We start from the raw sequence: 72,089 nt of genomic DNA on the forward strand, positions 1-72,089 counted from the left end.
GGTTTTTCACCATAGTGTATTACGCAGTTTGAAGTTGTTTTTTTTTTATGCAAGGTGCAGGGCGTTTTGATGAAGTTTGTAATTGGAATAATAAACTTCATGATAGATGTACATTTGTAATGACAAGTTTTTCTTAGATTTTTGTAATTGTTAATCTACATATTATGTATGATTAACATACATAACAAATCCTTTAGTATTTGTTTTATCATAATTATGAATAATATTCCTCATCACAAAAACATACCACGAAATTACTGAACATTTTTCATTACAAATAAACATGGAGTAAATTGTCCTTCAAATAAAGCCATGCCTGGTACTAAGTCCATCCCTATCCATTGCTGTTCTGAGAGCTATTATCTAATACTGTTACACTGTCCTATAATACCCCCACCCCTTGTCTTTGTGTCTGAGGTAATGTGTTGTATCTCTGTGCTGATTGTCCTATAATACCCCCACCCCTTGTCTTTGTGTCTGAGGTAATGTGTTGTAACTCTGTGCTGATTGTCCTATAATACCCCCACCCCTTGTCTTTGTGTCTGAGGTAATGTGTTGTAACTCTGTGCTGATTGTCCTATAATACCCCCACCCCTTGTCTTTGTGTCTGAGGTAATGTGTTGTAACTCTGTGCTGATTGTCCTTTAATACCCCCACCCCTTGTCTTTGTGTCTGAGGTAATGTGTTGTAACTCTGTGCTGATTGTCCTATAATACCCCCACCCCTTGTCTTTGTGTCTGAGGTAATGTGTTGTATCTCTGTGCTGATTGTCCTATAATACCCCCACCCCTTGTCTTTGTGTCTGAGGTAATGTGTTGTATCTCTGTGCTGATTGTCCTATAATACCCCCACCCCTTGTCTTTGTGTCTGAGGTAATGTGTTGTAACTCTGTGCTGATTGTCCTATAATACCCCCACCCCTTGTCTTTGTGTCTGAGGTAATGTGTTGTATCTCTGCTGATTGTCCTATAATACCCCCACCCCTTGTCTTTGTGTCTGAGGTAATGTGTTGTATCTCTGTGCTGATTGTCCTATAATACCCCCACCCCTTGTCTTTGTGTCTGAGGTAATGTGTTGTAACTCTGTGCTGATTGTCCTATAATACCCCCACCCCTTGTCTTTGTGTCTGAGGTAATGTGTTGTATCTCTGCTGATTGTCCTATAATACCCCCACCCCTTGTCTTTGTGTCTGAGGTAATGTGTTGTATCTCTGTGCTGATTGTCCTATAATACCCCCACCCCTTGTCTTTGTGTCTGAGGTAATGTGTTGTAACTCTGTGCTGATTGTCCTATAATACCCCCACATCTTGTCTTTGTGTCTGAGGTAATGTGTTGTATCTCTGCTGATTGTCCTATAATACCCCCACCCCTTGTCTTTGTGTCTGAGGTAATGTGTTGTATCTCTGCTGATTGTCCTATAATACCCCCACCGTTTGTCTTTGTGTCTGAGGTAATGTGTTGTATCTCTGCTGATTGTCCTATAATACCCCCACCCCTTGTCTTTGTGTCTGAGGTAATGTGTTGTATCTCTGTGCTGATTGTCCTATAATACCCCCACCCCTTGTCTTTGTGTCTGAGGTAATGTGTTGTAACTCTGTGCTGATTGTCCTATAATACCCCCACCCCTTGTCTTTGTGTCTGAGGTAATGTGTTGTATCTCTGCTGATTGTCCTATAATACCCCCACCCCTTGTCTTTGTGTCTGAGGTAATGTGTTGTATCTCTGTGCTGATTGTCCTATAATACCCCCACCCCTTGTCTTTGTGTCTGAGGTAATGTGTTGTAACTCTGTGCTGATTGTCCTATAATACCCCCACATCTTGTCTTTGTGTCTGAGGTAATGTGTTGTATCTCTGCTGATTGTCCTATAATACCCCCACCCCTTGTCTTTGTGTCTGAGGTAATGTGTTGTATCTCTGTGCTGATTGTCCTATAATACCCCCACCCCTTGTCTTTGTGTCTGAGGTAATGTGTTGTAACTCTGTGCTGATTGTCCTATAATACCCCCACCCCTTGTCTTTGTGTCTGAGGTAATGTGTTGTAACTCTGTGCTGATTGTCCTATAATAACCCCACCCCTTGTCTTTGTGTCTGAGGTAATGTGTTGTATCTCTGTGCTGATTGTCCTATAATACCCCCTTCCCCCTTATTTTGAGTAAGAGGTAAAGTGTAAACATTGATAAGCCATTAGCTTCCTGTTTCATTAATTCATATACAGTTTTATCAACTCTTTACAGTCCAACTAATTAAATCTAATATTGTTTTAAATATATAGAGGAGAGTAACTTATTTCATTCTTCAACTAAAACTGTCGCAAAAATATATGTTATAGTATGTGTCCCTCTACTAACAGACGATTACTGAAATGAGGTTATCGTTTTTTGAGAGACCACTTACCTCGTACATATAGGTTTGCTGCAAATGAATATGTGACTCCAATTTCATTTTCTGCAACACATTCATATTTCCCAGCATCTGATTCCTGACTTCTTTCGATAAAAAGAGTACCTGTGGAAAAAACCACACAAACACTTTAATGAAGGCAGTGAGAGTTGTCCTTCTTCTCTAATACAGAAGTAACACAACAGTCCAAGGGAAATAACTCTTCCTAATACATACCACATAAGGATTATGAAATTTGAATGATTTATGTATAAAAATTAAGAGTATTTTATTTATATTTTTCTCACATCCCTATCACAATATCAAATACCTGATTTTGAAAATGAATTTCCAAAAATGCTCCATATATTAAATCATCTTTTTCTGATTCTTAATCACCTGATGTCAAATTTCTCTAATGCATTATTTACAGGTGATATGATCATGACAAAACATATTCTAATGAGTTGTTATTTATATCTTAAAATAACATTTCCCCCTAAAATTCACAACAACACTTATTTGATGGGTATTTGCCAGTAGCACAAAATATATGTAAGGCTTAATGGCTAATTCCTACTAAGTATTGATTTAACTCTATCTAGGTTTATACCTGTGGGCTGAATAGATATTCTTGGATCACTCATATCAACAGGAATGTAATCTTTGATCCAGAAAATGTGTGGCCGACTCATTTCTTCAGCATTGCGTGCAATTGCTTCGCACTGCATCTTCACCTGTCGATCCTTTTCCACAGCCTTTAGCTCTGGGTTAACTGTTATACTGGGGTAGCCATTTGGAATTCCTAAAAAGACATGACAGCAGAAACTACTGATTTAGTTACAAAACATTGTGACAATTAATTCCAAGCATGTAAACTTGAAAAATGATAAGTGATTATTATGGTTCAGTTTTAGAGTACAAAGGTAAGTGACTTTATTAAACATTTCGCGTAATTTAACATATGGAATTCAGTGCAAAACTACAAATTAATCAAAGGGAGGCAACTCTTTCTGCCGTGCTATCCTGTGTGGTATGAGAAGATGAATTTTGTGTTTTTATTTTCATTTTCATTTGAAATCTTTCAAAGAGCAACTAAAAATTATATTCTTCACAAAAAATCTAGTACTGTGAAATATGAATATATTTGAACAAATAGAAATACACTTTGTTACCAAAATGATCTTTAGTCTCACCATAATGTTATGTAGTAAATAGTAATTAAACAAACTTTGAAGATGAAGGTAATGGTTTCAGAAAACATCAGTTTGTATATCAAAGTTTAAGGAAAATTATTATTTTCTTTCAAAATAAATAAATATTTGTAGAACACAAACAAAAACATCAAGATTAAGTTTGCCGAATTTTTCGTTCTCGAAACATTTCAAATACTTAAAAAAAAGTTCTAGGAAATTTCATACAAAGGAAAATATCATCAAACAAAATAAATTTTATTTTATATAAAAACAAATAATTGATTCAGAATTAAACTTCGTATTTGCATATACGTCTCATCACAAATGCTTGATGTTTTAATCCTTTTAATGTTACTCTAAATTTTTGTAAACGATGCAAATTAATATTGACTTATGAACTTGCCTTCAGCTCATTGTCAGAACAAACAGCACCACAGTAGATTATCAAAATTTTCTGACGACAATGAAATTATCTCAGATTTATATTACCAATTCATTCTGCTCTATGAAATATAATTAATCAATTAAAATAGACTTACTTATCTTTATGTTAATTACCTTTCCAATCAAAGGCTAATTGGAGGAGTTAAAACAACACGGAGAATTCAACACAAAAGAGATATGTCACATAAACAATTTACATCCAACATATAATGAATTACCTTTGACCTATCATTTGATTATGAAATCTGATATATAGAATCAATTTCTTTTCAAAGTCTTCCTGAAATTGACATGAATGTCTTACAGAAGAAATGTTTTCTAAAGAATTTATTTTCTCTTCGGAACCTGTATTATTGAAAATGAAAATGAACTTTTCACATTTAATAATTTCAATTTTCCAACATATAAAAAATATCAAGAAAGAGAAGAAACTTTTTGAAGCTGTTTATCAAAATATAAGTAAACCCAAACAACAGAATGTTGTTAACTTTGTACCTTATTTCTGAATTGTTTTAAAATTTTATTGAAATAACTTAATAATACAGGTTTGACAACAAATTTATTTCAAAACATGAAGAACAAGTTAATTTATCAACATGTAAGAAAGAGAGGGTTAAGGTCAAAGTGAAAGTTACATGCAATAGCAGAAAAAAAGAAACATTTTGAATTTCAGGAAGACAAAGAAAATTGTGCTTGGATACGGGTAATTATAAATATGTGCATATTAGATATGACAAATGATTGCAAATCTTAATTTAAACATCATATTGAAAAAATCTTTATACAACCATGAAATTTATACAAACATTAAAATTTTACATTACATTTTCATACCAAATTCCACAAAATGATTATTTTATTCATATATTTGAAATATTATATATAAAATTTTAATATAAAATAGGTCATGATGCATAGGACGAGGTTGGTAAGTATGTTTGATGCAAGATGCAAGAATGAGGTTACGCAGGGTTGACGCAGGGATTTGTCAGGGTAAAATTTGATTTTGAGGTATGCATGGTATAAATAAACGGGGGAATTGGAAATGCGGGCGCAAGCAGAAATATGTATATTGTATATATATAATGTATATAGAGAGATATACAGGTGGACATCATACATAGGAGTAATAATAATATTGACTGAAATGTGGCAGAAGAATACGTAAAAGGGGGATAACTCTGATGGCTGCGGGCAGGTGTGCAACTTTGAATTGTCAACCAATCGAGCAGGGGTGGTAAGGCGCAGCAGCAAAATGTTTATCAAGGTCATTTCAAGGTCATACTGGTACATTTAAGTACATAACAACCGAAAAAAAAAGGGAAAAATCATATGTTAATCTATACAACATCAATCAATTAAGGGAGGGGATCATATCAAAACGGAACGCCAATATAGAGATACAGCACAAAGTTCACATCACACGCACTCTTCATCTACTACCTACTTTATGTATGGGTTTGTGTCTATCTTGTCAAAATGTTATATCTACTGTCAGTAATCTGTATTGTCAAAGTACCATCACACTAAGCATGTACTATCAATATTTTAAGTGCACAGGCAATATTTCAAATGTGCTGTCAATATTCTGTTTTTACTGTCACTAATCCACATATACTGTCTATATTCTGTCTGTGCTGTTAATATTCTGTATGTACTGGCAATATCCTGTTAGTATTTTGTATATCCAGTCAAAATTCTTTGTATTGAAATCATTCCTTTTGTATTGTCAATATATTCCGTATGCATGTACAATCAATATCTTATTTGTACTGTCAGTATTTTGTATGTGTTGTCAGTATTCTGTTTGTTCTGTCAGTATTCTGAATAAACTCTCAATATCCTGTTTATACTGTCAGTATTGTTTATGAACTGTCAATATTCTCTATGTACTATCAGTATTGTGTATGAACTGTCAATATCCTGTTTATACTGTCAGTATTGTTTATGAACTGTCAATATTCTCTATGTACTATCAGTATTGTGTATGAACTGTCAATATTCTCTATGTACTATCAGTATTGTGTATGAACTGTCAATATCCTGTTTATACTGTCAGTATTGTTTATGAACTGTCAATATTCTCTATGTACTATCAGTATTGTGTATGAACTGTCAATATTCTCTATGTACTATCAGTATTGTTTATGAACTGTCAATATTCTCTATGTACTATCAGTATTGTGTATGCACTGTCAGTAATTACTGTACACTGTAAACAGTCTTATAATGACATGACCATTGTCTGAACTGAAATTTTACCACATTGATCCTCTTATATTTGAAGTTTAATTCCACACAAACTCAGCTACAAAAACACACTATTTTCTGTTCTTGAAAAGAATATCTATTTTTCACACTGAATAAGAGCAAATATAAGCCAAATTCACTTCACTTACAAACCCTGCTTAATATTCTTTGAGAAATACCTTTATTTATTTATTAATAGCTTTTATTTGTCTTTTTGGATTTTTTTTTGTCATGGCCAGTGTTATTCAGACCTTTGCAATTCATTTATGTTCGAATTATCTCCCTTGATTTTTATTATTCATTACATCAAGTCATTAAATTATCTTTCAAACTGAGTGGAAATCTTGAAAATCAATTAATGAGGAATTCTAGATTTTATTTTGGACTGAGTTACAAACAAAATAAACAATGAAGTTTTGTTTTTTGAATACATTTAGCTAAAGATTAAATATTTATATCTCCAAAACATTAATATCAATTAAAGTTATAAAATCTAACTGTATCTTGTTCCTTTTCATTAAATGATAAATTACCATAAACCTTGATACATTGATATAATTTACACTAAATATGGTTATTTCTGTAAAACTTTTAATATCAATATCATTTACAGGAATTCTGATTAGTTCAGTTAAATTAGTATCAATATGATGTACACCAAATCTGGTTAGTTCTGTAAAACTTTTGATATCAATATCATTTACACTAAATCAGATTGGTTCAGTTAAACTTTTAGTATCTACAAAGTTCACTGGCACTCATAAAAAACCCAAAAGACATTGACACTGGATATTATGTGGATAACTAAAACTATTCATTCAAATGGTCAGAAAATGCTTCTGAAATCTATCAGCATTTCAGCACAAATATTTATCAAGAAATCAGACATATGCAGTTTTATAATTAAAACAATTTAAATGATAACAATCGTATTGCAGTGAAGCGAATTTGACTAATTTACATCATTGTGTCATTGTTAAAGGCTCTGAAATAGGACTACTTAACTCAGTAGTATATTGTATCTATATACTTCAGCATAGGAAAGCTTCAGTATAAGACTTCAGTTTCTCTGTTAGTACAGTGAAACATAAGTATTTTTGTTCCAAACACCAAAATAGGAGCTATTTAACTCAGTGCTATATTGTACTAGTGTAATGTATATTTCAGTACAGAAAAGCTGTTATTCAGTATAAGGCGTCTATAAATTAGTTTCTCTGTTACCATGGTTACCTTTGTATATTTTTTTCCATGCTGGGTTTATACCTGTGAAATGGGTCAAAGGTCAAATTGAATTCCAAAATGAAAAACAGAAATAATAATCAGTATTGATTTTTTTCAAAAAACGAAATCAACAGAATAATAGATTCTGGAAATATATCTGAAGTGCTTTGTACGGTCACCAATCAATCTATTTCAGTACATAAATAAATTCAATCTAAGATATTACATTTCGTATGAAGATAAATTACATACTTGCCAATTTATAAAAGAAAAAAAAACCAAAAAGTTAAAATTTCACATCTTCAAAATATCAAGCCTCTGATTAATTCAATTACCTTAAAATATTTATTGATCAATAACTAGTTTTTGAACACAAACATCAATCAAATAGATTTACAGATAATTCAATCCACAATTAGTGAAAGAAGGCCAGCAGTCTTCTAAAACAAAAGGACCGGCAAGTATGCAATTAAAATTTGTATCCTAGTTTCTTCAATCAATTCACAGATCTAGAACATACACTGATGAAGAAGACATCTCAGGATGGTATCTCTAACAGAGAAGATGATGGGTTATAAATAAAAGAAAACAGAAAAGAAAAGGGACATTGTGTGACTAACATTGAAGTGGATGGCAACTGTACCACTAATAGACAGGTCAATAGACTATTCCTTAATGACTGGTTTAAGAGGAGTTGGGTAGGGGTTATATTTCACTAAACAGAAGACTAGCTTTACATCATTAAGAGAGAAAATGAATTTGTATTGCTTATCGAGAAGATTATGGAATTCTCATCAATAACAGAGATGATGACTTTGTGTGAGGAACAGAAAGGGATGAACTTTGTTTCGCTGACTATAGAGGGAGCTAGAGTCAATGTTTCTATGATAGAAAAGAAGAAATATAGAGACATATTTTATTAATTAACAGTAATTAATTAACATTATTAATCACTGAACATAAACATCTAATATTCTATCATTAGTAAGGAAGATTTAGCTAGTACAATGCGTCATTCTTTGTTAAACAGATAAAAGAACATAGCACACTCTGGTGACCAAAGGGGCATAACTCCAACATGCCAAACACATATTAGTGCCAGGCAAGGAAAAATTCCAGGTATCAATTTCTGTACAAATTAATAAAATGTTGTTTTACATTTTAAAAGCATATGAGTATATTTCACAGAGAACTTAAGATATGTTTTTTGTCCTCTGTCTAAAGTTACCTCAGATAAACAACCTATGCATACAGCCAAGTTTTTTGGGGGACAAAATATGATATGTATTCAAACAAGTTTTAGTAAACTACGTTAGTAGGCCCAAGGTGAAAAGTTATCAACAATTTCACAAATATCTGCATCCTAACAAAAGACTTTCACAAAATAATTACAAAGGCATTTATAAATTAAATCACAGGTATTTTGAGAAAAGCTGTTGTTGCGTATATTTTCCTGAATGACAGAAGAAAGAAATCCTCTAGATTATTGCATCACAGAACAACTGATTGTTGGGCGATATGTGATCTTAGATGTTTCTGTATACTCTGGAATTTGACACAGTCCCAGTCATAAATGTACACACTACCCTAAACACAGACAAAATTTGTCACAGTTTCTGCCTCTGTAATATAATACAAGTACTAGAGATATTGTCCAATAGTAAATTAGAATTTCTGTTGGTATTTACATAGACTTGTCCCACTCAGTGTCCACTCCTAAAATACCACACACACCCCGACACATAATCTCAATGAAAAACTAAAACTGGGTCAAATCTTTCTCATACAGACATTTACCTAGCCTTGGGTCACAGACTTTTTAAACGGCCATTCATGTTCACAGTCAGCTGATATGACACTATCAGACACTTCTTTCAAAACTGATGCGTCTGGAAAATTACCTCTCTTTAGAAATATAGCTTGAAATAGCTGGAAAAATACCTCTATATCGAAAACTCACATCAGATACAATTTTTATTTATAATAGAACAGTCAATTATGACAAATATGAGAAAACGAAATGGAGATAAGACTTTTAATGGAGGATGAAATGTAGGCTACCATCCAATCAAAACATCACCTGTTTAAAATATCCTTAAATGACATCGTGAGTTTATGTAGCTTCATATGTATATTGATATGGATAAACTTAGAGTTGAAACGTGGAAGGAAAACTGATTTAAAATCTTTTATTGAAAAAGTTCAGTTGATGTTAAACTGTAATACCCTATAGAATATTGATTAAATAGAAAAATGATGAAATGCACATACGCCCATACTAATCTTTGTATTCCAGGCAGTGGTTTTTTTTAACTGAACTGAAAATCCTCTTTTGAAAATTGCAGCACTTCCTTGACACAAGATCAATGTACACTTCAATCTGATTTATAAAAGAGAGGATGGCCTCGTTTATCAAAACTAGTCGAGCTTGAAAAGATATGGTAGATTTTAAAGTGAGAGGAAAAAAAACGGTAGAACGAACTGTATCTCCTTTAAGATGTTGTGTTTGCTCATGATGAAATAAAGTTTAATATCCCTTGAAGATGAAATCTGATTTTACATGCTATTTTATAGTTGACAGATGACAAACGATACCGTGTTTTATGTACGAAATTTGTCACAAACATGAAAACATAGATGTTGGTTTAATGGCTGAGACACGGTTTGTAAATGTGACTCATATATGTAGTGTCTTCCCTCAGGACGTTGAGATTGTTACATGGAATTAATTATCTCCAATAAGACGTTTTTTAATCACATCCTTAATACTCCGACTTTTATACAAGTTAGAGGCGGGCAAGTACATAACACAACAACTTCTGATTGTACGTTTGATTATAAATAGATAGAAATCTTGTACAACATATTGAAGATGATGATACTTCTTGTAAAAAAGATTGTATCATATTAAATCATAAAATCTATAAACATCTGTTGGTGATCAAATCTATATTGCTTACTGTATTTAAACAATAAACACCCCAAGTGGTTCAAGTATTGGAATGAAAAGATACTAAAAATAAATTTACTGATGTGTTATGATTTAAGTCAAGATACAAGTGACAACACACAAGTCGAATATTACGGTAAGTTTATTTCAGACATGGACCTAGATGCAGGTGGCAACACACAAGTCGAATATTACGGTAAGTTTATTTCAGACAGGGATGTTAATCATAATAACGACCTTTTATTATGTCTGAAATCTATTTTGATGTTTATGAAAGCAGCTGTTACATTATTTTAAAATGACATGCACAGCTGTCTTGATGTCTGGATGTTACTTAAACTAAACCAACATGTATCCTAATCTACCCAGAAGATAATTGGAACAAAAAAAATATTTATTAAAAAATTATTTGTAAGGTTATTGTAAGTCATCTTACTTAAAAAACAATCTAGTTGAACTAAACTCTATTTTTTTAAAACCAGAGCTGACATATCACTTTCAGGTTTCACCTGCGAAGCTACAACGTCAAAGTCTCACCTGCGAAGCTAGAACGTCAGTGAGACAAGTAGTTACAAAATGTCTACATATTTGTGGTTAAAAAGAAGTACAAAGTGTTGTTTGTGATAGTGAATAAACTTGATATTCAGATTTGTCATTAAAAACAACAAAGTAAAATTGCATATGTTAACAATGCTATAAATAATTTTCTATTGATCAAAACAATTTTTAAAAATTTCTATCAAAAACAATAAAAAAATTGATTTTTTTAAATACAAGATAATTTCTTGAAGTATTCTGATGAGAGAAAAAAAAAACCCAGGTGATCCTGACATTAGTTTGTCCTCTTTTTACCAATGTCGATAGAAGCTTACTTGATAACCTGAGAATGAATTGATATATAATTAATCACTTCCAAAGCTCGCTATCAGAAATCAGTTTGACTTACATTTTCCACTAATGCACTCCCAAACACTAACCCAAACTGTCACCACAAATAAACTTTCAGTTAAAAAGTCAAGTCACCAAGGTGGCCTTATAAAGACACAAACCAAGGCATCACATATTGTCAGCTGTGATTCCTTTCATGCTTACATATTTTAAACTCCATATCAAATCTCCACCTAGCAACGGGCCCCAAAAAACACCTTTGAATATGACCATGTTTAGAGAAACCAATGCGTCAGGTTTCATTGTGTGAAATAATACTTCTGAATGTGGGGGAGATGAAAAAAAGTAAAGTCTTTTAGTTATAACACAACACCCTGGCGCTGCATGATCGACCTGTTTTATCTGCAGGCAGACATACAACTTCTCTAAACACTATATATGGAACTACGTTATTGAAATTTATTGCCAGTCTAATTTATTTGCACTTTAAGACGTACATGTCAGTTGGCCAGTTCACTTTATTTCGTGAGATCTAATTTCAAAAGTAATTAAACACAAAGTGACATTTCAAAGCCTTCCAGTTGATTTGAAATGTAATCTTGTAGAAGCAGCATTGCATGTTTGACAAGAGTTCTCTCCCTTCCATACATAATAGTAACATTTTTGCGGTTAAGATGGTATTATTTCAAATAGAAGAACAAGCAGAGAAGCTATTATGTGGGGAGTCTACGAGTTCCGGTTGTTTGTCACAAAATCTCAACACTATTCATTATCCAAATAAAGCCAAAGTTTTTACGGAAGATTTTAAAAAAAGCATATCCTGAGTTGTCCTATTCAGGTTTTGTACTTAAGTGTGATTATCTGTTACCAGGATTTACACTAGAGAATGTTCCCTGGCAGGAAACTAAGAGATTCAAACTTCTCAAAATAGATCTTCAAAAGTAAGGTCAGCTATGCATTATAATTTATTCATGTGACATTTGTAGTAAGGGAAATTTTGTGATGATCAATTTCAAAAATCACTCCTATAGTGGCCCCTTAACAACTGCAGTAATAATAATGCTTTATTTTTGGAATAAGTCACATTTAAGTCGTTTCACACTTAATATTATCATCTTAATCAGTCATTGCTAAAACAATATTAATTTTTCTTAAAACGAGACAGAAGCATTAAAACGAAGTATGTTCTGAACTGATATATCTTATCAACTATAAGGGTAGTTTGTCATTCTTTGAATAAAATGTTAATCATATCTTGAATTAGAATAAGTAAATTTTTGAGAGGTATCAACTGGCAAACTACTCAGAACAGACTTAAAGATCTAGAGTAACCCTTAAATTCCTTTCAGAACCATCCCTAAACAATTTTTAGTTGGTCCTTTCGACTCAGGTTCATAGCATGGTCTCTCAAACCTTCGAAAACCCCCAAGTACATTTTGTAGTCCCAGCAAAGCGAATCGTACAGGTCCTTCAATCCAACTGTAACCTGTCCACCCCTGCCCCCCTTCCTCAATCCTCCTGGCATCAGCTCATGTCACTCTCTCAACCTTGCAGCCTCCCGTTTCTCCATTAACAACTTTATACATGACCAAATAAAGACTGTTCTTCTGTCCCCTGTATGGACATCTCTTGGGGAAATGAAAACAAGATCGTGACCACGTATATCAGTGTATGAAACTGATGGATGGCCAACGTTCCACTGTGAAAATCTGTCTAATTGATTGGCCAAGCAGAGTGACGGGAACCTTACTGAAAAAGCCAAATTAACTGGATTCTTTTTTCGTTCCAATGTCTCGAAAGAAGCTGTCTCAGATTGGGTCGTGTCACAAACTGTCTGGTCACAACCTTATCAAAACAATCCCTCGAAACGTAGCAGATTGAACAAGGGTGTTCAGATGTCACTGCCGATGCAGGGCGGATTGGATGAAATTAAAATGGATTTTTTTTTTACCGACAAGAATAAATACTGGTATTTCTATATTACTGTATAAGAGCCAGCCTGCTTTGCCATTAATGGTCTAGAAGAACAAAATGTCTGTAAATACGTCAGTATCACTTATTGAGACAGACTGTCGGTTTTCTAATACATTTGACAAGGCCTACATTTCCTTACTAGGCCTTTTTTCATTAATTTAGGAAGCAGCCTATCTGTCTTATTTTTTGAAGACAATTGATCAACTATGAAGATAATTCCTTGATAAAACTTTGGAAATTATTGTTAGAAATTAGAAAATTTCAATTAAGAAAAATGGATTATTGTTGATTTCAGTAAGTGTCCAGAAAATGTCAGCTTACCCCTACACAGTACACTCTAAAATAACAGTTACATGATACTTTGTAAAACATTTTTGAAATCAATATCAGTTCAAAATCAATAAATTAAACAAACTAAATCTTTAGAAACAGACAAAAAATCCCTTCTTAAAACAGGTAATGTTCAGTAAAATAAAACCTTGTAGTCCATTTTAAAGTATTTTACTAAATGGAATTTCAGCTACTTTTTTCAATGATACCCATGCCAGAGAATCACACAATGGACATTTGTATCAATAATAGATTGGTGTTTATGTATGATGGTCTGCCTGACCTAGGCAGAGGTAGCTATACTGTCAGCCTGGATGTTTGCGTCTGTGCTTTAACGGTTAATGACTACAATGCTTATAGTCCAAACTAGCTATAAAACGCCAATAATCAATCCCGTTATAATTTAAACTAGGCCAAACCTAGTCATAAAGCAAGTGATGGCAACGAACAAAATCATTCTCATCCAACACGAAAACGAGAGTTGAAGAAATATTTTTACTTTTTAGGAAACAATAAAAAGCAAGAAGACTCTTACTGGTATCAACCATATAATGGAAATTTCCAAGAGAGTCCGTCCCTCAGGTTTTTTTCTCTCTAGGAACCATGATGACAAGGATTTAGAGAAAATTTGTAATATATAATCAGATGGGTGATGTACAGTCATGCTGGGTACACAGAGCATTCAATTTGCAATCTGCTTCATTTGACTCGCTGATGTTTGGGAGATATAAACATCTTCAGAATGATACTTTCATTTACGTTATCCTGTAGCCCCCTCTCCCGACTATTGATTTTATGCACAAAAAGAAATGTTTCCATGGTAACGTAAATCTGAAGACTTAGTTGGTTTGGGAATTGCAGTTTTGCAATGAGCAATTGTTTTTCTAGCACTAAGCATTGTAAGTTTACCTTATCAAAGTGAAGACAATTCCACCGGGCAATCTCAGAGGCACCCCAAGGGTTTCTCAGACAGTCAAAATCTATTTCATTCAATGGCACCTATATAACTACACAAAAGAGTTCCCTTCTGAACTCCCGATTTCTGCCTATTGGAGGTCTCTTTAGCGATAAAGAATATTTAAAAATGTAGGTCAAAATAAAGTAAATGCAAACTGAAATTGATTTTTTAATCTAAATTTTTCTATACTTTGACATAATGAAATTTTGACATTCAATCAAATTAAATCTGAAGTTTGTTTTCAAAAGAAAAATTTAGGACTGGAAACAATGAATAACCATGTGAAATTACTTGTCATTTCATATCTAAGAAAAAATTTGAATAAAGATGAAAGACCAGTTTAGGGGAGTAACAACATTTCATCATATGGGACAAAAATTTTTAACTACTAAAAATTTCAAAATTATTTGATTCAGGTCTGTAGATTTCTAGGTCAGGAATAAAGGCCTTGTGACTAACGAAAATGAATTTAAAAACATGCAAATGAAATTTCATATATCTTTCTCATCATTCTAAAAAGTTCCTTGTGTGTATGTAGACTAATTCCTAAACACACTGGAACCCAGCAGACATTGTAATGTGTTTGTGTGATTCATGTGTGGGGCCTCGGAGAGATAGCCTTGGGGACTACTTTTCTGCAGAAAACATAAAAGGAAACAACAACAGAATCACTAGAAAGGCGTCTCGTGATGTTCAGCTGCCTCACAGAAATTAAGGCCGATTCATTTGAAACTATAGCAATGTTTACTTATTTTTTCCTTCCTACCAATTAAATGCTACCAAATTTCATTCATTGAACATGCAGCATTTTCATCTTATTTACATTACAGACAAAAGATATGGCTCAAATGAAAAAAAGTTAAATTTTTCTTTCAATTCTGAAAGAATCAATTATTTTTACAAAAAAAATCAAAATTTGATAATTGATTTCATTTAGAAACATCTACAGAAATGGTGCTACATTTTTGTGGAATCCATTGAGCACCTGGTGATCTTTGGGCTGGCGAAAATTGAATTTATATCACATCTTTAACAGGCATAGAATAAGATCTAGGATAAAGTTTTAATACAAAATTCAAATACCAGGTATAGCTTTTATCTTTCAGAGTAGGTAGGTTACCCTTCAGTGTAGATTGTAAATTGGATGTTGTCAAAATGGTAGGCTTGACTAGAGAGTTACATACACTTGATTTACTTTGACAAGAAGATGACGGAGAAACTATGTTAGTGTGTCTCCCAAGGTAAAATACCTGTACTGTAGGTGACAATGACTACTTATATACTGAGATCCCCTGCTTTCAAATATGTGTATCACTTAATGTCATTTTCAAAAAATTACAAAATCTCAAAAGAAGATATTCTCATGATTGGATTCAAACCAACCACAATCAGTCAGGTGTTTTAATACATGAAAAGATATTTAAACATTTAGAAAAAGAAGGAATGAATATATTTTTGAAAAAGATGACAAATCTAGGCCCTAGTGTGCAGTGAGAGATGGAGTGTCAACCACAAATATGTAAACAGGGGGTCTGGGATGGGATGTTAAAGAAGGTATGAGTGTTGAAATGTTTAGGAGCTGATATTAAAAGTCATAAAAATGATGATCTATGTAAAATAGATAGCTAGGTCAGTGAAAAAATGTCACTGAATCATTAGAAATCATACCAAATCTTGAGGGGTGGGGTTGGGGGTTTAGGGGTGGGGGTTTAGGGGTGGGGGTTTAGGGGTGGGTGAATCAAAATTTTTTTACTCTTCGAAGATCTTACATCTTACATCATGGAAAAACACTTGATTTTCAATTTCAAAAAATACACCTTGAGTGTTAGAAATGTAAACAAAAATATATAAATACTCATCAGAGGCTTTTAAATGAGAATTACAAAATATTATTGATGACTGCTACACTTTTCCCAGATAATTAACAAGACATTAAGCATTGAAACGTAGATTAAAGATCAAAATGTTGAGGTAATTCTTTGCCATCAATACCGTGTCTGGTTATGTCTATAATACAATTTGAGAGGTTAATTGTTTCAAGAATGAACAGTAACTGGTTTCCTAATGGGAAACTTTATCTACACTACAAGTAACAATCAGAAATAGAAGGTATTAAAAGTTTCAGACAAAAATCCATAATTTTCATATTTTCCCAAGATTGATATCTGCGTCTGCGGTGTCAATGACCTTTGGAAGTAACGCCCCAATGTCATAGCAACTACATAGGTCAAACCTACCTGTCCTCTATGGACAAAGCCTCATTCAGACTGATCTCCCTACCTAACTGAGTAATTTGACCATTGTTAATCCTTTGTGAGAAAGACAGTGCCCTAGGCACACCTCCACCAATACTCTCCTCCTCTCGACTTCTCAATGTCCCTGTAATCATGTCCTTTTTGTAAAGTTTACCTTGAGCTACTATTAACCTTCCCCATAAACACACTCAACCATTTAGAAAGGAGCAGGATACAGATTTCCACCCTCTTGAGAACCATAAATCAATGATAAAAAAAAAAAGAAATTAATGAAAAAACATTATTCTAGACTCAAATATCATCATTGATAGATTAAAATGAAATTGAATGCTTTCTTTTTCCGATTACTTAGAAGGTTAATGAAATTCTGATTTGGCACAAACAATTGCACCTTTACTGAAGAATGCATATTTAAAAAATGGTTTTATGGAATCATGTTTTTATTTCAGTTTTAACTGATGACAAATTTTATTGATTTTCCAGTAACATTAGGCTTAATAAATTGTTCTGCGAAAATCCTTAATTGAAGATTTCCCACAGGGGAGACAACTAATCTTGAACAATTAAAATATGCATGACACTCATGTGGATTGAGGTCTAGAGGCAAAACTATCCCAGCATTCTATCACAGTCACTGATTCTAGAAGCTCCGTCATCTTAAGTCTCCTAAAGATATTCTAAAAATGTTTGATGGCAAGATGGGGGCAAACAAAAAATCACAAATCAGAATAAATTTTCCTTAAGCATGAAAATGACTGGCCGACCTCTAGCCTGGTATTGTATTCATTTGCATGTTGTTTCGAACATGGAATCGCTGGGGGTATGGATATTGATCATTTTTGTTTTCCCCATCAATGTTAAGCCACCTGACTGGGCATAGAGAGCCAACACGAGTGTGGAATGTCCAACGTAATTCCTAGCCCTGTCGGCCAGCAATGCAGCACGTAGGAACGGGATTGCACGACTGGCTACTATCTTGTATTAAGTCAATACGATTGTAATTAGACAACTATACCGGCAACAGGATGTACTATCCTGCGGCGGGGTATATCTAAATAAAACCTGAGTATGGACGGCTGGTCAAAGACTTCATTAAACTGTCGAAGTAGTAGCAAAGGTTGGATCAGCCTCCTGATAGCCATTACCAGTATATCCCTATCAATATAACAGTAATTCTGTGTGCTATTGTATTTGCTACAAGAAAGTAAAGGAGTCCTGTAACACCCAAAATATTACATCTATATTGATAATTTTGGAGAGAACAAAATCGTTTACTTCAATTTAAATGCCAGTGAAATTTCAACTGAAATATATTTGTCATTCCATATTTCCCAGCATATGATTGTACAGTCACAGTTAAGTAATTCTCAGTATCTCAACATCAAGTTATTACAGAAATAAGTAATTCTCAGTATCTCAACATCAAGTCACAACAGAAATAAGTAATTCTCAGTATTTCAACATCAATTCACTACAGAAATAAGTAATTCCCAGTATCTTAACATCAAGTCACTACAGAAATAAGTAATTCCCAGTATCTCAACATCAAGTCACCACAGAAATAAGTAATTCTCAGTATCTCAACATCAAGTCACTACAGAAATAAGTAATTCCCAGTATCTCAACATCAAGTCACCACAGAAATAAGTAATTCTCAGTATCTCAACATCAAGTCACTACAGAAATAAGTAATTCCCAGTATCTCAACATCAAGTCACTACAGAAATAAGTAATTCTCAGTATTTCAACATCAATTCACTACAGAAGTAAGTAATTCTCAGTATTTCAACATCAAGTCACTACAGAAATAAGTAATTCCCAGTATCTCAACATCAAGTCACTACAGAAATAAGTAATTCCCAGTATCTCAACATCAAGTCACTACAGAAATAAGTAATTCTCAGTATTTCAACATCAATTCACTACAGAAGTAAGTAATTCCCAGTATCTCAACATCAACTTATTACAGAAATAAGCTATTTTCGCTTAAGCACTGATGGAATTTTATAAGGCAGATAAAACACAATCAATGGATATAAATGACAAAAATGGACAATTGCAAAACGATCGAACATGTAGAAACAGACATTTTTCTATCAGACGATTTGAACTTTCTGAAACAGACATCACATCAAATGATTTCAATTTGAGGAAACAGACATAACAAAAGTTAACAAAGACCAAACATCACATCCAATTGCTGCCTTCAACTTCTATGAATCTATAGATTTCATCACAATCATAACAGAAGGAATCAAGTCCCTGATGGAGACATGATTATCTCCCCTTGTTGATTATCTCCCCTTGTTGATAAAAGTAAATTCTACAAAATTCTATTTTATACTGAGAATTGATATTTTACAGTACATAATGATCACTATCACCTTCAACAAGAAGAAAAATTACCTCCATATTCATCAATTTTACTTTAAAGCAACAGGTTAGCGCAAGATGCGCAAAATTGCAGGTCGCTAAATAACTGCGCAAGAGAAACCTAGGGATGACTTTAACAGCTTTCATAAATATAGTGGTTTTTATCTTAGGTTTATTTGGGGAGAAATATCACTGTTTATACCTTGTCCCTAGCTCACAAGAAAATAATTGGAATGTTAAGCAGAGGTGCATGCAGTTAGGGTTACCTACCCTTGTCCCGGTTCATTGCATAGACCTTCAGCGTAGAGTTGGCTCGAGCTGGTACTCCGATACCATTGTCCGCAATGCATGAGAATGTTGCTTGGTCTCTCCTAGCTTTTACAGGCTCTATTCTTAGAACACTTCCATGTGGCATATCATAAATAAAGTAACGTGTCCGCTTTGGATTAATCCGTTTGCCATCTCGCTCCCACGTAAAGCGAGGTTGCGGATTTCCAGAGGCTTTGCAGAAGAAACTGATGATAGAGTCTTCAGCGACTTTTTGATTCCTCGGTGCTTGTGTGATTTGAGGTGGATCTGAAAATATACAAAACACCGAAAAATAACTCAGATGTTCATGTAACATGGAATACCTTGATTGGATCACAATAAAACATGCATGGACATGCACACGACAGCAACATATGAAAACACTGATGTCCAGCCCCGTTTTTCACCACTGTCCTCAAATTTGAACATAAGTAGTTCTCATAATATGCTGTTCTGTTTTTTATACCTAATTGTATTTTGCCTTTTTTAAAAACTTTTCAATGAATGTGGACATTAAGCTTTTAAGGTAATCATGGGTCTTTTTGCTGTCAAAAATTGTGCATTTGGAAACGAGATCAATGAAAAAACGGTCTGGGTTATACCAAAAGCATTGTTGACAACAACCACAAGACTGCAGAAGGTTGTAGTGGTGAGCATTATTGAAATAAAATATCCATCAAATGTAACTGTTTCCCAGATTGATTCATTTGCATACAAGTCTCTATTGCATTGGATTTTCTACTTTAATATTGCACACCATCACAACTTTTCTCATTGTTGTGAGTGATCTGGGGTCACCACTTCAACAGACATTGCTGTGAGTGATCTGGGGTCACCAGTTCAACAGACATTGCTGTGAGTGATCTGGGGTCACCAGTTCAAAAGACATTGCTGTGAGTGATCTGGGATCACCAGTTCAACAGACATTGCTGTGAGTGATCTGAGGTCACCAGTTCAACAGACATTGCTGTGAGTGATCTGGGGTCACCAGTTCAACAGACATTGCTGTGAGTGATCTGGGGTCACCAGTTCAAAAGACATTGCTGTGAGTCATCTAGGATCACCAGTTCAACAGACATTGCTGTGAGTGATCTGAGGTCACCAGTTCAACAGACATTGCTGTGAGTGATCTGGGGTCACCAGTTCAACAGACATTGCTGTGAGAGATCTGAGTAACGTCACTTAGTGTCATTAGTAAGCTTTATTGCAGTGCTGGTCATGAACAAAACTACTGCTGAGAAACTTATAATAAAAACATCTAAACAACAGCAAAAGAGTCATCTACAAAATTAACTGTCATTTTTTTCTCCACATTATGTTATTCTCTAATCAATTTCATTATCTATACTGGACAACAAAAAGTTATCTCCCTTTATCCCTTATGTCCCCTGGAGTTTCATCATGTGCCTGAAGCCTAGTCATGAGGTTCCTATAAGTTTGTTTATAAATCCCTCAATGTTCTTTGTGGTTCCCTTCGGTTCCTGCATGATGCTATCTATGATTCCTTTTTTAATCCCCTTAAAAAGCTTCCTTTCAATAAATTGTGGTCCCTGATTGCTAAACCTGAATGTGTTAGGCAGGTTGAGATGGTGACAGTGTTTATTTTTTCCCACAATTTTAGCAATAAACATTTGACCTAGCTACTGTATAAGGTTGTGTTCTCACCTAATGCCGCCATGAAACAGCAATAAAGATTAAAATATTATCACTTTTCTCAGGTCGAAGGCATGGGAAAACTATCATTTAGAAACACTTGGATGGACCAATGATTTTATCCTCAGACTACATGAAGCTATCTATTTTATGATTGCTTAGGTACAGGTAAAACATTCCACACTTGTATTTGATCCAAAATAGCACAGGCCATTATGGCTATTACTTATGGTTAAAAATGAGTATTTACATGGGAAAAAAGGGGGTGGGGGGTGGGTAGGGGTTGGGGTGGGGAGGGGGAGATTTAAATCTGAATACTAATCACATCTCTTAATATCAATTTCTACACTTGTAGCAAGCACTTTTTTTCTTTTCTGTGTTCTTTTTGACTTTTTCTTGTGACTAATCAAACTTTCTAATCACAATGTACTAACCTGTCAAAAGCATGAAAAAGTGAGTATCAATGATGCAGGATCCAGTGTGGAACTGAAGAAGTACTATTGACAAGGGATTACACTAGAAAATTAAATTCTGAACTGCACTTAGAAACGATTCATTTCTCAGTGAAATTTTAATCAGAGCAACTGCACTTACACAATTACATTTGATTACCAGCCCTCCCCCCAACCCTCAAACACTGCCAGTGCCGAGACCAAATTTACATAAAATTTCCGTAAGAGAATTAATTATATTCTGGCTGTGGTTTCAAGTGCCCTTCACACAAGATTAATGAAAGTACAAATTTGGAATTTTAAAATTGTTTCTAAAGAAAGGGATTAAATCAAATTAAATCTACACTAATAACAAAGTGAACTATTATATTGATATTGTGTTCTCAAATGTAGAGACATTTTTGCCCTCATGCTGGTACTTTATTTGTATTTAAACTCTCAGCTTAAATGAGGATGCAAAGTGAGGAATACACACTATCAAGTTGTAAGGCTCATATGTTTGTAAACTTGATCAACACAAGTATTTTGAGATCACTGACAGGACCTTTTTGAAATTTCAGAAAACAATTTTGATATCTCGTTCTGCATGTCTGAGGGCAGAGTGTACTCGGTGGATGGGAAATTGACTGCTGGGCATGGAAGGGGATTTCCCAGGTAGAGGAGATAGGGTTTGGTTCCAAATATGTCGTTTTGAGATTTCAACTAGATCTCAAATCTACAATAACGTTCATATTTTTAAAAAACAAAATATCTCTTATCAATCACAATTCTATCTGGCTGTTGGGATTACAACACTTGTGCTGATAAAAATCATTAACTCATGCCAACACATGGAACAATGAAAATAGATATTACGGCTTATTACAAAACAAGTATCTGACAGTCAGTGAAAACAGATGGTATATTGCCTTCAACAAACAAATCCACTCCAATTTATACTTTTTTAACACATTTTCATTTTTTTGCAATACTGCATATCCGTATCCTAATGGCAAGTCATGAACTCCCAGTAAACGTAATAACCAAACATCAGTGAATGACTGCAATAAAGTAATATCAGTGTTATGAATACAGTCATCAAAATGCCATCTGTCCTGTAGTTTAAAAAATGTCATCAGTTTTTGTCATATTAGTCTATAAAATGTGCTCTAGTTCTTTTACTTATTCAACAACCAGATGTAGACAATCTTTAATTCATATAAAATGTTCTGGTTTCATTACACAATTCCTCCCGTGGTATCATTGACATAGATGAAAATATTCAATATTTTTAATATTTTCAAATTATGGCAAAACATTTTGCTCTTTCCTTGGAATCTAACAATTTCTTAAATATGAACAAAGTAATACTGTTCAAAAAGTAAACTTGTTTGTTTTCGATCAAATCCACACTTACAGAAGCTAATCTAAACGTATTGAAGTGGAAATTCCAAAAGGAAGTCTTTCAAAATATTTCTATTGAAGTTATATTTTGCTAAATTTTATCAATATTTTAACCAACTGATTTTGTGATAAATATGAAATCACCTCTTTCACTAATAATTTATGAATACCATAGTCTCATTGCCTGTCAGACACAAGGTTTAGAAATATGACATAAAATCTACAACATTTAAACCACTGTGTGGCAAGTCACAATCAAACACAGTTTTGACTGTAATTCCAATGAAAAAGACAGACCAAGACAATGTTGTCTATGACAGAACAAACCAACTAAGTTCCAATGTTTTTGAAATCACTAAAGCATTTGCTTTTCTTTATACTGTTAAAAAAGTTGACAATTAATTTATTTCAAAACTTATTTGTCAGTTTCACAGATTTTCTGTCAGTCGTATGTGAAGATAAATTTGCTATCAAGATATGATGAGGTATACTAATGTTCTGTGGGAGATGATTTGACTCATGAATAATCAATACTAGATAATTGATTTGTAGTTAATGAATATTCAATAATGACTTCATTAATATTCATAACCTCTAATGAAACCCTTCTAATAAGTTCATTCATCCCAATACCTTGAATAAGACAACAAACCAAAAACATCTGTAAAACATGAATACCATTTACTTCTATGTATATACTGTTTGATAAAATTCTGTACATGGTAATATATCCTTGACCCTTGACCTTTGAACATAGAAACACAAATCTATTTGAGGTATAGTTACTGTGGACATTTGCATAAACTGTTATCAAGGTTTCTACAAAATAAATCATTAACACTGATCTGTGAGTATGACTTGACTACAAGAGGTTATGTCCTCCATCGTCCAAAAACAGGTTTTTTAAAATACTTTTTCTCTTAATTGAAACTATGATTTAATTAAAACACTTCCTTGAAGTTAATTCATTTCAAACCATGCCCTTTAAAATGATTATTGTAAAATGTTCGATCATTTACAACATCATCATAAATCCTTTAATCATTTTCAAACAGGTTTGGACAGTCAATTGCAAAATTTCATTCACAAATCCTTCTCACTTCCCTCACCTAGTTTCCAATTGTTCACAAAATTAATGAGATGAAAATGTGACCTTTTACAAGAGGCATTCCAAAACTAATTAAAACGAATTAAACAACTCCAAGAAGTCTAATAGCACAAGTCTCAGAATAAAACTCTTTTCCAATTTCGAAAAACATTGTACGATTCCATGTAGATTTCAAAGTCTCTGCCATTACAGTACTAATAAACTTGAAAACTACAACAAGCTGTACTTAACCACACAAAGAAACAACAGTAGGAATATTGAGAGCTCTGCTATTCTTTTCCCAGAAATTTCTACACTAAACAGGAAATTGATAATTAGTCATGTTCTGAGACCATCTGTCTCCGCGAAAAGAACTTGCTTACATTTCTCAATATCTGTTAGAAACTTAAAATTGGTGTGGGAAGGGGAAGCATGGGACACTGATATCCAATTTACTGGTATAAAGCATGGTGTTTTTGATTTAGTCTATTTCCATACATTGTCTAGGTCTGCCTTTCTCAAACTTACTCCTGATTTTGTTGGTAAATCGATAGAAGTCGTCCCTTATGGAAGAGTTTTCTGCTGTACGGGACAGAACACAAAAAACACTGGTTACTTGAGTCAAATGTTCTACCGGTATTACTTCAAGTCAAATATTTCATTATTGTTGCATGGTGTCAGTCAGAGTTCTGTCATGGTTACGAGAGTCAAACGTTCTTCTAAAGTCTTCCAACATGCTCTTTCATGGTTTCAAATATTGAATGGTCCATTCTATTTGCTGGAGTCCAAATATTCTACAACGGTTACTCAAAAGTCAAATATTCTTCAATAGTTACTTGGAGTCAATTGTTTCACATTGACCATTGTGAGTCAACTCTTTCATAATAGTTACTTTCAATCAACTGTTCTGTGATGATTTTTATGAGTAAACTGTTCTTCAATGGCTGCTGCAAGTCAAATGAGCTAAAGCCAGTTAAATGATGTTTGTGGCTATATTTGAGCTAAATATTTCTTTTTTGAGTTCATTGTTTTGAAATCTCTACTTTGAGGTAAATGATTTATGATGTAAACATTCTGCTGTGGTTACACAATTCAAGTAGGCCTTATCTGTGGACACAACTTTTAAGTACACAAGTAAATACTTGAGAAAGCAAACTTTGAATTCTCATTTCTCAAAAGTTTCACAACAGTCAGCTTAACACTCTTGTAAGTTGTCAAGGGATTGTTCAATAGCAATTATAGTTTTTAATTAGAATCATAAATTGATCATTTTTTTAGATTTAAGTTAAGATCTGTGATTTAAGACTTTCACTTCTAACTTAAATACATTTGAAGAATCGTGCGATAGATTACTGCCCTGGAGAGATGAAAGGATTTTACTTCATTTCATACGTTTTTAAGTTAGAGGATCATATTGTGTCATGAATATTTCTGTTTGAAATCAACATTGCACAACAAGCCATGCATGTTTCTTAAAAACAGACAAGATATACACACTTACAACTTACTGGTGTAATTCAGTGGCTTACCATACACACATTACACAGATACATTTACATCTTGGTCACTGGTAGACCATATTACAGTGAAATATATTCTAGATGAGTTTGGTTGACATGTAAATTTTCAAATGGAAATGCACCAGGATATATGTATGTTTCTCAGTGCGATATAAATATGCAATTAACCTAATTTGCATGCAGAATTTATTACATGTTACATGACTCCAGAATAATTTTTTCATTTTTACACAAACAGAATTTGACCTGATATATAGCACACGTAACATTGTCATGATGTATTGTTTACAGTCATGACAAATTAATTTATCTAACAATTTCAATCAATCAAAAGAAGTGATACGGATGAAATATTACACATAGGGCCAAATGGACCAAACACAAAGGTGCAGATCATGTTTGCAAAAGACTGCACTACCGCGTTTGATTGACAGAGGAAAATGACACCATCTATTTCACCAGGTAAACTTTACACCTCATTAAAGGTACATCTATATACATCACTTGCCAGGTAACACTGACAAGTCCAACACAGCACACCTGACACTGAATCACAAGTAAGCAGGCACCATTACAGAAGTATAACGAGAAACTATACTGTTACACAGGCGTCTCAGAGATGATATCCATCTCCCGAGGTTTCAAGTAAGAAACTACTGGCGTTTGGAGATTTCAAGCACGGAAAATACAATCTTCAAAAATTTGAATTTCACAATTTCAGGAAACAATAATATTGACATAATAATATGGACAAAGCTAATGAGTATGATAATCTTTTACTTAATATTCAGGAAAATAGAAACTTGATTATTTCCAAAAGCATTTAGACCTCGTCAAAGAGTACCAGAGTAGCCTTAAGATAGTCTTCCAAAGACTATCATTGGTTGAAAAGATAAAAGATAGTTCCCTTCAGAACAGCACTTGGAGGTTTATATATAGGTGAGTATCTTTAAAGGTCAGTTCAGAAGGCTGCTGGCCAGATATCACCTCCCTTTTTAACTGGATCATTACACAGATAACTTTTAACAAACACATTTTGTTTAATGGCACCAATGTCAAATGTTCATACAAAAAATAGGTACTATTTCAATTAAATGTTGTTGTTCATGGTTTTGATACAAAATCCTATCTTTTCTTATGTTTGAAAAATGAATCACAGCCTATTTTTCTTTTTGGAACAAAACTTATTATGAATTATGTGAAATCATTAATTTTGGTCTTTAATTAATATGACACCAATTTTGAAAGTACAAGTAACATAACACTTTGTTTCCTTGTGTTCAATTACACATCTTCTATGCAAGCACATATTTAAAATGGAAAACATCGGCTCATATTCCAAAGCTTTCAATCTATTGTCGGGGTAAAAAAAAATTACGACACTGTAATATACAGCATTCCCATATCTGGACTTTTATGTACTCTACCATGATTTTCAATTGATTTGCGATTGCTTCTCTTCACCAAAAGCTAAAACAATAGCCATATAATTGCTACAGAATTTTGTGAGTAGAAAATTACTTAGTTACAGAATGCTACGATACATTCCCATACAAATTCAGATTGGCAGATTTTAAACCGATTTAAAACCTGACAATAAAACTTCATTTCCATCTAATTGAATAACTCACTGATATTCTTCCAAACTGGAGAGCAGCGATACCTGCGGATGGCTTCATTTCATTTATATTCCAAAGACGTTCTATAAAACCTGCTTTGCTATGACAGGCGAGATTGAATGTGTGTTTCGTTAATTAACCAGATATCCTGGCAGTTCGCTCTCCTATTGTGTTTAAGGTGTGTCCTTAAAGTTACGGAGACGTGCACTGCAGTGGTCTGAACACATCTTCCATCATTATCAATGTTTAACTGATTTTCCTGGAGACATTTCTTGGGAAGATTAAAACTTCTAAATGAGGTTGCATTCATTTCACTTATTAGATTTCTTTTTTTTTTTCTTTAATTGATGAAAATATTAAAATCTATGAAAAGTAATAATAAAAACACATGAAAAATTATTGATGCATGCATTCATGGTCCAACAAACTCATTTCAAAAGTTTATTCATATTACACATTTCCAAACAAATAAGGGAACTAAATCAATAATTTCCACCTATCTCATTAAATGAGATATCAGAAAAAATTAGAATGGGAACTCTCATAGGCCAGATATTATAGAATTTGATTATGAAGTATTCATATGCTGCAGTAAACTGTGTCGAGCTTTAAGATCCTCCTAGGACCAGTTTTATTTACATAAAGTTTTAATCTTGTGAAATAAGGCTATGTATGCATCAATATTTTGCAATGATAAAATACTATAGCTGTCACTGTCCGTTGGCATCAGTTTATTTATGGAAAACAGGAGTGGTTTGAACCATGAAAAGGACGACAAAATTACAATGATTTGTCCTAACACAGCCTAACAATCAATAGTCTGCAACAATATCAATTAATTCAACTGTTTATTGACAAATATTGATATAATACTTCCAACTTAAATTGAGGCTGATTAGAGATAACCGCAATCAGATTATGAAAGAATTTTACTCCAAACCAAAGTCACTAGTCCATATGTCTATGTTTGAATGCAGATCCTATATTCATGTCTGTTTGTTATATATGTAAAAACATGTTCTTGCATGAATCTGTAGAGCTGTGTGGAGCTTTATAGATTCATATACAACTACAAATTCATATTTCTGTTTAATGAGTAATTCCGTTGATATGTTGACCGAGCGATTGGGATTTTTCCCACTGTGCCTCTCTGAAGATCATACTTCTCCGATCATAATTTCCATTTGTATAATTAGTCGATACGGAGCTGAAGCACACTGTTGAACATGTGTGACTCAGTGTAAGTAAGCATAACCCCATGCTTCCATGCTGACTTTTGCTTGAACCATTCATGGTATTGGCACCGTCGCCATGGTGAGTTAGCTTGGCAATGAATAAAATTTCAAATAATGAAAAATTAATATGGCTACAGTCTATTCCTAACATTATTCTGCTGGCAGAATTATAATTTAAACTTATCATTTCTGTAAAATGTTTTTCTTCTCGTGACTGCTTGTGTGCAGACCTGAGGTATGAAATAAAAATGTTTTATTGCAGACACAAAACACGATTAATGACTGCTGTGTGTGCTTCAGCTAGTCAAATTGACCGAGTGTGAAGTCGGAAGAAATCAAATATTAATCGCCTTGAAAGTGATACAAATCCTCTTTCTGTTTTAATTGTCAGTGCCAGGACGCTTTGCACGCCTTCCACTAGTTTGATATGAGTCGTCTCTCAGCATAGAGAGCACTTCCATGATCGACTCTTGCATTGCCAGCTCTCGAAGATAATACGATAATACCACTTATGACCAACAGTGTATCAGTTGTCATTGGGTATCCATTGTTTACAATGACATTTAAGCCATACTGACCACTGACTATGTCAATAACTATAAAAGCCAATTACAAATTAAAATTTATTGACCAATGGTCAATCATGATCTCTGGAGCCTAATTACAAATTAAAAATGTAACGACTTTGACCAAAGAGTGATGGTTTTAGGTCCCAGTTCTTTAACACAGTCTAATGTAGTTGATAGTTATCATCTGATTGTGGATTTGTCCACTGCATATTATTGACCAGTGTCCAGGAGTAGAATCAAGTGATTATGGTCCTGATAATTGATAGTGCTGACATTATTTATGTTCGATTCCAGCGATATACCATTCCCCTGACACAAGGGAGAATTAGGCCACATGACCTTCAGTTTATTCCCAATCGAGTGATAAACACCAGAATCTAAATTTGCTGTTGATATTCCAACAGCCATGCTATACTGTAAACTTACTTACAATTTTTCAAATTTCAAATTTTTACATTTATCAAAAGCTAGAAGCAAAAGATATATTTGTGGGATTTATGAAATGGAAAATCCCTCTGTTTATACATTTTTTTTTTCAAATATCCATTTTTGTAGTTTTATGTGATCCTCAAAATACAGTGAAAAAACAGAATGCCATGGAAATGCTTGGAAATGATAATAGTCATCCGTGAATGGTAATGGACAGTTTTACAGTGACCCCATGTCTAAATACAACATTGCAAACATTGACAAAAACAATGTGAATTTTACTGACATTGGTTTGAAGATTGTGGAAATGAAATGTTTTTTTGGTAAGAATAATCAAAACCATAAACATGACATGAATTCCTGTTATTGACATCAATACTTTTTATTGAATTTCATATAAACCACACAATGTTCCTCATCGACATTCCCAGGGGAACCGAGACAGACCCAATTGATAATTACCAAATGAAACATGACTTTTATTATACAGCCTTGAATAAGAATGAGGAATTCTGATGAAAAAACTTTGGTTTTCTTCTTCTCACTTGGAGATGAACCACCACGATTCATTAATTTCTACTGCGGAGGTCACAGATCAGTTTGCATTTTGATGGCCTAATATGAAATTCATGAAAAGTTGAAGGTTTGCATGTTTCTGACAATAATGCACCTGAACATCACACCCTAGATTACTGTGTGTAAGAATGTATATATATGTATAAAATATTGCATCCTAGAATACTGTGAGCAAGCATATAGTGAGATTCATATCACACCCTAGAATACTATATGAACAGTTTGTGAGACTTGTATCACTCACTAGAAAACTGTATGAACAGTTAGTGAAACTTGTATCACTGTCTAGAATACTGTATGAACAGTTAGTGAAACTTGTATCACTGTCTAGAATACTGTATGAACAGTTTGTGAGACTTGTAACACTGTCTAGAATACTGTATGAACAGTTAGTGAAACTTGTATCACTCTCTAGAATACTGTATGAACAGTGAGTGAAACTTGTATCACTGTCTAGAATACTGTATGAACAGTTTGTGAGACTTGTAACACTGTCTAGAATACAGTATGAACAGTTAGTGAAACTTGTAACACTGTCTAGAATACTGTATGAACAGTTAGTGAAACTTGTATCACTGTCTAGAATACTGTATGAACAGTTAGTGAGTCTCATATCACACCCTAGAATACAGTATGAACAGTTAGTGAAACTTGTATCACTGTCTAGAATACTGTATGAACAGTTAGTGAAACTTGTATCACTGTCTAGAATACTGTATGAACAGTTAGTGAAACTTGTATCACTGTCTAGAATACAGTATGAACAGTTAGTGAAACTTGTATCACTGTCTAGAATACTGTATGAACAGTTAGTGAAACTTGTAACACTGTCTAGAATACTGTATGAACAGTTAGTGAAACTTGTATCACTGTCTAGAATACTGTATGAACAGTTTGTGAGACTTGTAACACTGTCTAGAATACTGTATGAACATTTAGTGAAACTTGTATCACTGTCTAGAATACTGTATGAACAGTTTGTGAGACTTGTAACACTGTCTAGAATACTGTATGAACAGTTAGTGAAACTTGTATCACTGTCTAGAATACTGCATGAACAGTTAGTGAAACTTGTATCACTCACTAGAATACTGTATGAACAGTTAGTGAAACTTGTAACACTGTCTAGAATACTGTATGAACAGTGAGTGAAATGTTATCACTGTCTAGAATACTGTATGAACAGTGAGTGAAATGTTATCACTGTCTAGAATACTGTATGAACAGTGAGTGAAACTTGTATCACTCACTAAAATATTGTGTGAAACTTGAGTGGAAAACAAGTAAAACTCAGAACTGAAAGAATTGTCTCTTAATGGAATATATGACCTATATAGGAGAAAATACCAATACCCAAAAAACAAATGTTTATGGGTTTCTGATACAAAGGTTATTCCTAAAATAATTGTGAACAAGATTTCACAGTTTATGTGTTTTATTTTGTACATAAAATTCAGTTCTATTGTTTCTGCTTGCAACTTAAGACAATAGAAATTTGATGTTGTTATGTACAGCCTACAGAAAAGTCGTGGACTAATATACGCTCAGCTCAGCGTACTTTAGTGGCTGTCCCAGTAGGTCTCACCTAGACAGAGCGATGTTCTGATGACCTAGCCTCTCACCTCCTGACGATCACACAGACACCACCAGGTAGCACTCGTGTCAGATATAGACAAACCATGTAACTGAATCATTTTCAGGCTGGTAGAAAACTGTTAAACACAACATCTTTCCCTCGTAACCAAAAGAACAGGAGGGCCTCATGATTGCCTTAATGGGATTAGAATTCCAGAATTATCGAACAACCTCCTTTCAAACAAAACAATTTGATCACTTTGTTTCCATGTTGACTTAACATATCGGTTTTTTTTCCCTTCTCTTTTCTGGTTCGACCAATTTCTTAGAAACAAATTCTGACACTCCTCTTTGTTCATAAAACTGAAATTTCATGGAATTTCAAAATAACTAAATGAAAGGTATTTTCTTTCAACACATAATTAAGTTTTCTGATGTATAAAGGCCATATATGAGAGAGAGAGATGTTCTCTTAAGTAAATTTTTCCCTCACAAATATTTTTAAATAAAACTTTCACCACATATGAAAAGTATTCCAATTTACAATTTCTTCGTTAAAGTTATCTGTTTCCAAATATACATATTTGGCTAATTGCTATTCTGAGAGTAATTTGAATTTCAATATTGTGGCTCCTGAATTGTTTCATTCCAAAATTTCCCATTTCAAATATGATATTGCAAATGCAATTTATCCCTCAACTTCCTATTCTTTATCAAAAGCCTTTGTGAATCTATTTAGTGTTAATGCACAACAAAATAGAAAAAAAAACATATCCTCCTATAATGTAGTCTGTATCAAGAATCTCCATTTTAAAGCCATTTACTGTGACTGTCATTATAAATGTGGACAAGATGGCGACAGCAAGTTTATAAGATGGTGATAGCTTGGTGGCTGTCTTCTTTACAACTCATCGCTCCGTGTCCATTCACAATAAAACACAAATTGAAATAAGTGTTCCATTTACACCTGAACAGACGATCCATCATCACACCTTTACTGAGACAAAAAAATATCGTACAATGGTCTGAAAATCTTTAATCGACAGTCAGCAGCTCATTTTCAAACCCAACCTCAAAATTTGGGAGTTTGCTTGATTTTGAATTTTACGCATACTTATAAACAACTTCACCCTGTTTTGTAAGCAAAATTTTGCGATAATAAAATACATTCTTTGAAAAATTAACAAGTACAGTTAATATGAAATATTTCTGAACTGTGAATTTGAAAGATATATAAAATCAAGTGTGAGAAAGCTGTTGACAATTGAAGTGTCTAAAACATGCTTGCCTTTTCTTATTATTTTTGAAACTAGTTTCTTTTTGTCACTTGAAATATATCAATGTTGTTATTATTTAAAAACAAAAACAAAAAATCTGAAAAATATGTCTGTGACTGTGTCCATTCAGTCCTCATTAATGGCTGTTTTAATCTTTACAATGGAATAAATGACATGTGACCGTGACAACAAGACCTGTAACACCTGGACAAGGTATAGCATTCTTCGTACCCTGTTACAGATATTCACCAACGATTCTGTATAGATCTGGCCATGTTTTAATGGTCTTAAAGAACAGAGCAATAGACATCAACAGCCTCGGAAACAAATAAGACATCTAAAAGATCAATGTGACCTAAAAAGATTTTGGTAATGTCTGGAGTTTTAATTCAAACAACTTGTATGTATGTTTCATATCTTTCTGACCTATTGTAATTGTGCCCATGATTTTGACGCCCGCACCACTGGTTGTCAATAGAAATATGTCCTGCAGGTATAAACGTCTCAATGCCTGTACTGAAGTGGTGTACAATATGGTACTGTCAAAATGTCATCAACACATCAATCTTTTGTTTATATTTACATTTAAACCATATGTTAATTGCCACAAACCAAAGACAACTCAAGATTTGCCAAAATAAAACAAACTGCTTTGACAGATCAATACTTCAAGGTATGGAACATTTACATATGTACATGACTTATCTCAAATTTCGGAACATAAATGACAGACATCTTGCCAGTAGATTAATTCAGGGAATCATCCCCATCTGGGACCCAATGCTTTCTTAAATACCAATTAATTGGTTCTTAATGCCCAGAAAATCAATATTTTCAAATCTGTTGTTTATAATAAATTACCTATTTCAAGCATATCTACTGTTGGCCTTTTTCTGTATGGTTGCATGTATTTGTTCCAACAAAACTGTCCTCATGATGATCATGTATATAAGATGTCTATTTTCATCAAGACATATTTACTGTGGACAAGAGCAATCATCACATTGAAAATCACTTCTATTGTAACTTTAAAAGATATGTTCTAAGCTATAAAAACATGTTGGATTCTTAGGAAAAACACTTATATCAATTGCCTAAGAGCAAGAACTCAATTCAAATTTGATAGCCAATATGTGAACGAAATACCGATCTCGTCAAAGATAGGCATGATACCATATACAGATCTGTATATACCTATGTGTCATTTTATTTTAGAATATACATCAAATATTAATTAAAAACTTTTTTCTTCCTGAAATGGATATTAATAATTAAATCAAACAAAGGGTATGTTTTCCAGCTATCCAAGGAACACACACCAAGGTTAATTTTAGCAAGCCAAGCGTTATATACACATTAAATGACTTCAAAGAGGCAGTCGACTTCACTGCATTGCATGGAATAACAAGTAAAAAAACCGAACATATTCAGTTATCATTTTATGCTAACAATGTTCTCTTCAAGTTCCCTATGAAACCAAACCTTTATGCAAATTTCTGCATTTCCTTGCAAATATTTCCTTTAGCACATGCAAACAGGATTTTGTAGGCGCCATAAAAAAAATAAGAAAATTTTATTAATGCATTTGGTCTCCCTCTACAATTAATAGAACAATCCATGACAAACTCTCGGCTAGTTCATTTTGATGAGGAGAGGCAGATGGAATGATAAAAACTATCGATTGAAAAAATACAAAAAGAGAAATAAAACGGAAATATTGATAGGATAAGAAAGACGATTGACTGACGCAGTAATAACGCATGGTTTTCATCTTCTTCATTTAAATCCACTCTTTCATGATCAACTTCAATGTGTGAATCCATATCACAAAACATGCAAAGAAAAAAGGCTCTGAATAGTTCAACACATGCAAGGTATGTCATGCTAGTCAAAGTTTATCGCCTGCCTTCCAAACTTCAAATACTTCCATTATTTTGCTTCATTGTAAAAATATATAATCTTTTATGTAGGTGGTACAGATATTTCCAATAACTGAGGCACCAAGCACACTTTACAAGTGTTGAATCTTAAAATGACGTTTTTCATCCTACTGAAAGTTGTCTGCGTAATCAACCTTAAACTATAGATCTGTATTCTGTAGATTGAATATTTTTTACCAAGTGCCCTAAGATCTACTTCGAAGATTACAAAATTGTTTAAGAGCAATCTTTTTCTTAATTTCCTTTCTTTTAATTCTTTTTCAACTCATTATTTTACTTCATATTCAAAATGACAAAACTGCATGTTGATTCAAAATTTTGCCTTCATGAATAATTGGACCTTTCCTACCACGTAGCTATGTCTTTAGTAACTGGATCACTAATTTGTTGTCTCCATACCAATAACACACATGGACGATCAGCGTACGAAACAACCTTGTTTTTACACATAAAAAATGCATATGGTACTTTACATATAAGCATATTATTCGACTGGATCTGTTAACAAACCCTGTCATTCAATACAACCATGAAAGTTTTATCCATAATGGAAAGTGATGGACCAAATATGGTTGCTTTTCAGTTCGGATTGTCTTCAGGATGTTGTCAATCACTTCTTTGGACTAAACATGTGAAATGACTAATTTGACATGCTATAAATAGCCTCAGCTGTTCTCGCTGGGTTCCTGTTGCTAGTGATGAATCTACCCAACAACTGAAAACATATTAAAGACATTCAATCTGTTCGGAGTTTGTAATCAAATAGACGATTGTTGTCATTAGTAGAATGAACGAATCCTTCAAATTGTGCTTGCAGCACCATGGGTAATGGAGCCAGTAATTTCTATCCTTACTTCCATGATGATGTACTGACTTTGTCAGTGATACAGACAGCATTGCCAAATGAGAAATCACACTGTTCTAATGATATACCAATTCTGAAAACAAGAGCCTCCAAACTACATCATCGTCACCCATACTTCAAATTAAAATCTTCACATTTGTGTGTCGAGCGTATCTTGACCGTGATTTCTTTTAGACAATCTTATTCTATGAATATGGCTTACAAATGTCATTTTAAGCAAAATGAGATCCAGAGTAACTGATTTTACGCAACTGAATAAAAACCTTACTCCCATTCCTTTCTGATAACCTTAATTTTTGCCAATGAGTACTGAACAATTTGGATTTTATATGCAAATCTGGACAGTTGACATGACAAGAACTATGTACACTGAGAAAGGAGACATCAGCTCTACTTAAGAACTACTCTTGCCAGGTTAATTCCAGCTAGGCTATGACATGCATTTAAAGTCTTAGGCCCTGACAAACTGCGACTTTAATTTGGCAGAATGCCAATCAAATTCTAAGAAAATGGTCACAGTTTGAACCGATACAGGGTATTAAAAACATCCCTGCCGCTTTCAATATATCCTTTGTGATGAGATCTATCTTTTGTTTTTGAAATGCCAAGGTTGCAAGCAGACGACACATGCCACAAGATTTGTATACCAAAGACATAGCGATACATCCACCTATTGTGTTTTATACTTCTTTAATTACATCCAGTTTAACTGGACAGATAGTTTAAAGGTTGTTTTCTTTAACCAAGGTCACTGTCTGTTGTGTACCATTGCTACCTTTACAAACATAAGGCTGCAGGCATGTTTTATCATGCTAGATGTCCATTATCAAAATGTCCTAAATATGATAATATAATGTAATTAAAAAGTTGACAAATAACTAGAGGCCAGATGATAAATATACAATTTAAATGTCCTTTACACTGGAACTCAAGGGCACCATAATAGCCCTCTCTATAAGTATAACTTATAAACTTCATTTTTTTTGTTTTTTTTTTTTTTTTTACAAAAATTGCAAAACAAAATACAGCAACTTATACTGATCCCTGTTGTCGGCGCAGATATAAGCATGTGAGGGGTCTTACTGTGGGAGGAATTCAGAGTCCCCAGGGAAAACCCATCTGGTCAGACAGGTAACCCCCTACCTTTTCACGTACACTCTGGGAATCAAACCCCAGCTGGCTAGGTGAAAGGCTAGTGTGTTACCACTGCGCCACCCAACTACTTATTTTATCTTTGGAAGATGTGTCCATATCACTGATTTGACTCTTTGATAAGGAAATAATGATTTAAATGATTTCCAATCTGAATTGCAATATAGCAGAGATCCACGAGTAAAATCAGCACAACTATGAAAGGTCATGACCTCTATATTATTTGACATTCCTATGTGCGAAACAGTAACGAGATTTTGTTGTTTGTGTTCAGAATTCAAATGGATGAAAAAGATTCTTTTGAATTAAGGATGAGAACCAAACATTACAGTAAGACGAAACAGTAAAACAAAATCCTCATGGTACATCATATTCTTTGGCATTTTGGCAGAATACAGTAGCCCATATTTTTTACCAATAGCAACACCCTATCCTCAGTACAGGAAATCAATTTCTGTTGATGTAAAACGCATTTTAAATTGCATCAAGCGGATAAAAACGCCATATTTGCATAAAATTTGGCGAATCTCTTGTGTGAATTAGAAATCCCTCAGTGACGCGATATATTTTTCACGCACACTGAGACATCAGAATAATATTATGGGATGGGAATAGCATCTTGGGATACGAATGGTACGGCGGTCTGCATATTAGCCAACAACATTGGTGATTGACGGAACTACTGAAGGAACAGCCCGCTGAGTCATCGATTGATTTTTCTCAAAATGAATTTTGGTGTGCTGCAGAATTCTTGTTTTTTTTTTTCCTCCTGCAAATTTCAAAACTTCTACATGCATTTTGGTCCTGTACAAAATTGTTTGAGATGTAAATTTACAATGTCATGTCTGCATTTACTTCTTAGGTACGTAGAAATGCTCATAAGTTGAACTTGATATCAATGAACAAACTGAGACATTACAATGAATGTTAAAAGTTCCTTTATCAAAAGATGAATAAATAAACAAAGACAAGACATTGTATGCCTTTTAAATATTCCAAATAGGAAATACTGCCTCTATTTTAAGGTATTCATCATGATTTTATTTTCTTTCCAAACTGGCGAAAATGAAACAAACACTAAATGGATTTTCTAAATATTTTATGAAAACAGACCTTCGTGTTTTCTAATTGAATTTGGATGAGTGTAATGTAAGTTTATGACAAGCAACTAGTACATTTGACTTATACCTCCCTAACTACAAAATGCCTGTAGATAGAAGGTGTGTATATTGTAAGTTCATGAGAGAATATTTTACTGTTTGTACAAGTTATGTTATAAATGTCCTTGAGCCAAATATGTCAAACTGTTTTATATTCATTCTACTGTGTTAATGGTATATTGGTACTCTGGTGCTGTTACACTAGCCTATGGGCACTGGCTACTGAGACAATGCTAGACCAAATTTTAATTGTTTATATACAAGGATTAGATCAATTGCTGACTGTACAATTTCTCTTTCAATCAAAAAACATCCAATAGATCATTCCATTCATTACTGGAACACTCAAACTAGAATTTAGAATGATGGCCTCAGGTTTGGAACCATGGTACAGAACACAATGTAGCTGGGACAATCAGGAAATGAAACAGGCAAGTGTCAAATGTCTATTTCTCCTGAAATCTGCGCTGGCCAAAACATCTATAGTACTAATAGCTTTACAATATTTTGCCTCGCATTAAATCTAAACATTCTCTTTTTTATTAAAACAAAAATAAAGTTTCCATAGCATTTAACCAGATTTTCATTCATTTGAATCACAGTAATATATTTCTATTAAAAACATATATCAATTTTCAATGGACAACATTATCAGAAATTGAAAAGCTTGCATTTTATTGAGCTAACCATGCTTTGTGAAAGTAAGTTTTGTAATGAAACTGGTGATGTCATCATTCTATTTTACACCTGGAAATTAACCGCCCAGACACAGAGACAGAAACATCCAAATAGGCATTCAACACATATATATATACAGCTATTGTCTCTTTTGTTGTTTCTTAACTGCAAAAAAGCAATCATTCTCCATTTCTTGGTTGCTACAGCAACCATTTTTTCTATGGGCAATCCTTATTATAAAGAACTTGGATAATTTGATAAACTGCAGTGTTTTCATTAATAACCAGACTTGCATTAAAAAACAGCCTTTTTTCATAGACTTTTCATTAAGATATTTTATGGAAAGAAACAAAATACATGTAAACCAATCCTTTAGTGTTGTGTAAAGTTTTTGTCATGATCTTCATGACTCATTAAAGTATGCCTATTTAAATCTTACAATATTTTAAAAATGTAAGCAACTATCACTGTATATTCACTTCTATCTATAAATCTTAAATAATGTCCTATCTTTTGTATTTGCACACTGCAATATTTCAGATGAAATATGATCGCAAAACATATCATATTAGAAATGACAAATTCCAGTTCTCAGAATATCAAATTTATGTTAAAGTTATTCAAACTATTTCAAGATTCAGAAGTAATATACAACAGTATATAATTGAAATGTTGGCTTTTAACACTGGGTGTTATCTAATATCAACATGTAATATGTGTAGACAAGATTGTTTTTCACAATCTATAATCTAGTCAATGTTACAAAGAGGTTTTATTACAAAACGGACAACAGTGCATTCTATTTTTGTGGGAACACAATTTTAATATCACCATGAGTCAACAGATTTCTGCTGTGCCTGATCAAAACTTGTAAATTTCATGGCTATCTAAACTCTGTGCTCTTTACACTTTCTAGTAATCAGGATAAAAGATCCTATATCTGAAGTTAATATCTTTTTCATGGTCGATACCACAAGCTACACTTGGCTGGTCAAGAGATATCTCACTCCAAATGACCATAGGCCACATAATAAAATGACCAGTGGGCATGTGGATGAATGGTAATGATGATCTACATTGACCTGAGGACATCTGCCCAAGTGTCAACTTCTTCGAAATGTGAGAGAGAAATTAATCAGCTATAATATCTTGTGCAATTACATACCAACAACATATTTCTATAACAGTCTTAATATCTGCCAATTCTTTGCCAACATATGGCCACTCAATAATTCACATGGACTCCATGCTTTGCCACACATTTATGTACAAAACAGTATGCTTCTAATTTAGAAGAAGAATATCTCTGTATTTCTAGTCCAAGTCGAGCAAACCTTGGCTTGTTTTCTCTGTACTTTTCTTGGTCTTATCAACACAAAACTTTAATGAGACCATTAATGGAGATTTTACATACAAATTGTGTGTTTATCATGAATATCCTAGGATCCTAGTAAACCTGTATTTAGAAGTGTCAGCATAATGTTGCTTCAAGATTTTCGGAAACATAAAGTGTAATTTGCCGCCGCAGAACGGTGGTTTTGATATCAACAGCCATAAACATCGTCAGCATTGATGGGTAATTATGAAATCGATGCTCAAGAACTCTCCTGTACAGAAGTCCGTAATCCCACCTAGGGCGAAGAACCAACAGAAATCAATAGCACACGTCTGCATTAACCTTCGCTCCTTTGAGCAGAATACAAATTTTCCGGAATTTCGATTACACACACTAACATAAAGTCAATCTCATTTCGAGTTTTACAAATCCTTTGGAGCATGAGAATATCCGGCATTGAAAATCAGGCTATTTTTAGTTTGAATGTTTGTAGAGCCTTATTCTGCATGACCCAAATCTTATTACATTTGCAGATATTGCATTATCATAATGAAATCAAAAATATTCAGAATCAGAAAATTACAATGATTATAGACCTGACTTAAATTCTACTGTACATCTCAATCATCCATAAGATGGATATATTGAATTTTGAACTACATCCATATTTTTAATTATCATGTAAAAACTTACTGGTAGCATATGCGCATACGTTTAGTTATTCAAGATTGTTGTGAATCATTTAATTTACATTGGTAATTTTTTCAACCCCTTGTGGAATTTTTGTGAATTTTGAAAAATGTCTAAATTTGTAAAATTGATTGCTACAGTCAAATCTGATCAGTTCAATAATCAAGGATGTATACGTGTTCTGAAATTTTTGGCTCTGACCAAAAACTGACAACTTTTTAACATTTTTGATAATCATTAGCAAGGAAGATTTTTGAAATCTTTGACACAGTGACATTTATACAATGTCCACTGTGAATTATTTTATATGGACCTGAGTTTGCATTTCAAGTTTAATGCCAGTGTCAAGTTTTCAGGGGGAGTTAACTCCACAGCTCTGCAATATTTCTGAAGCACAGACAAACTCATTTGGATATGACTGCATCACAGAAACCGATTTTCTAAGAATATCCCGGGAGACAATGTTTTATTGTCGACTAAAAACCTCTGTTCCTAGTACGACATGCCATGTAGCCGCCCCTAAATGTGTATTGACAGAAAAAAAATCTAACAGCCCTGTTAGGTGAACTCATAAAGCATTCAGGCCTCGCCATCTATATACATAAACTATGAAGCAGCCACTTTAGATTTCCACTAGGAAACCCATCCAAAATTATAAAATATTTACTTTTCCCCATATAAAAACTTGCTAATGCGACTGCGTGTATTATAAGCTAGGAAGTATATATATAGAGAGATTCATGTATGAAGGTGTCCGCTCCAATACCCAGCATCTGAATCATGACTGCTGTACGTGTTGGCCCAAACACACACTGATAGATCTGTCACAAAACCATTGTTTATGTTGATGTGGCCGATCGTAGACTATGCTGAATCAAACAGAAAACACATCTGGAAGTCTTGCTGTTGAAATTTAGAGTCAGAGATCTTAATTTATAGAGAAACAATTAAATTCCATTTTATTTATCTGCAGGGTGGCTTGTAACACAAGTACAAATTTTCCTATTTAGTAAATCAAGCATGTCTGTGAATTTTTCCCAAATGTATTGGATGTGATGTCATGCTATCGTCCCATGTAACTTGTTAATATCTAGTAATTTAGTATGATGGTGCGTTTTCTCCCTCGATGAAAATCTTAATTCAACACTGCATAGAATATATTATTGACAGAAACCAAGCAACCTTTACAATTTAACTCAAGCGCGACGAAAATATTTATAGCAACAATTTCAACCACATTTGTAATTTTCCAGTCGAAATGTAAATTAAGTTACGAGTTTTGTTTCCGAACGACAAATGTAAACTTCAGATGGTGTCAGTAATAACCTTTATTACAATTGAAATGTTGATAGTTCAAATTTCCAATGATGACTAAATATTTTGTTTATGTAAATGTCAAATCAGCATCCCCGGGTTTGTTGACTTTTAGAGCTGAAGAATGGAAGGGCTTCTGATACTATGTACTTATCATATCTACAATCATATATGCTATAAAATGTCTTCAGCTATGTACAGATTATAACTTTAATATCTAATAATATTTTAATTGTCGATTGAACTCTAAAAAGAGGCTACCAAACTCAACAACTGACCAAAAAAAAACCCTGAAAAGCCGACAAACAAACAAATATCCTAGATTTTAAAGTAAACAGGATTGAAATGAAACCTGGATATCAATATTAGCCAAATATTTGTCAATTACATTCTTCAAATCCAGTTTGTTAGACTTGAATTCTAAATTTCTGAACATAACAGAAGGCAATGTTCAGATATGCTGATCTGTAAAAAACTTGCCTTTTTATATTTGTTTGCTGAGACCAATAAACCTCGTTCACACATCAAAGAAAGGTGTAAACATTTGTCTGTGATGAGTTAGAAGCTTTGGTTGACATTTGTTTATCTAGTGGCGTTGATCTACTGTTCAGTAAAACAAATGTTCATCATCTTCTTGTCTGACCTCGCTTGACCTTACTTGACCTTACATGACCTCACCTGTATCCTCCCCCACACCTGTGAGAGTTGATACACAGGTGTTGGGAGTCCTTGAAGGCCTGTCACAGGTGAGTCAGGAAAGTGTTATCTTCTTAGTTTATCAGTTGAGTACATATAAACTATTTTTTAGTCTTCATTGTTTTGTAACAGTATTTAAAAACAACAGTTTACCTATTACAGAAGTTAAAACCAAGTTTGTAAAACACTTGAAACTCATACTCCTGCAACAAATTTAGTGGCCCAAACACAGTACTGATGACTACACCTCCTGGAATGGGCTTGTTATAGGACACCAAAAGAACATTTACAGGTAATTTTACTTAACAGGTGGGCTTATTGACAGACATTGCCTATTGCTGGATAAATATGGTGTGTTTTTATTATAATTCATCCCATCACCTCTTTAATATTCAATACATTCATTAAAAAGTAAGTATTATTCCTCAAATAAGCTGTCTACCTTCGTGTTAATGTTTAGGGAAGGGCTTATTTGTGAACTTCTTTTAGCTTACTATTTTAAAGTGAATCATTTTCCAAAAAATGATGGGCTTATTTCTTGGCAGGGGTTTATATGCAGTTAAATACGGTATATACAACACTATCAGACATAACTGTAAAAAATTAATATATTTAGTTAATGCCGAAGGTTGATGAATTGTTTTAATAAAATCAGCCAATCTCTTTAGAAAAATGTTTGCATCGCCAACTAATTTTTCAATTGGTTCTGTATAAAACTAGGAATGTTTTTTGGAGACAAGCTGATGAATGGTGTCCTACGTTTGATAGAGTAAATCGAGCAGTCACATTGACTTTGTAACAACATGACCTTGGAGTGCTCTTACAATGAAACATATATACTTCATATAGCCATTAATCACTAGTTTTATGCTAATTATTACAGTTAATAAAAACAATTAGGATCTTGTTAAATCTCAGCATTAAATTCAAATAGTTATAATCCAAAATTCTGAATATCTATAGAAGATTTTGTCTCACCTATAGCTCTTTTCTTCAAAACAGTTTAAATTATAAATTCAATGAAAATTTTAAAGATTGAATGTCAAGATGGAGCGCAAAAAAATGGTGCCTGTGAAGTCCCTTTTAGCAGGAAAAAACATTTTTAAATGTAGGCAACTGCCGATACAGATGTTGACATGGCGTCAATTTCCCAACGGAATATGCACTTGTTTGACTCAGGAGCATTGGTAATTAATCACAGGCAGATTTAAAACCACCTTAGACACCGCAACTGATATCACTGTGTCACAGTTCAGGGGAATCACGCAATGTAGTCAGATAATATGGCGATTATCTGATTATATCAAGAGATCGTTTTTTGTACTGCTGACCTTAATTGGCCGTAAATATTTTGTGTATCACCATTGGGTGAATTCACTCATACAATCATTCCTTTAGTTTAAACAAGCATCTTAGTAAAAGGGAAATTTTGTAAACAAAAAAAATCAACCAAACATGGCACCTGGGGCCAGATATCTGGGGAAGGGATTCCTGACAAGGATAGTTTACATGTCATTCTCAATCATGACAAATTGGTCAGGCGTTGTCTACATACTTATCATAAATGTGGAAAAAAAATGAAAATGACACTTATAGCCAATGATGCACACAGCATTACTTTCGAGGCTGATTTAAGAGAAAAATATACATTGATGATATAAAATACTTCTAATTAAAAATTTCACTGTTGAATTTTAAAAAAAATCAGACTTTTCTGCTAAAAATAATCAGAAATCCCTGAAGTTATTCCATGCTGAACTGCAACCAAGGAAAAACCAGTGGCCAGTTCTTTTTAAAAATACGGTCCAAGATGATCAATAATGATTTCAGTGCCCAAGAAAAGACTTCAAGGTCAAATTGAAGTAACGTGTATAATTTGTCGCCAGGATTTACATTACAGAACACACAGTAAAGAGGCATTAGTTTGCCCATGTGATGGAATTAGCATGTTAAATAAAACAGAAATCATCACCCGATTTAGATGTTATAATTATTTCTTTACCCAAAAAATGCAAAACTAACAAATGTCCTTTATCTACCATTCAGCTGCATAAATTTGATGCCTTATCTAAATTAATCTAAAAAAAACTGTACCTAAATATCTAAGTATATATTCACATCTCTAATGAGCTTTCTAACAGATTGAAATATTGTTTGTGTTTATGAAAATTTTGATGATGGTCAACATCAAACTGATCAATCACGGATTAGAGGTAGGTAACTCGATGTGGTGTTAAAACAGTAAACTAAGCTTGATGTGGTGTTAAAACAGTAAACTAAGCTTGATGTGGTGTTAAAACAGTAAACTAAGCTTGATGTGGTGTTAAAACGGTTATTTTTAATGAATCACTCCCTTTTGATTAAAAGATAATATATCTAGAGACAACCTCCTAGTTTGAAGTGCTTGATTAACAGAGCAATAGAATCTTGTGAACCAGAGGCACTGGGTTCAAACCTTATGCAGAGGCATCGGAAAATATTGATATCTGTTATACAGAACATAACTTGAACCAATATCTCGGGCTCCATATCTAAAGTGCACAACTCTAGTTTATAAAATATATTCCAACATACCTATAAAAAGCTTCATACATTTGGACATGAATTTGCTTTCAACAGATAAAATATATTTTAGTTAAATTTCTAAATGATTCACTTTAATTTTCCAGTTGATTGACAGGTCATGACTTCTATTGTTTGATAAGGAATAATAATAATAATAAAAACTATCCTGCATTCATTCCCGAAAACAAAACACAGGCACCCTGCTAGTCCAACAAGCTTTATTTCTGTTTCCAATGTCAGGTTTCCTAGACTAAGCACAAATGGTATTGTCATTTGAGTAAATAAAAACAGCTGGACTCTTCAGTATAAAACAAATAATCAGTGAAAATTTTATAGTGTTTATACGATAGTGCTGAAAAGATGGAAACATGTTTGTCACAGTTACGATGAAAGATATGTAATGTCATAAATCATGCCTCAGGCAGGAAATAAGAAATGGAAATTTGAAATTTTATCATAATATAATGGCGATATTGATGCGATTTTTCAATATTTCCTGTCAAAAGTATACAGACACTATTCTTATAATGACCATAAACTGTGCATACACAGAAACATCTGTCTGTACTTATCACATTCACATCCTCGCAAACAATGAATGAGAACAATGGTTCGAGATGGAAAATACTTCAGGAAGGTAGGCATAATATTGACACCAAAATATACCTGAACTAGGATTAATTAGTTATTGATTGAAGAAATTGTTACAAAAGACTGATCTACAAAACGCACGGGCCATCATCATGAACAGGTGAGAAGGGATTTCAAATTTTAGTAATGAGTTAAAAAATGCATAAATACTACAATACGGTTGTATTGTATTTGTAATTAAGCTGAATGGGGTAATTGCCTTATAATTCCCGACTAGTTATAAACCAATCAGCTCAGTGAAATTACAGGTAACAGTAATATCTCGTTAGAGCCAGGTAAACGGAAAGTAAACCTTCATGTAAATGAAGCTATTAATGGATGTTGTTTTCATCTATTTGGACTTGTCAATCAATGTGTAATGAAATATACATGGCCTATTACTCAGCCATTATGACACAAACAAAAACCACCCCAGCATCAGTATCAAGCTAAACCTGTTGTATTCTACCTGGTGTGTATCAACACTTGCAATCTATGTCACTAACCTTCAGTGGAAGTAACAAAATACTGCAAATTCCTAAAAACAAATTCATCATTTTGCATTGTTTAAAATGATACCGGAAACTACAGTGTCATATTTTTCTGGTTTTTTTAACAACACTGTTCATTACCTCATTACAAACAACATCGGTGTCATCGCAGAGAATATGTCAGAGAGTGCGTAAAATATAGTCGTGATCATGACTGCTTGCCGACAATCAGTCATGTACATCTAATCGATATATTCTGTTTACTTATTCATAGATATATTGGATACGCATATTAGGTACCACACCGCTCTAGTACTGCATTATCAAAACAAAATGAATCATTGCATTTTAACTGAAGGCCAAACAAAAAAAAAAGTATCTTGTAAAACTTGTCAAATATTCCTTTTTCTTTCACAAAAAAAAAATCCATCTCTAACAGTATTTTTCTTTTTGCAATAAAGGTTTTTAAAATGCACAAGTTCAGTTTTGAATTTGGATTTCAATGAATATGTTGAATTCAAAGGTGTAAGTTTCATAATAAAATCAATTGTGTTTTGGCTTTACATTCAAATGACCTTGGGCACAATTGTCCACAACGTACATTCCAGGCCATTTTGTGTCTTTCAACCTGAAGTCACCAACATCAAACAAAACCTACATAGTTAGAAAATCTTACCAAGGGCATATTAAGCTGGCTGTGAAGAATTTCTTCTATAGATCTATCGAACTGTTTTAACATTTCAACTGTGCCATTTAACAGAAAGAGTACAAGTCACTCATGGTAATTTGTCTGAAGGTTGTCACAATTGCTATCAATATTTCGTTATCATCAATTTCATATTTGCCTGATGCTGTCCTACAACATCAGCAACATGTAAACGTGTACCTATATAGGGTATAATACTAAAAGATATCAATGCATCTAGCCATCAGACCAAATGTCCTTGTATTCATCTTGAATGTGTTGAAATTAAACGGGCATTCTTTTTATCAAATTTTAAACATATCTCATTTACGAAATCTTTGGCAAATAGCTGCCAATTACCCATACATTTTCATTGGTATTTACGCCTCAAGGCACTGTGACGTTATTACCTTCAAGCTTTTTACAGTTTGTGAAACATATTTTGACTAATTGCAGTGCCTGTTTGCTGCCAGTAGCTATAACCTGAGTAATGGTTTGTTAGCATAGCCCTGTGGGCTATGATTTCTCACACCTATGTTAGCGTTCCAAGTGATAATTAATCAGACATGAAACCTCCTGACAATTCAGCGACAAAGTACCAACTAGGAAATTCAAACTCCCCTTGTGCTTTACCATCAGGTTACAATATTAGAACAATGAAAACACTCAAAGTGCAAGACTATACACGGTCTGGTTTCTGTTTGACAAAGATCAATGCTTGAAAGTTGTGACAATTCTATACCGGACAGTTATCTTCTGAAAACATTGATTTCAGTAACGCCACATTTAAAGTTGGCAGATGTACCAATGCTGTTCTAACATGGCTGTCATTACCAGGACAACAGCATCCAACTTCAATACCAGCGGGTATAAGAATTAAGACGACAAACAAACAATGCTGCATTCATGTTCATTCTAAGATAATTTGAACAATACAAAGATATTTCTTTTAATTTTTGTTTTTTCCCCAAAATTGCCCTGAACAATCCTTTGACAAGGCAATACTAACAAATGATACGTTAGACGTGCATTAACATTCCTCGAAATTGGTAAATGCAAATCTACATATTTTAAAACTTGACAGTTGCTTTATTAGCATAACTTCATTTGTTTCAAACCACAACAAATACGTGGAGAAGGGTATTGGTATTATGGTCTGCTACAAATGTCTGATATTCTATGCAGAAAGCTTCACTGCACATTGGCATCTGGCAAGGAAATCCTCATTGGCAGGCTAATCACTTGCGGCCATCTTGACTAAATTTCCATAATGTTTTCGAACAAATTACTTGGAGATATCACTATCAATATAGTCATCTTCTATCTTTATGCGTTTTTTTTCTCTCTCGTTTGAACATGCCTGGAGATGTAGTGCCATGCAAATGCCGTATTAATTATTGGTATGCCACACAACACTGTTACGATAGGCCTGTTAGGGGACTGCAGCAGTTAGTCTGTCAATTACTGCCAATCATCACGACAGATATCCTTCTGAGATATCTACTCTTTCTTTCTCCATAACAGTTCTAGAAACTTAATCTCTTTTTAATTGTTGGATTTACGTTTTTCTTTAGTTTCTCATGGTTTGAGTATTCTAGAAACTCGGGTCAATTAAGCATGCATGTTTGTTACTATCAAGTGATGGTCAGTCTGTCATCCAAGTTTAGGAATGTCAGAATTAATCTGGCCCAGGTCAAGACAATATCATAATTATAGTTATGTTGTGCTGGAAATGTTATGCTAGCCAACGTCAAAATTTCTTAAAGGGTAGAGATGTGTTTTAAAACTTAGGCAAAGTTGTCCTCAGAGTTTTGGGTTTAAATGAAATTATATATTGCATTAGTGCAATTAGCAACAAACATTTCAGACGACCCTATATCCCTCTTAATGGTCATTTTGAGAATATTTCTGTGTTTTAATTAAAGATCACTTTGACTAAACCTTGATAAGGTGAAAATTTTCTCATTCTTGTAACTTTTTACTGGCAAATATTTCATTTGCATATTATATTTGGCAGGAACCACCAATTAAGTTTGTGTTAATTGCATAAGTTGTGTGTCCTTTTCCATTTTTTTCCTTTTTTAAAGAAAATAGGATGAAACAAACTGGAATAACATAAATTTCTACAGTGTCCTTAGCAACTGTTTCAATACCTTCCTAAGGCACATAGCAATTGCTCCACAGTGAGAAGGTCTTGTTTATAGATTTAATATAAACAGCAACATCAGGGCTTGTTATGATCAGTAGAAGCCTGTTAATTAGTTCTACTGGAGCTATTTTAGTATTCAGAATCTATTTAATGAACAAAATGCTGTAAAAGGAACAATTTTTCAACACCTTTATTGTTAAACTTTCTTTACTCTTGAACAAATCAAGACTGTTCTTCTACAGACAATCGTGGCCAATCTTCCTAAAGGAGCCATTTGACACTGACAGCCTCGGAATCAGAATATATTGTTTTTGTAAAGGTATATTTGATTGGATGTAAGAGAATACAGCAATAAACTTGTCAAACAATTAATTCTGTATCACCATAGTTCACTATTAGGAGACTGGTGGTTTTACTCTCATTATCAGCTTGTTGTAAAGGTCATACTACCCTTACAAGGTGAATTTATTATTAACGTTGTTAAGCAATACTGACTTACTCAGAAAGTCATACTTCATTCATCTAAAGGACCAAATGAATTCCACAGACTGCAGGTAAACAGTTTATACATTTCAAGGTAAAGGAAGTAAGAATGCAAATGACAAAGACATTTAAGCTCCTAATTTTTTAAATAGGTTGCAAATTTCCTGTCTATTTTTCAGAATTTTGGCTTACAAAATCAACCAGAAGTCTAATGAACATGACAATGTATGGGTATGACCATCTTAAAATTTCATATGTCTGTATCCATGGAGCTCAGTTGGTCAGTTAGAGAGCCAGTCCACAAACTACCTATGTTATATATACTGTAACTGTTCTGAACAAATATGATGTTTCTATAAAACTAATACCAGTAATATTAGCCTGACCTCAGCAGCAACGTCATTTCAATAGATTTTATATTGACAGTGACATGAATTCACAATTTCTCTCTATTTCAATTTAAATGAATTCAGACTCATATTTTTTCACAATTTAAGCAGAAAGTAGGTTATTCTCAATCAGTGAAAATTTTTCAAATTGAAACTTTAAAAAAAAAAAAAAAAAATGGAATGTTTGAAGAGTTGAAATGTGATACTGTTGTCAGACATTTTACTGGTGGAATCGACAAAGGCTATGGATGTCCAATGTATATTGTTTTCACCTGGTAATAACTGTCATATCTAAGGTTCAAATGCTTCAAATCTAACATTTCTTTTTGTATTTCGAATCTCAAATCAAGGTTAACAACAGACTCTAATAAAGAATAGAGTTTTGAAATGGAAAAACTTAATAGAGCAAGTCAATTTCTTGTTTGGACATTCAAAACCTTTGAAAAACATTTTATGTATATGGTAATAAATAAATTGAAATGATACATACCTCTTTCTGCCGAATATGCAAGAGTCACAAGGCAGGAAATGACCCCTAAAACACCGCTGATTTTCATGTTGACAGCTTTACAGCTGTGTCTTTGTTTTTACCTGAAAATGGATGACAAAATACAACATACAACTTTACCAATCAGCTTGTACCATCATCCCTCCACCATGACACAGCAGTCCGTTAGTAATCCAAAGTGATATATATATCCATGGCTTCTAATCCAAAATGTCTGTTAGTATCACAACACATATCCACGAAAGTTAATAAAGTCGTGTTAGTATTGTGAGTATAAATAACTCCGCATCCAACTCCACAAAATCATGTGTACTATTGACAATAATTGTCCCTCACCTGACCCTTTATACAAGTAATCCTTAAGCACCTTACCTAAAATTTTCCATCAGTGTCCACTTTCACCGTATTAAACTTTCAAAGTAACATTAATCTTATCGAAAGTGAAAAAATTCCAAAGGGAACCAAGCTGTTCTCTATAAGGTATCATGTCTACCTATCAGCAGTGATAATTGTCTAATCCATTACCTGCTTTTTTTCCTCTGGGTTTACATTAAAAATCTTATTACCTTCCAATGTAACTCGATAGGGAAAAAAATCACAGTACAAGCAAACAGAGTAAAATTTCTGTCCCAGTTGTTGGATGTTGGAACATACAAGGTTACCTTCCAGCTTTGTCAGACAACATGAGGGATATAATTAGTACCTGTGTTTGTTTTTGAAATCCAATTGAGCAATTGAATACCATATGGGCACCTTCAGACACACCAAAACTTTGAGTAATCGCCACTAATTTTCTTCTGGTTAATTCAAGCTTGGTCCTTTAAATTGATAAAAATTGCTCCTGAAATTTCTATCTGGAGAACAGAAAAAATTCCAAAGAGACCTTGGCCCTTTACTTCATCACTCATTAACCTCATGCGATGATTGGTCGAGTAAAAAAAGGGAACCTCATTTGTCACGTCATACAGAATGCTTTCAAATGTTGAAACAAATATTTCCAAGCCTCAAATCACACTGCCATCCCTGTAACGGTGACACACTAGACCTAGGTAAATGTATTGTGTATGTACCATTCACCATCCATACCAATAAGCAATGATGCTCGGATGCTCTCTGCTGCCATGCAAAGGCAAAAGTCAGCAAGACGCCTTCCAAGCCTTAGAACGAGCCAAACGCAGATCTAACCATAACTGGAATAGGAATACCCAATAGGGACGAGTTCCAATGCGACTCTGATGTGTTGAAGGGTAGCGCTATGCCAAGATCTTGGACTAAAGTGTTAGCAAACAGTTCAACCAAACCTGCCACATTCATCTAACACTAGCAAATATCCACTCACCATGATTGCACGTTAATTGGGTTTAACAAAGAAAATCTCCCACAAGAGAAATTGAAATTTTGAGATTCGTTTTGCAAGTAATAATTTCTTTCCATGAAAGCTAAATCTTAATTTCAAATATTACAGCAGATATTTTGCCTGGTAGCAAGGGTGGGCTGGAGCTATGTAGGCGAGAACCCAGTACAGTTCAATAAGATCCATGCAAATTTTATGAGTAAGCTTATCGTGAATTAATAACTTAGACTTAGCCAACATTTAGCATGTCAGGTTTTAAGAAAATATATGTGTTTTTCTACACACATCTATTGTATTGATTAAGCTATCAATGGGAAATAAACAACCGCTGTAAGTTACCATCAAGTTCAAACACCTAATGTCAATTTCTTCCAGGCAAGAATGAGAAAGATCAAAGGTAAAGACTTAGAATCTAAGTCAGCTGATTTATTCCAAAGGTTAAAAAGGAATTCATCTGTATATATATATATGTATAATATATATATAACCCTGACAGGTGAGAGATATACAACTGTTCTAAACGAGACCCATTGGTCCAGTACTTTTCATAAAGCAAAACCTAATTAGTCCTTAAACATTAATTAGTAAAGTTAGGGTGTATGAGATTTGCTAAAGTGTTTCAATGGGTTCGTTAGCATAAAAATCTATATTAGTAGCAAGTCACATATAATTATAGCTTTTAGTTACTTAAACAATGTAAATTTGGATATTAATTGACTTTAGAAGAAAAAAAAACTCACCAACATGTAATACAATTTTATAGTTTTTTTTGTTATAGGTCTTTTAAATAAAGAAATTGTAAGAAAATTCCCATACAAATGGAACATCAAGTTTTCAATTAATCAACTTCATTTTTCTTACTGAATTAAAGATTTAGCAGAATGTATTGTCTATTCCAATTTCTATTGAATACAGAAATGGGAAACCTTTTGGCAAAGGTTAAAGGTCAGAAAATGTTAATTTTTACAAATAGATTAACATCACACATGAGTGTTCATGAATGATTAACACAAGCATCCTTATCAACTACAGCCCCAAAATGTCACTGATTTTAGAAATGTCAAAGACTGAAGAATTTATCATGGAAAGAAAAGTAGATATTTAATTTATGTACATATAAGGTTAAGACACAGCAGTGGTACCCTGTGATCCCATGAGAGGGCTGAACTGTCGCCACAGATGAAAAATTTACCAACATATACAATCTTACAGGATTTTAGGTGCCCAATATTATTGTTCAAAGTACTGATTATTTACGACCGCCATGAGCCCTGCTAATGCACAGGGCATTCAGTACTAATACAGCACACCTTTAATCTAATCTATTATGAGGGTAAGTCAAAAATCTGACCTGTCCCCGCAGGTAGATATACATTTACCTGTAGATCTACCCTTGAGGTTTACCTACCCTAGATAAACAATGATCTATACAAGAGGTGCAATCCCCCACTAAAACACACACACGTATATATACAACACCTGGATGATCTTTACACATACATATAAATATATGGTCACTTTGTGTATGTATGGTTATACATATATATATATACCTCCACTCACAGAACTTAGATATGTAAACACATCCTCAAAAATGTACATAAATCCCAACAGTTTTCTTCACATCAACACTAAAACTGGTTTGAAGTCATCTGATTAAAATCCAAGATGTTTCCTCTAGGTTTGATCCCAGACAAAGTGTACATATAGTACTGTTAATGTCCTCAAAACTCACAGGTGTCCGAGACTATAGAGATGACACATACACTCAGTTCTGTATATACTCATTCACTTAGCCCCGAGTTTTCCCATTATACACCAGACTAAATGCCCAAGGGACACAAGCTTTTGAATAGTGTTGGTTCTTTTTATCACTCCCAGCCAATCAAAGACGTCCTTACAAGTGACACTGGCCATGTCAACACATATGGCTAAAGGGGGACAACCCAGGTATAGAGGCCAGCCAGAAAATACAGGTGTGTTAAAGCGAGATCACCTGTACAAGTCACGGATCAGTAACTCCTGGCAAACTATGAGTAAGAACGATGAATGGACATAGAATTAGGTCTATACACCATGATCATTCTTAATAACACCAGTGTTTCACACACAACATCAAGATCAGCATATTTTAAAGGTCCATTAAGAAAAGTTGTATGTACTACCTGACCAGGTGAGCTTTAAGTTCTCATTATAGTGCCTTAAAAATAGAACAGATCTAGCTTTGCTTTAATACTGGTCAATGGCCTAAGGAGGCCATTGGACAAACAAATGGTTTTATTTATTTATGTATGGGTTGAAACAAATTAAAAACAGTATATACACACAACCTTACAAGACTGTTTTGTTTTCCTTTGTTGCACAGGATCTAAAACTTGCACCAGATAATGTAAATTACTCTGGGGTGGAACAAACTTCCCATTCAGTCTTAATGAATGAATTGCACACATGCTATTCCGACATGAAAATGCTAAATCATGTTGGGACACCGTCCAATAACTACTGTTATTACTTAGCCAAAAGTACATGTCTGCATTACGCCATTTGCTCTCAATAGGTCAAAGCCTTGTTAGCTTTACAAAACAAAAAGAACATATTTGAAATGATCTTTTCCTATTATTCCCACTTTGCCATACTTTATGTTTGCTGCTATGATATGTAATAACACTATTTGCAATATATGCCTTCTTTCCAGCGAGTTTATAAGTAATTTTCCCAATATTTGACTTGTTTGACATCTGGTCATCAAGTTGACCAAAGTTATGGTCTTGATTTGTAACAATGGTGCATATTACTTATCCTCAGAAAAAAAGGGGGGCAACATTACTTATGTTCAGACATGCTGTTAAACAAAAATCTCTTGTTCCCGCACAGGAAATTCAATTATTAGTTTTTTAGTACGATTCTGCTTCAATAATCAATGTGAAATAAAAAAAAATGGGAAGCACATTTTATAAATTGATTTTGGCAGACAAAAATAGAGCGTCTGTTCAAATAAAACTTTTAAAAAGTGTTTGAAATAAACTGATTTAACCTTTTTTGAGTGCAGTAACCCTCTCATTCTCAATCAGATAATCGATGATTGAAACAGATAGCACCGTACAACTATCATATACTTGTATTACACCACCCTATCATAATATATAATATATAATATTAGAGAGACTGCAATCATATCCAAAATCACATTTTTTTTCCCAAATATGGATTTGTCATGATATACCACTTCTTTATGCTATATGTTTGAACTCTCTCCTTGCTAATGGACATGCATTTTACTTGTTTGTACTAGAGAATATTTAGCATAAATATCTGTACTTCATCACAAAATGATTGAACTTTTCTATTTCTAAGCATCTTTTTCAGCATTACATCAAAATATTAAACAATCATTATCTAAGTTTGAAAAGTTTTCCCTGCCTAAAAAGACCACCTGTCCTTTAGATACTACAAGTCATATGGTCCCTCAAACCAGGTATGCTCTTTATTGTATGTAACGGTCTCTTAAGAAAGGTTCCACCGTATTGACAATGGTCTCTCCAAACAAGTTCTGACAATCAGGCCCCCCAACAGAGGTTCCATTGTTCTGACAATCGTCCTTCAAGACAGCTTATAAATACTATAGTAACAAAACAAATAGCAAATTTTACCCACATTTTATTCTGTATGTGTCACAAAGGGAATTAATCACCTGATGAATTCTAATTTGATCTATTCCTTAATTCCTATAACTATTATTTATCAATTTACTCGGTACTACTTTTGGTATAAATTATTCATAAACTCTACAACTATGTAACATTTAATTTCAGCCAATCATTGCTAAGCAACATGTAATGAAATTGCTATCATGAAACACATCATATGGCATTAATACATTTTATGAAAGGTCACATGATCCGTTTGATGCGGAAGTTGACATGACAGTTACATTACAGCATAAGCTATACAGTGAACACAACTGCAGCTACAATTATTCTGTCATCAATTATAAAGAAAATTAAATTTCTAAAAGGATTTTTTTCACATCATGTTTCCAGAATAAATCATTGATACCATAATGAAGGCAACAAACCACTATTGTATTTATGAAATTAAGAAACCATTTTAAATAATGATTTACATAATTTTGAAGAAAAAAATATGATAATAGTTTCATAAATGTCATACGATGCTGCAATCTTTCTACACTTTTCTTTGTGCTGTGATATTCATTCCATAACTCTATACTCTTTCTACACTTTTCTTTGTGCTGTGATATTCACACCATAACTCTATACTCTTTCTACACTTTTCTTTGTGCTGTGATATTCACACCATAACTCTATACTTTTTCTACACTTTTCTTTTAACTGTAAAATTCAAACCCATGACTCTTTGAACTTTCAACTGGTTTTTTTTTTTTTATAATTAGTCAATTTAAAGAAAAAAAGAACCAAGTACAGAAATATAATTGTGCCTATATAAAGTGACTTTTAATAAGGATACATTAATATTTGACATAAGACGTCCCACCCTGTCTAAATAATGACAAATAATTGTGTCTCTGACATTGATATTAGATATATTATATTCTTAATACACATAATTGAATCTACATCTCATTTTGGTTATTTTTCTGAATTGTTGATAATCTGGAGAGGTTACACCTGAATTGTTGGTAATCTCAAGAGATTTCACTTTTAAAAAGATTCAAACTTTTTTTTGATAATTTATTACAATATCTTTTCTTTGAACACAAAAAACCCCAAAATACAAGAACAAGTGCAAAATAGTTATTACTGATCAGTCACAACTGTTGTTGCCAGTTACATCAATATTGATATGACCCCTACTTGATGGCAATTACGCCATATAAACATTGACATACTTCCACAACTATTATCCCTTAGGGTTCCCTGACCCCTAGGGGGTGAAAAGTACCCCTGATTATAGGGCACAAGGTAAAGTATACCCTGTCAGTCTGTTCTCCATTGTCTGAGCACAAAACAAACAAGCTCTGTGACACAGACCAGCAGGAGTGGTCTCCCCTGCCATTGTTGTACAAAGTCTTTTGTCCACAACATGAACAGAATGCTCGTGTAACTCACAAAGCTGGTCGTGGTTTTGATGGTGAGGTACAATGTATGTGATAATCAAATGAGATAACCACATCATGGGAGAAATTATATGACAACCAAAGCAGTTTTCCTTATTTTTCACCTAGTACATGCTGTCTGATTTATGATACAGAAAACAAAAAGAAATAATAGGATTTTTCTTACATTATCGAATATCTATGACATATAGTACATTTTCATGTCATTGTCATCAGTCAAGGTCTGTGAACAAATATGTGAAACTTTCAATATAATAGGTTGAAAAAACTGGAGGGATGATGGTAGTTTCTACAATATTACAAACAACAATGTAAAATGTTAGATATAAGTAAAATAACAATTAGATATATTACAAACAACAATGTAAAATGTTAGATATAAGTAAAATAACAATGTACAATGTTAGATATAAGTAAAATAACAATGTACAATGTTAGATATAAGTAAAATAACAATTAGATATAAGTAAAATAACAATGTACAATGTTAGATATAAGTAAAACTGGAATTAGATACAATAAAATTATGTATGAAAATCATTCAGTGACTCTGTCAATATTTTCATATCTATAAATAATGGATTATTTTGAAATGTCAGATTTCACTGAAACAAATTACACATGAATATAAGTATACCACTGTAAGCCCATACCTGGTAATAACTCCACCCAGGTATATGGCCGTTTAGTGAAGTTATAAACAAACAGTAATTCACTGTCCTGTGACAAGTCTTAAATATACCCCTTAACTTTTAGTAAGAAGGAGTTAATTAATCCCCTTGATTACTGTAATAAGCCCACCTCTTGACTTTGTAATATGTCGCCCACCTCGGATTTAGCAGGATACATATGTAACACAGATAAAAGCTTTCATCATCAGATATCTAAAATATCTTATTTACTTTTAACACAACATAAACAAATGTTGTAAATGAATTATGATATTGTAATGGTTTAGTTTCTTTATGTTCTTTGCCCAATGAGGCTCTGTAACGACTTTAATACTTACCATGCCACCAGGTGAAGCGTCCGTTGAAACATAGAAATAATTTAATCCAATTAATCCATAGTCACATGACTCAAGAAATGTATCTGAAAAATACAAGTCATAGAAAACATAAGTATTTAGTTGTTTTTGTGTAAACAACATAATTAAATATCAAAATAACAAGATCAGGTTATCAGCTTGTCTCGTTCCTAAAAAAACTGAATCTCTTCCTAAAAAAAGAAAAAAAAAAAAAAACAATTAAAAACCTGTATGCTAATGTTGAAATGTACCAGAACTTAAGACTAAAATAGTGTGTAACTGAAATGTGACTAAAATAGTGTGTAACTGAAATGTAAGTGACATCTGCCAAGCCTGTTTAACTCGGTCACACATCTTTTTTCAAGATGTCAAGTGTTATTTATAGGTAAGGGACAAACAATCCTTATTTACACAGAAATTAAATACCTCCTCTTTTTTTCAGTTTTCTAAATTGCATAGATGTGTTCATCAACTCCTTCCTCATGAAATATGATTACATTCATGTTTTCCTTACTCACAAATTCAGCCTGAGCGAAATGTTGAACATCAAATTACTATTGAAAAAAAAGTGGTAATGACAAACAAACGTCCTAATGGAGATTTTATCTTCACGTGAAATGACCTTCAGCACGACAGTCAACACTTTATGACATCACATCTAATAATATTTCATTCTTTAAAAAGGTGAAAAGTTACCTAAAAGATAGAAAATTGAATTCCTAACTATTTATTTTTTTAAAAGGTGAATAGTTACCCATAAGATAGAGGATTAAATTACTAACTAATTTCCTATTTCTTGGAAACAAATGTCTACTTCATGAATCATGTGACATCTATATTTCTGATGGTTTTGTGTGTCAGTAAAAAGCTTCGTAATTTTACCAACTATACATGTATTGCATAATATCATGGTTATGATATTCTGCTGCATTTTATGAGGAATCAACATTAAAACTTTATGTACTTTTTTTTTTAAAGTTTCAAGAAGGTGCGAAGTACAAATTACCATTACTTTGGCCTGATATATAGGCCCAAGACGACTATGGATGTCCTGTATAACTTATCACTGCCAAACGACAGCCACTCTACACATAACAAACATCCATTCATAACGGCACATGGAAATGTTCTTATCAGCAAGACTTCAATCAGTTGAATTTTGCAAAAAATAAATTTCTGGACCAAACAGAAGAGCTACACATATATGGGCTCACCAAGTACATTGATCGAAACAAGAATTTTACACAAACTTTACTGACAAGTTCTAAAAAATTGGTTTAAAATGTCTTTGATTTATTTATTAATTTTTCATTCAATTCATAAAAGTTTTTCAGTTGTGAAGACACAAATTTTAATATGAGAGTTGTGTCAAAATTGCATTACTGAAAATATATACAAACTTAATATCAATTTTATCTTGTTATGATTTTTCATTTCATATTCCCGCAAGCAATTTTCAAATCAAGGAAATCAGACTCCAGGGATTTTCAGAACAGATAATGACAAAATAACAGGTTATCAAGGATGTAGGAAACAACTGGATCATACATTATATAGCTGTGTACAGCCAGACACACAATAATGGCCGTCTTCGATTAGAAGCTCCAACAGGGAGACAGCATCATTGATTTTTCACACAGTCATTCCCAGATGAAGAGGGTGTGCAGAAAACTGCCCCAAAACAAAAACATGACTCACCAACAGTTCTGACCAGTGCATATAAACAGTGATTCTGTCTGGTCACACAGACAGGAAGATAAGGTCTCTGATTGGCTAAGCTTATGGATTGTGGATTTTGATTGGTTAAGATTTAATTAGCCCATAGTTATGACTTAGGAAAAAGGAATGAACTCAGGAAGGAGAAATTTTATCCCAATTTTTTTATCAAACAAGGAGAAAAAAATAAGTCACATGATAGCTACCAATGAGTGATTGTTTTTTGTGCGTACCTGATAAAATGCAGGTAAACTACAAATGTAGGTTGATTCTCACAATACACCTACGTGAGTGTACAATACCGGAAGGTCAAAAACTGATATCACTGTCCTTTCACCTGTCAATGACCTTCAGATAATGATAAGATAAGATTCTTTATAGGTTTATTGAAAGTTAAAATTGAGGTTTATTTATTTCTGAATACCAACAGGAATTCATATAATATGTTAAATGTTTTTGCTGGAGAAGATGTCCTGGAGAAGATGTCCTGTGTAAAAATAAAACCAACAAGATAATATGACTTTCCTCTTCCATTTTTTCTCCCTTCCCATGTTGTATAATAAATCATCCTCAATGCCTGTCATGCAATTTTTACAACAATGTTATTTACTTGTCCTGTAATGAGCTGACCCCTTGCCTTAAAAAAACTCTGCCATATCTCTAACCCCCTCAGGGCTTGTTGCAGGATCAATATGAGTGGACAAAACACGAAATCTGATTGGTTATTATCAAAACTTACTGTTAGAAACATAAGTTCCCATCAGCTAAACAGAATTAACAAATTCTTCATCAGATAAATAAAAATTACAAAATTTCTAAAGCAAACTTGCAATTTCTCCATAAATTTTTATGCAGTACATCTATCAATAATATGTATGTTACTGACTTGCTTCTTTGTAAGAAAAGGAAATGGCTGACCTGATTCATTCAAACTGTATGAGGAACCAGCAATTTCATAAGAAGCATACATGTATTAGTGTCAGTGATCATAAAACATTTTCGTGACCAAAATCACTTGATGTGTTTACCATACACAACTAGATTGGGACTTGTACTCACAACAATTACAACTACCTGTTCATTTCCTGTGTTACCTGACTGAACATCTGATAATAATCGGTGATTCCTGTAACGCAGAGACTCGGAAATGAGGTACAGTCATGACTGTGATTGACACGGCCACAAATCATGCGTATCGATGCTTCAGTGATAGTTACGGTGAAATGACGTAATAGTTCAGAATGTCAATAAAATCCTTTTGAAATAGTGCAGAATTGCTTTCTACATTATACATTTGTCGTGAAATTAATAACCAACTTTTATATTACAACATCCTGGCTCAATGTAGGACAATGGTTGAAAGCGATGCATCGACTCCATTACTTATGCAATGCATACAATTCCCTAGAGACATTGATTCAGAATTAGCCCATAAAAACATTGCTGCTTGAATGATCTTTGATTTTAAATTGTGATTTTTGAACTTGAAATTTGCTTTTTATTCTTTCTTTTTTTGTTCTTTTCTCTTTTTCCCTAAAAAGATACTTAAAACTAACCACAATATCCTTCCCATACTTTTTAAAAACTGATTGAGGCAAAATTTTCTTTTTCACTTTAAACAGACATTGATTTAAAACCAATATCCTCAAAGTCATCGTTCTTCAAACCTTGAATGTGTCTCACACTCAGAAATTATGTAATCTGTGTTTACAATCTCAAGATTTAAGAATGTGTATACTTTTATTACAGTAGACTTATGATAATCCAATAGTGTATACAGAGACATGCTTAAAATCAAATCAAATCTCATTCTTTTGAAGTTATTAAAAAATTGATGTAAATTTAAACTCAAAAGATGATATCAAACAATTTGGTTAAGATGCACTCGTGCTCCACTCCAGAGTAAATCTACAAGATGAAAGAGTGTGTACAAATAGACTTTCATCAACATTGTTGACACCTGGTATAAGATCACGTATACAGAAACTATAGTTGTATACAGGGTACATTACGTATCACCTGACCTGGCTGCTTATCAATGCCAGTTTGTCTAATGACTCATCAATGAGAGTGCTTTCACTTTGTCGATGATGGTCAGAGTTCAAAGGTTGTGAACAACATGAACAATCTATACATATAAAAAGACTGGACTGCCTGCGATGACATACCTGTGATAACTATAACGAGATATTACCATGATAGGCTATCTACTGTAGCCAATTTGACGGATGTACACCTATGTACCTATCCAATACACCCACTGTGGACTAGTGATTGCGATGTTTCTGGGCGGAGATTTCACTCCTAAACAAGGGGATAAGGTCATGGTTTAAACAAGTCACTTGACAACCACAGTCGGTGTTCTACTCTACAAAGAGAGTGTCAGTTCCCCTCAACCTTCTCATCCTACACTCCATACTGATGTTATGCTTGTTTTAGTGCTGGGGAGTGGGTGGGGAGGTATGGGAAGTGGGTGGGGAGGTATGGGGAGTGGGTGGGGAGATATGGGGAGTGGGTGGGGAGATATGGGGAGTGGGTGGGGAGGTATGGGAAGTGGGTGGGGAGGTATGGGAATGGGTGGGAGGTATGAGGAGTGGGTGGGAGGTATGGGAAGTGGGTGGGGAGGTATGGGAAGTGGGTGGGGAGGTATGGGGAGTGGGTGGGAGGTATGGGAAGTGGGTGGGAGGTATGGGGTGTGGGTGGGGAGGTATGGGGAGTGGGTGGGAGGTATGGGGAGGTTGGGGGGAATCAAATGTCTTCAATCTACACAGAGTAATTCTTCCAAGTAGTGATGACAAACATTTCTTTTCCATAGGGTCAACTTACCCTTTGCGTTGATCATTCAAATGAAATCATTAGATCTTCGTTAATAATAGTTAAGAAAATTCACTCTTGAAAAAAGTGAAATTGAGGGTCCAAAATTGAGAGTATCCCTCCTAAATAGGGAGGGTAGGAAAGTATAGAGTTAAACAGAGTGTTTTATTTTCCTTTAATTGAAATATAACATAATATATTTTCAGACTTTTGTATATGTACAGTGGATATGTTTGACTAGGTACAACATGCACACAAATTACTTTCCTGTATCATGAGCTCACTTTAATTTGAGGGATTTATTTTTTAATTTTGTTTGGTTGAACATTTTTCAAATTTCGAACTATTTCATGCACTGAAAAATGAAAACTTGAGAACATTAATAGTTTTTCATATACACTGAATTTTTCTTTCTTCTTTCAACAAAATTATGAAAAGACAAGAACGTTTTAGAAAGTTCAGGATTGATTTTCTCCAGCCTACAGTGCACATGGACTTATACTGGTAATTGTACACCATTCCAAAGTCAACATGTTTATAGAACCAAGTTTGAAATATTGATATCTAAATATTTGTAGAATGCGTCATACTATGAACTGACCAGGTGCAGTGCACTATTTATTGAATTTACAAATTGCAGTAAAAACATGCCAGGCAGATTAGCAGGTAGATTTCTCCTTAAACCAAAACTGGCAACACACAGTCTCCATCAACCCAAAACTCAGTGGAAAATACCTTTTTTTAAAATTAAATGTATTTTGATCTTAGTACTGCCAATAGAGATTTTAAAGTGAATAAACTGCTTGTTGATTTATCAAAGGCTAAAGTCCTTGATAAGGACATTTACACAATAGGGGCTGAGAGACTGGAATTCCTTCTGATATAAGGCTCTGGTTTTATCTTAGTGATTAATTGTCAGACCTGACCATGTCTGTTCTCTAAACTATTTGGGAAATGTTTTTACCTTTGAGAAATTGATCAATCAATAGAGAATTCTGCTGTTACACTCCAAGTTGTCACAGTCTGGGACAGTAATGTCTTGGAGTTTCCTCCCTTGCCACAATGCTTTCCAATATTGGTATAGTTCCAGTATTTTATGGTACTTGACTTGAGAGACTACCTATATATATTAACTACCTTTCTCAAGAGGCCACCAGTATCAATGAAAGCACCTGCTATTTAGAACCACATTTTCCATAGCTACCTGAGTCAATTAACCCAGACCCGTGTCAATTAATTAGCACTACTGTAGTCAATGACATCTCATTACATAAATCATTTGTCTTGAACAACAATCTGTATGTGATAACCAATATATCTAAAGAAATCACTTGTTTTGAAGACTACGTAAAGCAGCCACTTTGTTAATGCACCAAACATATATAAAGTACCTGTCTATAGAAACCACTTGTATATGATAAAGCTACTTGTTTCTGTGACCACTCATGCATATGCAACATAATTCTTAGAAGACCACTTCTAAGTCTATGTACTTGAAGGGAACACTCGTATGTATAATAACTATATCAAAATCTATCTCGTATGTAATAAAAATACCTGTCACGAGGGACCACCACTACCCTGGATGGACCAGCTGTCAGATATTACATGCTGTTTTACTGTGTTTATTGTTAATGAAAAATATCTCTGACCAAGCTCAGATATATATGACAGGCCTTCTGAATCTTGTTTATTGAGGAGGGCTCCACCAACCACTTCTAAGAGACCCTGCATCAGAATGACCTGGGCTATCCATTGGATGATAAACCAAAACAATCAACAATTTGTCAAGATAGTAACCTTTATCATATACTGAAGAGTAACCTTTATCATATACTGAAGAGTAACCTTTATACTGAAGGCAAATTGATCAACTCGACTTGATACCTGCGCCAAGAACTTTACAATGAAAATTAAAATGACTAAATGAATTATATAAAAATGTATATTGTAATTTTACACTTTTCAGAGTGTCTGTAGCTGTTTTTACATGTTAATGTTTTGACATTACAAGACAATGTAATTCTTGTTGAGTAAACCACTTCAGTACATACGTTATAGTTCTGACTTCAGTGCAGGACACACTTTACACAAAGATTGGCTCACTGAAAGTTTTTGTGAATGTGAAAGTTTACGAATGACAATAAGAATTCTCCATTATCTGATAATTCCTGGATTATTTTATCTCTAGAATATAACTTATAGACTGTATCCAGGCTGCATCACCAGGCCTGCATCACCAGACCTGCATCACCAGGCCTGTATCACCATCACAGGGATAAAAAAATCCATCTAGATTTTAATATGTACTGGAATATATGAAGATCTTAGTGGATGGCAATTCAGAAAATATTCATTATATATATTTTTGATAATGTACTTTAAAAATAAATATATTAATAAAGAAAGAACGAAAATCTACAAAAATGATTAAGTTTACCAACTACTTCTTAATATCAGGACAATTTTGCAATATAGACAGTGAATTCTCAAGCCACGATAATCAAACTAGAGGTTAATCAGCTCAGGTTTCACTGATGTTGGCTTTTTTAGCTTATGAAAGTTATACTTGCAAACCAGTAAGGTTTCTTTTGAAATGATTTCATCAATTCAAAGAGTCCTTTCGACTTTCAGTTCAATATTTATTTGTCACTGAAATTTCTTCTGGCATCAACAATGGACAAAGGGAAATAACTCTTTCTGTACTGAATAATGTAAAGGTGTATAATGCCTGTTCTGTAGTTTGATCCATTTAACTTGACAGAATTGATATATTTCATAGTGATAGAGACAATAGTACAAGTTTTGGATATAGATATTGATATACCATACAAGTCTGGATAAATACTATATACATGCAGAAATCAGGCACAGAAATTGAGAGTATGCTAGGGGAGACTTTTAATATACTCTTCAAAAAAAAAAAACATTTAAGAAAAATTTCCATTTAAAGATGCATTTCAGCAAATAACAAGTTATATATCGAAAATGATTTTGACAAATTCATGAACTTTAGAGCGCTAGCTTTTCATAATACCTAGATACAAAATTTGAAACTAGTATGAAAAACCAACAAGGACATCTTCAATGGAGAATATAATAATTCTACTCTATATGATTATATCTATTTTATATTCTACCAGCTTCTGACAAACACTAAAGACATATTTTATCTGGCAAATTGGAATATCCAATGTCCATATTTTTGTGACTGGTCAGCAGTCAACATATGGAGCACTACAAATTCTATTTGCTCATGGTTACTAGACTATAGAAATATGTAAGAATCAATTAACACAGAGCCTACAAAAACAGATTATATTGCTTTTTTGCCTAATCTTGGTTTACACAGGACCACCTGACCAATTGATCTATAAGCTAGAAGGGTAATCAGCTTTCTATAATGGTTCCAATGTTTAACCATATGTACAGACATACAGACATGCTGATAGACCAACAATCACAGCACCAACGCTATATTTTTTCTATATATCTTAATTTGTGATACAATGTATTGGGGTTCTGTACTGCTATGTCTGCCACTGACCATTGTATATTGAATACAGTAAATTCTCCCTCACAAATTCTCCATTTCTGAAGTCTGCCGATTTGATTGATTTGTTACCAGTAATTGTCGAATGAAATGGTCGTTGTCTGTCCTGGTACATGCGTTCTACATCCTGTAGTCATTAGAGCGCAACCAATCAGGACGCATTTCTTGGCCAAGACTTGATACGATTGCGAGGCATCGGAATCAATAACTACGGTTAATCCCCGACACTACAGATGCTGCCAAGTTTATTCCGGAAATTGATATCATTCTACTTTCCTTGTCCATCTTTATGAATTTTTATCATTACAGGCGGGCCGGTCACCACTTCTCTCCGGCTTGGCTGACCAAATCTTGTGACAAATTAAGCCTATACTGGCTTTACAGTATCTGCGTTTTTGCACCATGATGAGTTTTAAATGGCGTCTGCCATTGACATTATGCCACCGAGAGCATTGCAACGACTCTTAGGTAATCAGAGATATTACCGTCATCAAATTCTCTTCACAGAAGGTCTGCGTTTCTCCACAAACCGATAAAAAAAATTACATCCAGAATCTGTCTCTTTGATAAGAGATTAAACATAGAATACACAACCTGTTGATTCTTCTTTATATTGATGCTGTGAAACTTAGTTTTTCATTAAAAATAATGAAAACGAAATTTTCATGAAATTAAAAAAAACAACAACTGGTGTCTGGCACTGATACTGATTTAGCTATCCCAGTATTCAGTGCATTTTTTCTTACATAACGGTATATAGTTTTTATCATTCCTACTCTTCATTAATCTTCATGACCTGTTGGTGACATTGATAATAAAATGTCTTTACAGATGAAAATTTACAGTTCTTCATAGATCCTCTGTCTTAGCACGGACATACTTCCAAACAGTCCTGAAGAGGCCATATATTTTAGGACATAAAGTTTTAGTAAAACTTTCCTCATTCATAATTCAAAAATCTAATTAGGCCACCAGAAAGATTGTCTTAAAATATAATGGGACTACAGTTTAAACATCTTGTTTCAAGGTAACTTTTTTGTCAAAATAAGGTTTAAAATATCCTTTTCCCAGGCTTGGCATTTGGAAGGTGTGTAATCTCCCTTTGGGAAATTTCAAACATCTGATGAGTTGTACTGATCCAGATTATATAAGGTCCTACCCCAATGAGCAACCACTTTCTGTAAAATTTTTTTTGAAAACTTCCATAAGACATGAATATCCCTGCTCCCATGAATAATGTGACCTTTGACCCTTCAACTATGACTGATGTTTAAGTGTAAAACTATATATTATGACACTATCTGTTGAGAAGTTCTCCAGATATATTGTTACAGAAACAGGATACAATGGGCATGGACATGGTAATTTGGTAATAATGCTATATGCTCCCTTCCGTTAAAATGGCGGAGACATATAAATTATCTTAAGGTATTCTATTTCATCATCCATTAAGGTGATCATACAATGTTTCTCAAATCCTGATGAAAACATGCCTGTCCTACAGCAATGTCCTATCATACGCTTCAGAAAGTGAATATCTTTCCATCCTGGCTTATTAGTCAAAACATTCTTGTCATTTGCATTTTTGGTCTTCTTCAATCTCTTCTTCATCAATTATTTTAAAGTGAAAATGAAGTATCGTGATCTCCTGGAGATATACTGGTCTTAGTAATTAATCCATAACTGTTATGTAATTGCATTTTCGTGGTTGTTGCGAGAATTGCCGCGGTACTAACTGATAATGAAAATATCTATTTTCATAAAAAAATTAATAGGATAAATCAACGTCTCCGCAATGAATGTCAGTATGGATTGTCAACCTCGTACTGAGAAAACATTACCAGCTGTAGTAGTTAAGCTTGGCCTGGTGGAACTAGTACAGCCTTGTACGATATTGTACATTTACGAGGCAAACATTGAGATTATAGTGTGTAACAAATACCTCCATCATAAAATAATCAAGAAATATTTTCTACAAACTTGTAATCACCACAGCAAGTTGATATAATTAGTATATCACCAGATGTCCCATTATATATATATATATATATGTTTAACATTCCAACAAACATGCTTGCTTGCCTTTTCTTTTGTTTGTGTGATTGGTGTTCTGATTTACTTGTCGTTGTATATATCTCCCTTTCATGTGCCATTCTAATGACTGAATATCACATAAAACACATACAAAATAAACACAAAAAATTCTTCGCTGTGACACCAGTATCTGTTTATATGTGTGCGATCTCTGTACCATCTGGTAGACATTAACGCAACCTCTGCTGTTACCATAGTTGAATCAACAGAGGTCACAGTTTATTAACACTTGTCATCAAGTCTGTTAATATAGCATTTCAAATTACCATTTCTTTGCCACTGAAAACTAGTATCACAATCAGGATCATGGCATAATAAAATCTTTAACTAAGACCAAATACTGTACATTATTTTACCTGTATAAACTGAACGGTAAGGACCTACCCTCTGACTATCCTAGTGCTCAGTACAAAAGATCTGTGTCATAATATCATAAAGCTCTGAAGAGCAAACCCAACTTTTTAACATCATACATACTGATACAATTGGACACAAATGAGACTCTGAACTAAAACAAACCAACGGTGAAAACAAGTACAAAGAAAAGTTTGAAGTCAAAAAGAAGAAAACTCAGCTTTATTACAGACCTCTACAGCTTTCCAATCAAATTAGAAAAAATTGGTATGGAAATTACTTCAGAGAGCCTGCACTGCTGCAGTTCAATCAGTGCATTACCTGTTCACTCTATATATAATTCAATATTCCGTCTCCCGTGTCTGTCAACGCTTCAGCACGCAACAGAATAAAAATAGTGAGAACCTCACAGGCAGAAACTTCAAAAATGACAGATGAGAAACCATGACAACAGTTCTAATATTTCCATGTAAATGATTAAAACAAAATAGTTCTGTTGTAACTTCTTAAAAAGGCACATTGTTTTACTCCAGAATATATGGAGTTTTAATTGTTGACAGGAAACATCTACTAGATATTCAATGAATGATTCACAACAGTAAGTCCAATGTCTAGCTCACCAAAAGTGCTTATTTTAGGATAACAAAACTTGATTTGACTTACAGATTTGTTGAAAAAGGGGGTCCACAATAGTACAGTTGATAGAGTTTGTGATTCTTAGAAAGTTAGGTGACAGACCAGTCTCAGCTGTCACGACTGTTGGGTAAGACACTTTACCTTACTTGCTCAGTACGGCCTGCCATGGGCCTCACACATGTTGTTCAGCGAGGTTGCTAGAAACTACTACAAAGAGACCTCATCTGAAAATGACTTTGGTTGCTCACTGGGTGATAAACCAGCAAACAATTAGTTGAATAGCCTACAATAAGCCCAGTCCCTATTTGGGGAAAAGCTCACTCAAGAGAACAAAAAAAGCTGACTTATAATCAAACTTTTAATAGATGGTCAATGCACTATGAATGAATTACCCAATGTATGTTATATACCTCAGATGACCTTCATCATGACCATTGTTTGACCTCCCAGTAAGAAAGTACCACTCAGCAGTCGACCACTTATTACTACTTATGTGCTGTTTAATCATACAGAATCAGGTAAAAAGGTCTGTTTACAGGTATTGTACAGGTAATCTTTCCAGGTAACACAACATACCATATACCACATATACCAAATACCTTGTTAGGGAAAATCTACACCACATGTCTCCTTTTTCAAACTTAATATGATAAATTTGGCATTTAGTTATAAATTTTAAGTATTAAATCTAAAAAAACAAAAAAACAAAAAAACTAGAAAAAAACTTTATAGACAAAAAATAGAAAAAAAAAAAAAAACAAAGAAATTATTGGAGCTTTAAGTAAATCAAGGGAGACAACATCGATTTAATTTTTTTGAAATTGCAAAAGTAATACAGAATTGATTCTGTTCATAATTCGGAGTTTCAAAGTTAAATACAAATCTAAAATCAATGGGCCATTTTTGAGAACATAATTGGTTATCTATAGCCTTTGATTTGTATGGTCAGGATATTCAAGGAAAAGGAGAATTTAGGTCTACATATACTGATATGCTGATAGGATTATGATAATTTGGAGTATAAAAGCCACTCTCTATTGTAAGGCTATATATACACACACTCTCCTGATCTAAAATAAACAAGTGTAGTTACATCACTCAGTCCCTGCTAATGAAGACCAATTCATTTGAAATTGGATACCTCTTTGAGAGACTATAAGTGTTGAGAAAATGAAAGGCAGCTATATTTATTTCTACTGAAAGACAATTAACACTCATTTTGATATCTCTCGTTTGGTCTTTGTTTGTTGGCAGCTTTCTGTCCAATTACAGGGAATATTTCATTACCATACACACAAAAAGCCTTTTTAATCATTCATTTTTCTCCCGTTAACGACAGCATCATCTTGTCAACCTAAATAGGAGACATCTGTGTAATTGAATAACACAAACGCATTGTCCACGCAAATCCTTCAACTGAGAACTTTTTCAGATGATGTAATCAAATTTTTGTTAATATATCTATTCGTTTGTTGTTATTGATTTTTTTGCATTAATGTAATAATAACAAATTACAATGATACAACTTCTAATGAAACACTGCCATCTCTGTATAATCACTCACATTTCTGTACTCTAGATCCAGACTAGAGGGGACTGTTTTGTTCTTTGTCATCCCTAGCAGTGAAACTGACGTGGATGACCAGGAATCCAATATCACCATAGAAATGAATGACCCTGCTGAGCGAGAATTCATTGCAATGCTATTTCAAGCTGGCAATGTGTAAGAAGCTTAAGGACTTCAAAAGATTTTGAAAAATGTTATTAACATTTAAGAAGTTTCAATTTAAACTTTTAGATTGTGAGAATATATATCAATGAAAGAAAATAAGATAAAATATTGAATTTTGAGAATTCTGCATCTCAGATTAAAAAATGAAGAAATTCTAAAAAGGGAAAAAAATTTTACAGAATATTTCTTATCAAAAAACAAAAATTAAAATGCAGTATTTGCCAACAATATTGTGATAAACTCTCGACAGACATACCCTTCTGTCTACTCGACTGGCACATAACGCTTGTTTTAATTCAGCCGTTTTACACAGTAACATAACATCTCTAGCAGTTTCAAATGAAGCGTTTACACCAACGGTGGCAAACGGCCATGTTTGTTAATGCAGTTGTGAAGGAAAACACACAAGACTAATGTTAAACTTTACTACGACATGCCAAACATTTCAAACAACTTCATACAGGAAATTTCTGAATGGAAGTGAAATTACCCTGAGAGAACACACCCACACATTTGGCGAATTCCCAGCAGAGGACGGCATTTCTCTATCACCTGGTCAGGTACACCAGAGCAGAAAGCATTAATATCATAATCTAGGTAAGTCTTGCTTAACGAGCAAAAGATGCTTGTTGATATTGCAGGTAATCCAGTAAACTATCAATTTCTGAAATTATCAGTCTGTGATAAGTGTATGTCTGAAGTCATAACAGCAAAACTAACCTTGCTCAGGTATCATTCGAATAATTAGCTTTTATAGTGCAAACACAAAAAGTCCAAATTCACATATAGCAGCAATACAACTTGACCAGTCTTGCTATCAAGACAATAGCATTATAACCAGGGTTTTCCTGCGACACGCCAAGCTCTGAGAACAAGACTGACAGAAATCCAGCAGAAAACATTTCATTAGCCACTCACCTATATATACTTTATCTTTCTCCCTTTCTTATTTCTTATAAAGTTATCGGTTCTGAATTTCTAAACACATCCTGCTTTAATTCCTCTTATAAGTCTATTTTGTCTATAAAAAGACACCTAACTATATTTAGGCTAATTACAACTTCCACAGCACAAACGT

At 33.7% G+C, this 72,089-nt stretch overlaps 1 protein-coding gene across 1 annotated transcript; it reads right to left on the reverse strand.

Moving 5' to 3' along the window:
• Positions 1 to 3,070: 3,070 nt before the first annotated feature.
• LOC132562651 (tyrosine-protein phosphatase Lar-like) lies at positions 3,071 to 20,184 on the reverse strand. Its single transcript, XM_060227406.1, has 5 exons — positions 20,130 to 20,184; positions 19,489 to 19,794; positions 7,500 to 7,532; positions 3,117 to 3,184; positions 3,071 to 3,076 (listed from the first exon to the last, which is right to left on the reverse strand). Exons 1-5 carry the CDS (start codon positions 20,182 to 20,184, stop codon positions 3,071 to 3,073), a joined length of 468 nt encoding a protein of 155 aa, XP_060083389.1.
• Between the last annotated feature and the right edge of the window lie 51,905 nt (positions 20,185 to 72,089).

Source organism: Ylistrum balloti, unplaced genomic scaffold (genome assembly GCF_031769215.1).
Source record: "Ylistrum balloti isolate Yb309-2 unplaced genomic scaffold, AGI_CSIRO_Ybal_v1 Utg371472, whole genome shotgun sequence".
NCBI lineage: Eukaryota > Metazoa > Mollusca > Bivalvia > Pectinida > Pectinidae > Ylistrum > Ylistrum balloti.

Coding starts and splice junctions, on each gene's coding strand:
- LOC132562651 (XM_060227406.1), bottom strand. CDS start 20,184: ATGCTCACCACTACAACCTTCTGCAGTCTTGTGGTTGTTGTCAACAAT. Junction 19,795..20,129: donor TGTTGTCAACAATGCTTTTG/GTATAACCCAGA, acceptor GTATATTTTCAG/ATCCACCTCAAATCACACAA. Junction 7,533..19,488: donor TGCAATGAACCGGGACAAGG/GTAGGTAACCCT, acceptor CCCATTTCACAG/GTATAAACCCAGCATGGAAA.